Source organism: Dermacentor variabilis, chromosome 5, assembly GCF_050947875.1.
Source record: "Dermacentor variabilis isolate Ectoservices chromosome 5, ASM5094787v1, whole genome shotgun sequence".
In the NCBI taxonomy this organism is placed as follows: Eukaryota; Metazoa; Arthropoda; class Arachnida; order Ixodida; family Ixodidae; genus Dermacentor; species Dermacentor variabilis.
In genome coordinates, this window is record NC_134572.1 from 126,940,235 (window position 1) to 127,012,323 (window position 72,089).

Sequence of the window (72,089 nt, forward strand, 5' to 3'; positions counted from 1 at the left end):
AGGCACGGAATCACGGGCCGCCCCCTCCACTTCGTGCGTTCCTTCCTTCAAGATCCCACTTTTTCCATACGGGTAGACGGAGACGTCGGGAAGCTTTACCCAAACATAGTAGGAGTCCCACAAGGCTCCATACTATCACCCCTCCTCTTTAATTTGACTATGATAGGCCTGGCTGAGCGACTGGAGGCTATTTCCGAACTGGGCTTCACAATTTACGCAGATGACATCACGTTATGAATTGCATCACGACCAATTGATGAGCAGCAGGAGACCCTGCATGCGGCACTTGACGTTATTGACCACTACCTGCCACAAACGGACATGCGGCCATCTCCAGAGAAGACAACCGATGTGGTGATCCGAGGTTCAATGCAGGACGAAACAGCCCTCACGCTCACTCTCGCAGGCAAAACGCTGCAGCGAGCGGAAAAATCAGTGCGCGTTCTCGGGATACCTATTGACTGCACAGGCACAGCGGATGCGTGGCTCGCAGACCTTCGTCCGACCTGGCACAACACTCTGCACCTCATAAAACGAATCTGTTTCCGCATGGGCGGTGCTGGTACCGACGTATGCCGAAAGCTTGTTAGTGCTTTGCTGACATCCCGAGCGATATACGGAGCACGTTGTTATGACCTGCTTGCTCGGCACTGGACACAGGTAGAGTTGCTCCACAGATCAGCTCTCCGTGTTATCACAGGACTCCCGAAACACACACGTGTCGAGGAACTACATCGCTATGCGAAGTTCCCCACCCTCCGGGCAACCATCGAAGCATCGAATGCAGCACACGAGGAACGCCTGAAGCACACCAGACAAGGCAGGCCTCTACTGGCCTACATGGGAAAGAATATATCAACTTTGCCACAACTGTCATCCCACATCTCACTGTGGGATGACATTGCTGTCGTCGACACTACACCAACGCCCCGAAACATTGGCGCCACACATACGCACCACCGGGCAGCATTCGCTGCGCGTCATATGCAGACATTGGCAGACGCACCGCCAAGCTATGAACAAGTGTACACTGACGCAGCTTTCAACCCACGCACCAGCGAAGGAGCAGTCGCCTACCATGTAATGGATTCTTGTGAGACACATTCTACCTTTACAACTGCTGATGCTGACGACCCAACGGAACTTGAACTCCGCGCAATAGTCTGGGCATTAGACAGAGTTTCAGGCACCACGCATGCGAAACAAATCGATATATACACCAACTCTCAGTATGCGCTGCATGCCTGCATGTCGCGCCACACAGCATCATCGGAAGTACTCCTTGTCAAGCAGGCCTTCAGGCGTTCGGAGGCCCACGGGGTCACTGCAACACTTCATTGTATCCCTGGTCACCAGGGCATCGAGGGAAATGAGAGAGCCCATGAGGCGGCGCGCGCCTTTCTTTCCAACCGCGTCGTCTCCCGGGATCCTTCAGAAACCCTCACAACCAGCACAAGCAACACGACAAATTGAGCCCCCTAGTACCCAGACAGAGCTCTGAGAGCAGCAGCCAACCGACACAAGAGAGAATTCCGTGCGAGTGTGCCCTCAGACCCAGACCCACTCACAGCGGGTCTTCCCAGGTTGGGGCAAGTGCTGCTGCATAGGCTCTGTTTCGGCTTCACCCTCACACCGGATGTGCTGGAGCGGTGGTGGCAGTACCGGCCACGCCGGGAAAGACGCCCTCCATCTCCATCTCCATCTCCCAACTCCCCTGCATCGCAGGAACCCGGCCATCCCACAGCCTTCGCGGACCAAAAAGCGCCCAAGGCGCCACACACAGGTGCCCTGACTGCGACATGGCCACGCGGCCATCCGCAGCCCATCTGTTTTTGGAGTGCCAGCGACAGGCTCAGCAACGGGACCACCACCTGAGGGCGGTGCGAGTGTCGTCCTACGAGGAGTGGATTAGACCGGCAACTGGCTTGATGGATTCCGACAGGGTCATTCTGGACTCGCTCTTGGCTTTCGCCAAGGACGCGCAGCTTCTAGGACGGCTCTGAATACGCCTCCCCCTCTTCTTCCTATTCCCCATTATAGGCTTTGGCGCCATCCCTTAATAAATGCATTTTGTCATCATCGCCTTTTGCATCGGCGATGTGGCAGCAGCGCGTTCGTGATGCCAGCGAACTTCCGGTCAGCCACTTTTGACAGTCCTGCTAGCCAACAAAACATAAGTGTGTTGTAGCATAGTATACCGTAAGCGCATATTCTTGATGCTTTCAGATATAAAGAACGTGCGCCATGCGTAGATCTCATGTGTAGGCTTTTCTTTGTTGCACTTTACAGTACAATTTACTTGACAAACACTCCAGCTCACCAACGAATCTGGTGCCAGTTGAAGGGTCCTATAAACTTATAGGCTATTGTAACGTGTTCGGAATATAACCAACATTTATATTTATATTTCACAGCTTACGAAGCAGCGTTTTGATTCAGTCCAATCCTCAGCAGTCATGCATGCATTACGATGTCAGAGTGTAGACGAGCCGTATGTAAAAATACTGAAAGATATCTATAGCGGCTCCATAGCCACCATAGTCTTCCATAAAAAAAGCAACGAAATCCCAATAAAGAAGGGCGTCAGGCAGGGAGATACGATCTCTCCAATGCTATTCACAGCGCGTTTACAGGAGTTATTCATATACCTGGACTGGGAAGAATTGGGGATAACAGTTAATGGAGAATACCTTCGTAACTTGCGATTCGCTGATGATATTGCCTTGCCCACTAACTCAGGGGACCGACTGCAATGCATGCTCACTGACCTGGAGAGACAACGCAGAACGGTGAGTCTAAAAATTAATCTGCAGAAAACTAAAGTAATGTTTAACAGTCTCGAAAGAGAACAGCAATTTACGATAGGTAGCGAGGCACTGGAAGTGGTAAGGGAATACATCTACTTAGGGCAGGTAGTGACCGCGCATCCGGATCATGAGACGGAAATAATCAGAAGAATAAGAATGGCCTGGGGTGCATTTGGCAGGCATTCTTAGATCATGAACAGCAAGTTGCCATTATCCCTCAAGATAAAAGTGTATAATAGCTGTGTCTTACCAGTAATCACCTACGGGGCAGAAACCTGGAGGCTTACGAAAAGGGTTCTACTCAAATTGAGGACGACCTAACGAGGTATGGAAAGAACAATGATAGGTGTGACGTTAAGGGATAAGAAAAGAGCACATTGCTTGGGGGAACAAACGCGCGTTAATGACATCTTAGTTGAAATCAAGAAAAAGAAATGGGCATGGGCATGACATGTAATGAGGAGGGAAGATAACCGATGGTCATTAAAGGTTACGGACTGCATTCGAAGAGAAGGGAAGCATAGCAGGGGGGTGGCAGAAAGTTAGGTGGGCGGATGAGATTAAGAAGCAGGGACAACATGGCCACAATTAGCAGATGACCGGGGTAGTTGGAGAAGTATGGGAGAGGCCTTTGCCCAGCAGTGGGCGTAGCCAGGATGATGATGATGATGATGATGATGATGATGATGGTGATGATGATGATGTAACGTGCTCTTGCGGAGGGCTTTACTGGAAGTCTACCGGGAACTGAAAATGAAAATGAACCCACACTCCTGCATCGTTGCAGGCTGCGTTCCCTACCGAACGAATCTACACTGACCATGCGTCGCCGTGCATGCTGAACCTTCGGACAGCGCAGCTCAGTGGCATATCTCAAAAAGACTGCGCCGAAAGTGTATGCGAACTGAGCGCCTGACTCTAGTGGTAGTCTTCGACGGCACTATCGGATGCGCCCAAGTGCTGCTGTGCCAATCGGCGCATTTGGTTTCTGCTATAAAAGCCAGGTTTTGATGGAGCCAGCATCACTTCAGAGCGATGCAGGCAGCTACTAGCATTAGCCCTCTAATAAACCCACGCCCGCGCATCATTGCAGGTACGTGATCATTTTCACGCTTTTCTCCAGCTCAATTTTAAGCTCCTGAATCTCTCTGCATTCCAGGAAACTTGCAATGGGTGAAAATCCACTGAAATCACTCGGACAGGTTCTTGTGTACACACCACCGGGTACTGTAACGAAACTCGCTAAAACATTGCTTGACATGACCTCAATGCTAGAAATTATCACAAGGATCAGATTGGACGTTAAAGACTTATCTGATGACGACAAACAGTCCCTGAGGGAGATGCAGGAGCGGAAACCTTCCATGGATACCATGAATAGGACATTTCGACAACTTAGGACTGATGCGCAGAACGTACGCAGTATTTGTGTTAACTGAACACTCTGGTAAGGTCTAGCAACGCAGCAATTTGAGACAAAATAATCCAGAATGCTAAATAAAGAGAAATTTTCTGTGTCAGCACTCGGCTTTCAGGACTTTGGGCCTATATTCATTAATTAAGACTTTTGCCAAGAGAAGAAGTTTCTTCACGCGAAACCTCACCATGGCAAGAATAGACTTATTGCAAGCATTGTAAGCGTGTTTCGGTATCGCCGACCAAATTTGTAATGCGGAAAACAGAGAATTGTTGATTACTGCACATGATTACTAAGGGTGAACTGAAGAAGGTAGTTCAGGTGACGCTCGTATTAAGTCTTGTTTATCGCACCTCTCATGACGTTTTCAAGCAGTGAAGTTGAAGGCGGATTCCACAAATCTCACTGCATTTCAATACTTCATTGTAGCATTTGAAGTTTTCGCAGAAACGAACACATACTGTTTTCTTTCTTGGTGCAGCACAATTTGACATTTGTTGTAATTGGATTAACTGAAACTCGGTTAAGAAAGGGTGAACACATTTCCATGCCTGGATGCATTCTTGTGAGCAATCCGAGGCTTGCAGTATCTCGTGGTGTTAGTGTGGCTTTACTGATCAAGCAGACGTTGCAATTTTGGTTAATGCCCAATGTGGAAATGAGTGACAGTGCGGTTGAATCTGTTTGTTATTTTACATTCGTGTACAGTTGTTTGTACAATATACCAGCCACGAAGGACGAGTCCACCATATTTTTTATCATGCATTGGAATGCATCTTTTCCACCACAAGTACTAAGGGCTATGGTACTATCACTCTTGTTGGCGACTTTCCAAAGACATATCGATATTTTCAATGACACCAATTATGAGTGCTCCCGTCTGCAGTCATGTAGTCTTAAGAACAAAATCTATGAACCTAGTATATTTTGGTCAATTACATCTATTGATATAGACCATGTTTTGTGGAAGAGTAACAATATATTTTCTGGCTTTTACGATGTGAGTCTCACTGACCTATTTTTGCTTTATTACGCCATACGGATAAGCCGGTAACAAAGAACCTCTTGGCTTATCGCAGAAATAATTATAAAACATTGCGGGAAGAAATTAGGAAATTAATTAAATGTAACGAAGTATTTAGCAGTGACACTCATATCGAATGCACAAGCTTTGAAAATACATACATGATATCTGAATGTACCACATATAAACACGACAAATACAAGAAACCTTTATGCCCTTGGATGATTAACGCCATACCTACAGCTATAAAGGAAAAGGATTGCTGCTACTAAAAACGAAAAAAATTCCGGAAACATAATTGTCAGAAAATTTTTCGAATTTCCCTAGCCATGTTGTAACTCTAATCCGGAAGCGAAAAAAAGAATACAACTAGCACAACGCAATAATAAGCGAATGTGGGAGATTCTAAAAGGTGTAACAGATGAGCCGGTTAAGAAACAAATCACCCGTTAACATGTTGATGCCAAATGTACCGAAACCTTTAATGCATAGTTTACTAGAATTATTCCAGAGTTAGCTGACCCTAGAACAGCTAGTGAAAAAAAATGTGAATTGCCTGGTCATCACTAGTGCACTTTGCTTGGAGCAGGTGGACAAGCATACTGTAACCTGAATTATATCAAGCACGCCTTGCTACGAATTTGCTACTCACGATGGCATTACAATAAAAGCTTTAAAAGAAAACATTAATGTCCTTGCGCCACTACTTTAAAAAATATTCAATAACTCCCTGAGGCAATACACGTACCCTGACGTTTCAAAGATCGCAACAGTTTCTCCTCCATATCAAAATGGTGACATCAATGTCCCTGGCAGCTGTCTGCCTATATCTGCGCTCAGCATTATAAATACTCTATTTGAGAAGGTCATTGTGGCTAGTTTAAGCACTGCCTAAACGAAGACAAACTTGCAGCAGATTCGGAACACGCATTTCTAGAGAATCGATCAATATCATCAGTAGTGTTAGCAATAGCTCGGAGTGTATACACATCACTGCACAAAAGAGAAATTGCGGTAGGGATATCTCTAGATCTAAGGAAAGCCACCAACACACTCATTTATTCCATACTTATCTAAAAAATTACAGAAATACGGATTTAGCCAAACTACAATGAACCTCCTACTAGCTACTTAAGCGGGCGAAAGCAATATGTAAGTCTTGGCTCCTTTTCTTCTTAAAATAAAAGCATTTTTCCGCAAAGATAAGCTTTGGCACCCTTACTCTTCTCGCTATGTGTTAATGACTTCCTATCAGAAATAATATCAACAAAACCTGTTATTTACGCTGACGATACTCCAATAATCTTATCAGGTAAATACCTTAATGATTTGCAGAGCAGTATAACTAGCCAGTTATCCTACATGTCAATTTGGTTTACGTGTAACAAAGTGACACGAAACAGAGATAAGGCAAAATACGGGGCATTGCACTGCTTATATTCTAAACGTGCCACAACAAGCACGCAAAATCATCTCGAAAGGGGCACAATAAAACAGTTAGACAATATAAAATGCTAAGGAGTGTTATTAAATTGCAACCTACACTGTAGACCACATATACCCAGTATATGCGAGTAATTAGCTACTGCTTCTTGTGTAGTAATGAAATCTAGATCATGCTTTCGTCGTAACCTAAATAAAATTATTTACTTTTATCTCTTCCACTGTGACATCATATGCTGCTGAATCATGGTCTGGTGCATAAAGGCTACTCAGATGCTGTCATTCGGTCTTAAAATAAGGGACTTGCGCATTATAACATGCACAAGCCCACATTATAAAATACCGTGCAATTCAGCCGCTTCAGCATATTACCATTTCTCGTGTCATCTGAAATAAAAGTTGCGTTTCTGATTAACAACATATTACACGTAAAGCACTCATTGTCGCCGGGCTTGTGCATTATATCTAATCGAAATGCAAGCAATTAAACAAACTTAAACTTTAACCTACCAGCCTCTCGTAACACGTATGTCAACGACTGAGTTTCGTGGTGTCAAAATCTGAAATTCAGTACTTTATGAGGTAAAAATAGTAAACAATTTCTTGCTTTCTTTGAAAAAGTTGTAGCTCTCTAAAATTACGAAATTCATTTTTTATTGGTTTATTCGCTATTTGTTATACTATCCGCTTCAACACTTGTGAATATACTTGTAAATAAATTTTTGTCTATTTCTTATTGTTTTTTTGGCAAGTATACATTGCTTGTATGCATTATGTGCACTTGTTCGTGTGAGATCATCTAATTTCTTAAAGTTTTTCTCTAATATCTACTAAACATTGCAGCTGCTAATGGCCCAAGAGATTTTTGTACAAATTCATGTGTACATGACAAACTAACGCATGTTAAAAATAATATGAAAGCTCAATTTCAGGTGCTGCTAACGTACGATGTCTTTAAAAGCCTCCATGATTGTCCCTGTTTTTTTTTCTTTTTGAATATTTCGTCTGCGTACATAATTAGCAATAAAGACAACCACAACACAAATTATTGAACCTAAACCTCATTGGGACTGCTCCAAATTGTTTAAACTACCATATCTGAAACCAAAGTGTGATACATATGCTCATATGTATGAAGTTGTGTTACTGAAACGTTCGCTATTAGTGGATAGCCAGGAAGAAGCAAGCCTGGTTGCTATCTAAACATGTGTTTAACAGGATTTTGCAGGTGCTTATTGGTGGGGCACTATGTTGCACTGTGTGTTATAGGTGGCAATCCCATTACCACCGTTCATAACTCGTAAGCGGGAGCTGACAGGTACTTCGGGCACCGCTTCCCCAAAGACCAATTGAGTACCCCGTGCAGCGTCTCAAACGACAGCGTCTGCTACTGGAGGGTCAGCGCTTCAGCGACGGCGCCTACAAACACATATCGTGGCCGTGCAGGGAAAGCTATACGGGGCCGTAGCACAGTCTCCTTCTTACGCGACAAAGAAGAGTTCCCTAAATTAATTACAAATTTTAATATTTCCCTAGGTCAAGTAAACTCTACTTGACTTATTAATATGTTAACGTTGCTATGAGAAGCCGTATATGATATGCTATAGTTATTGCGCTCTTTGCAAAGCAATTCCTTAGATTTGTTTACTTGTTATTTTTCGATCGCGAAAGAATTTTCTGAGCACCTGTTTTTTCCAGTAAGAAATTACATTATGAGGTTTTACGTGACAAAACCACTTTCTGATTATGAGGCACGCCGTAGTGGGGGACTCCGGAAATTTGGACCACCGGGGGGTTCTTTAACGTGCACCTAAATCCAAGTGCACGAGTGTTTTCCCATTTCGCCCCCACCGAAGTGCGGCCGCCGTGACCGCGATTCAATCCCGCGACCTCGTGCTTAGCAGCCCAGAACCATAGCCACTGAGCAACCACGGTGGGTTCTTCTTTCCAGTAAACAGGCTGCAGGCTTCCGGACAACCAAGTTGGCGTTAGCGTTTGTAGACACATCTGATAGAAAAAAAGCTGAGATCTACAGATGGCATTTTCAACGGTAAAATCAATATTTCGTCAAGTTTTACTTAACATCCCAATTTCTAAATAATTATAAACACATTTAGGTTGTTGCATAGCTAATTGAATGTGATTGTCAAAGTAAAGCGACAGCTTATGCGGACCGCGGAAATCAAGTGGGCGCGATAGTAATAATTCGAATGTCTATGGCTGTCATCGATATGGCGTTTATAGCGGTGCTCATTATTGAGATGCTTTCATATGCGGCATGGACAGTATGATGACGACCGCTGCGCTCTGGCGACTGCGGTTTGACAGCGACGAAACGACGACGATGGAGATCATAAACACGCGATTACGGCGGTAGTATGATTAAGGCGGCATATCAACAGCGACAACCAGCAATCAGCGAGACGACGACTTCGAGGTAATGGCGGCACCATGACAGTAGAAAAACAACAGTTAGACGGTGGCGCAGGAAGGAAACAAATATTAAGGAAGGAAACAAACTAGAAGTGACCCTGACGTTGTTTTAATGCGATAGCATTCTAGACGGATCACGTAGACTTTGTAGGTATCCGTCTGACAAGAATTGTGGGCTGATCCCCAAAGCAGTTCAGCAAAATAATGCGGGCCGATGCCGAAGGCAGTGCAGCCTAACATTACACGTCAAAGCACTGTCTGAAACGAGGTAATATTGCGAAAAATCGGGACGTGAATAATGAGTGACATTGTCATGGCAGGAAAATTCATGCTATCGTGGTATATTAGAGCATTGAGCTGCGATGCCGGAAGACAAGAGGTTCGGTCCCGCTATCGTTCACGCATTTGTTTATTGCCTCTTATGCAGTCTTTTCCCACTTCGGAGATGTCTAACAAAAAATCGAGCCGTGTTGAGCATTCACAATCGCTTCACAGTGTGCAAGAAATTGCAAAAGGGATAGTAAAGTATACAAAAAAAGAACGCTTTGACAGATGGGAGTACTAAAGGTCACCCATAATTCACGAGCGCGTAGCTATGGCGTACTCATGGTGGCTTCGACTGGTCGCCTTCATACTCCGAGGAAGCTGTTGTTAAGGGCTGGGCAGATCCGTTTTTCCTCCAACTAAGAGGCAGATGGCAAGCATGCAGGTCGAACGTAGGATTCGCTCTCGGAGGAAATGGCAGAGGCGAAACTGCGTGGCTGCAGAAAAGGTCACATTTCGCGTCTAAAGCTCCCGACTCATACCGCGAAAAGACAGACGCGTCGAGACATGAGTTTAAAGCGGTATGGGTGCAGTATGGGTTACCGTGGATCGTAACAACAGTGCCGACGCCGCGACGCTGTGTCGTATTCCCTTCACCCACACACTCTCAATCTCTACGATTGCTCCCACGGCAGGGCTCGGAGCACTTTAGAGCGCTACATGCACGAGGAGAGGCGATTGAAAAGAACAATCGAAACACAAGACGCGCTCTCTCTATTACCCAGTGGAAGAGAAGGCGGCATGTGCGTGCTGTGTAGGTTGCTTGAAAACAGTCAGCTGAAGATTGCACTTGAGAGTTAGCGGTGCTAATTGTGGCCTTGTTTTTAGTGCGGTAGCAGTTATATGAACACTTCAGGCGCATCTCTGGCGCGGCGTTGCCGTCGCCGTGAGTTTCTGAAGTTTAAGGACGATAAGATCATCGCTGCGCGCCGCATGTTGGATGTGAGAGTGAAAGCATGCGGCTGAGCCGACAAACGTTACTGAATCTTGCGTGCTCGAGTGAGGAAGGCAGGGTGGACGCGCGTCCTCTTCTGTCCTGCGGGCGCCGCATCTTCAAAGCGACCTGCGACGTGGCTAAAGTGCGCGCGGGCCTCATCTTCAAAGCGATCTGCGATGTTTGCGGAGTGTGCGTAGTGCCCGTAGCTTTGTATGCGCTGTTACTTGGACGACTTGTTCGCGTTGAAGCGAGATATGCAGGAAAGTCAATTCGCTCGCCGCTGCTGCCGCGATTCCTTACTTCAGCGTTTAAAAAATAAATAAATTAGGGTGTTTTACGTGCCAAAACCACTATCTGATTAAGAGGCACGCCGTAGTGTGAAACTCTGGAAATTTGGACCACAAGGGGCTCTTTAGCGTGCACCTAAGTCTAAATACGAGTACGAGTACGAGAAATACGAGTACACTTGTATTTTCGCATTTCGCCTCATTTCCAATTGCGGCCGCCGTGACCGAGATTCGATCCCCGACCTCGTGCGTAGCAGCCGAACACCATAGCCAATAAGCAACCATGGCCGGTCGCTCCAGCGTTTTGACAGCGAGTTTCCGTGGTCATCGAGCGAGATGTGTTGATGTTTATCTTTGCGCGCGTGGCGCCGGGCTTGTTAATTTATTTAGTAAGCGACTGATTACAAGTCTGAACGGCCGATAAGACTACTTCCATCGCTTCGTATAGCTGTCTACTAATTTGCTATCCCAATGGGTGCTTCGCCTTTCGGGCAAAACTGCGACCTTTTTAAGAGAATAGCTTTTGTTTGCTCTTTTACCATTTTCGTAGGCGGACTTTGGACTTCAAGAGGGCGGTGGGAAGGGTGCACACAGCTCCTGCAACCAAGTTGGAAGAAAATTCATCCACCCTTAGCCCACATACAACAGTTCCATATACCGATGAGGGGAAGACGATGTGATTCTCGTAGAGACCACTGTTCCTTCGCGCTGCAGTATTTTCGGTTTTCCCCCGTGTTTTACTGGGAGACGCTGCTCCCATTTCCACGGCAATGGAAGTGGAGTCGGCAGAATGCCGACGCGACGTGACTGCTTCGGCAGGAACCGGCCCGAGGAAGAGAAATTGCCCTCCTAGTCAAGCTGACAGCGAGGACACTGTGGTGTACTCCTGCTCAAGCGACGACGCCTCAGATGACGAAGGCTTCGAAAGAGTGGCACACCGGAAGGCCAAGAGAAGAAACATCAGCGGACGGTCTTCGTCAAGTAATTCTACCGTCATGCCACAGCGACGGCCATAGGCGCACACAATTTTTTTTGTGCCGGACACACCTGCCGACAACCTCAACCGCCTTAATAGGCAAGCGATTTCCGTTTCTGTGGAGGCTCTTGTCTCAGGAAAAATCAAGGGTATCAGAATTAATGCTCAAAAGAACGTCCTGGCTATTGATGTCCACAACCGAAGTGCAATCGATGCTTTGATGGCAGTAAAGCTCTTGGGCAACACCAACGTCCACTACCTCATTCCGCAGGACAAGGAAACCATGGCTGGTGTTGTTTATGATATTAACACATCGATTAGCGACAGCGACCTACCAATTTTAATCAAACCTGCGACAGATGGTGTTGCCTTACTACAAGCTCGGCGCCTTGGCAATTCGACCTGTGTGAGGCTCGTGTTTAAAGGTGACTGCCTACCATCACATGTAAAGGTCGGCCACTTTCGCCATGTGGTACGACCTTTCGCACCCAAACCACTTCAGTGTAGAAGGTGTCAAAGAATTAGACATGTGAGTGCTGTCTGCCGAAATACAACGATATGCCCACAATGTTCCGAACAACACGACACTGACACTTGCCGTGCAACAGAGCTCAAGTGCCCAAATTGTCAAGGCTCGCACGCTGCATCCCCGAAAAACTGTCCACGCCTAAAGAAAGAGCAGAAAATCTTGAGAAAAATGGCCAGAGACGGATCGTCACACAGAGATGCTTCTGAAGCGATAAGGCGACATCGCTCCCGGAAACGAAAGTCTATGAAATCCTCTTCCGGTTCAAGGGAAATGTCTCGTCTGGCAACACCGCCTCCTGTTCCATCTGTCTCCACTAAGAACATGAATGTCAACGAAAAAAGTGGCCATGCTCTTCATGATTCATCTAGTGAGGTGTGGCCAGCACTGCCGAAGGCATGCCACGCGCCAGAGCCACAGAAAATGACTCGCCACCTAAAGTGAAATGTTACTACAGTTGATCAAACGCGAGACAAGGACTCACAACTGATTGCGACGCTCAAATCGCTCACGAATGTCATGCGTCTACTACTGACAAACATGGACACTCCGGCTGCTTGTAGCGCACTGCAAGTATTGGACGCGCTGACTCCAGTACTTGAAAGCATCGCATAGCAGCATGGCCCGCCCCTCGCTGCCTTTCCACAAGGAAGTCAAGAAAGCATCTCTACTTCAGTGGAATGTCTGTGGTCTCAAACCGAGAATTTCAGATTTTAGACATTTTGTCTTCGAAAACCGTTTTCCCATCCTTGTCATTTGCGCACCGAACGTGCAGAATGTAATACGCATATCTGGCTATGAGGCAATCATGTCCTCTACCTGTGGTGATGTGAGCAAGGTAATTGTATATATTAGATGTGATCTGACTTACGTGTTGCACCCAGTCCCGCCTCACGACGACAACCAGTACGTTTGTTTAATTGTGAAAACGAATAATCTTGCGTTCACAGTCGTCGGTGTTTACATTGCTCCTTCAAGCGGCTTCGACTCTAAACGACTGCACGACGTGCTATCAGCGACACCCGGTCCTACGATCCTCACAGGAGATTTTAATGCTCACCATCCGCTTTGGGGGAGCTTGAAGATGAACTCCAGCGGAAGGAGAGTAGCATCCTTTGCCACGCAGCACGACCTTTACTGCCTCAACGATGGTAGTCCGACATATTTACGCGGGCTTACGTATAGCAGCTGCCTAGACTTGACCCTTGTTTCTCGGCGTCTTGAAAGAAACGTGCAATGGTTTTCAGATATCGAATCACATGAAAGCGACCATATTCCGACGTACCTGAAGATCAAGGGACTATCTAAATGCTCCTCCGTGACCCTCCGGCGAATTGACTGGTCGGCGTTTCGGTCGCACATGGACGGAGTATGTCAGCAAGGGAACCAGTCAAGTCTGGAACACGAAATTCAAAAAGCCATGCAAGAGGCTACGCGTACTTTTCAGCCTTTCCATAAATATGAAGAATTTGAAGCCGAACTGCAGCGACTACGAGCCATTCGCCGGCGGGCTGAAAGAAGATATAGAAGCACTAAATCCATCCATGATCTCAGAGAAGCAAGGCGGATGCAAAAGAAGATTCAACGTCGCATTGATGCACTACAATCTCAAAGATAGAAATGTTTCTGTGAGTCGTTGGATCCACGTCAGCGCTTATCTCAGATATGGAGAACCGTGCGGGGACTTCGCGTATCACCGCAACAGCGTGTTTCTTTCAAATCCCTCACTTTGCACCAAGGTCGCAGCGAAATTGACATTGCTGAAGAATTTTGCTCAAGCCTTGCCAGCTTGCAGCTCCAACGTGCACTTACACCATGTGCCACTCCTGTGCCACGGGATTCCCGCGTAGATGTAACGTTTACGGTGGAGGAGCTTGAAGCGACACTGTCGACTCGCAGGCGGTCTTCGTCACCTGGGCCGGACGGCGTTACTTATGCGGCGCTCGCCAATCTTGAGCAGAAAGCACGACTCATGCTACTAAACCATTACAACGAGTCTTAGCGCAACGGTTTCGTTCCACGTGAATGGAAATGCAGCCGCTTGGTTCCACTTCTCAAACCTGGTAAATCACCGTTAAACTTGTCATCGTACCGCCCCATCGCTCTGGCCAGTTGCATAAGAAAAAATAATGGAAAGAATGATTTTGACGCGCCTAGAATGGTACCTGGAAAATTATAACGTGTACCCAGATGCTATGGCTGGCTTCCGGCGTGGGCGCTCATGTATAGATAATGTCATCGATTCGGTTACGTTTGTTCAGCATCAAAATCGTCTGAAACGACTCACTGCGGCATTGTTCCTAGACATAAAAGGCGCCTATGATAATATAGCACATTTTGCCATTATATATGCTCTGACTGAAGCCGGAATCGGTGGCCGCACTTTTCAGTGGCTGTGCAGTTATTGGACAGACAGGCATTTTTTCGTGATGACCCATGATGGCGCCACGGCTCAACACCAAACGTTCCGTGGAGTACCGCAAGGCGGAGTGTTGGGGGGGGGGGGGGAGCCTGACGCTATTCAACCTAGTGCTCGTTGGCCTAGTCAGATGCTTGCCCAACACAGTTCATGTATCAATATATGCCGAATACATCTTCATTTGGGCGTCTGCTGTAACACGACTGCAGGTACGAGCACGGCTACAAAAGGCAGCTACGTTAACGTCACTGTACTTGCGAAAACAGAACTTAGAGCTGTCTTCAGAGAAATGTTGCCTTGTTACATTCACTCGGAAGGCAGTGAAGTGTTACACTGTAATTGTCAAGGAGCAGGCAGTTGCAAATGCATGGAAACACCGCTTTTTAGGGATAATTATTGACCGCGACCTATCATGGAGCCCGCATGTTTCATACCTGAAGAGATTATTCACAATAATGCATCTCAAATTTCTTGGCGGAAAATCATGGGGCGCTTCGGTGCGGTCAATGCTGCAGCTCTATAACGCCTTGTTCCTCGGTTTCACAAGATACAGCCTCCCTGTGCTTGGTAACACCTGCAAAGCAAACCTGCGTGTACTCTAGGGACTACAAGCTCAAGCCCTAAGGACGTGTCTCGGTCTTCCGAGGTGTGCGTCTACAGCGGCAACGATTGTCATAGCTCGAGATCATCCAATATCAACGTACTTGGCAACCGACGCTCTCAGGGCGCATATTCGGCATGTTGCCCGAATACCTTCTCACCATCTTGCCGCTTTTCCCGCAGAAAGGCCACACACAACTTTCAGTCGTATAATTGATGCCAATCCTACCTCATTGCCATCGAACTACATGCCTGCAGCAAGACCATCCTCACCTTTATGGTGCCTGCACAGACCTGACATACACCTCACCATCCAAGGAATCATGAAGAAAGCCAACATGCCGTCGGCTGCCCTTAAGCAGGCCACATTAGAACTTTTACGTGAGGTGCACAGTGGCCAAGTACGCGTTTACATCGATGGCTCAGTCACATCTGCAAGTGCAGCTGCCGCTGTGGTGTTACCCAGACGATCCGTCAAAATACAGCTAAAAACGTCACATGTATCATCCACGACAGCTGCTGAACTGGTAGCCCTGCGTGCGGCTGTTCATTTCATTCAGGAGGAACCACCCCATGCATGGTCAGTCTTCTGTGATTCCAAGGCAGCTCTACAGAGTGTACTCTCAGCACTGCGCCATGGATCACATAAGCAGCTCGTCGCAGGGATCAGAGAAGTCCACCATCGAGTAGTTGAGGAAGGACACGATATAATATATCAGGGGTTGCCTAGTCACTGTGGCATACATGGCAATGATCGAGCAGACGCAGCTGCACGATGGGCCCATGACGGCGTCAACTGCGTTGCCATTCCTCTTTCGAGAGCCGACGCAGCGAAAAAACTTTCCGCACTTGCGGGTTACCTGGCATTAGCCCAATGGAATTTATCCGATTTCACAAGTGCACGCCTTCATACACTGGACCCTTTTTTACAGCTCCGTATTCCACCCGAGCTTCCACAACGTGACTGCACCCTTCTAGTCAGTCTATGGCTTCCAGTAGCATTTTCAAATGCCTACTTCTTCCTTATCGGAATGGCCAGCAACCCCCTTTGTGACTTTTGCGGGTGCAATGAAACAGTCGAGCATCTTCTTTGTCAGTGCTCTCGTTTTAACCCACAACGAGCGGTCCTCTCAGCCACCCTAGGCAAACTGGACAAGCGCCCATTGTCAGACAAGAAGATCCTTGGAAACTGGCCTACGCGAACATCTGCGCGATCTGCTATGAAGGCGCTGCTGCGATACTTGAAAAACACGGGACTATCTGACAAATTGTGACTGTGCACTGTGGGACGCAGGACTGCACGGTGACACTGCGTAAGACTAGGGAAGCCTTTGCGGGCTGCGTAACAGTGCCCACAAAAACAGTTCGTGTGTACGTGCGTGTGTGTATTTAGGTTTTTCTTTTCTTTTTTTATCCTTCTCTCTCTCACCTATTGCATCCCCTTGCCCCTCCCCCAGTACAGGTTAGCCAACCTGAGATAACCTCTGGTTAACCTCCCTGTCTTTACCTTTCTCTCTCTCTCTCTCTCTCCATATACAGATGCAGGTGCGCCCAATGAGTGCCTCATATCGCGCATTTGGTGCAACACACTCCATATAAGCAAAGCAGAAGGAACGAAGAAAACAAAGTGGTACGTATTTGGTGAAAACAGAAGATTACCTCTTCAAAAGCACTGCTACATCTACGTGCAAAACATTATTCGTCAGCCTCGGACATTAATCACGACCACCTGTAGGTTTCTTTGCCGTGCACCTAAACCAGAGGACGGAACAGTGGCGCAATGAGGCCACCGGTGCCGCGAACCGACCCAGGGAACTCGTGCTCCTGCGGCAGAACACCATAGTCATTGTGTATGGTTGCCTTATCGTCGTCGTTCCCAAGCTGACCGTCTCTAAAAAGCATGTTAGTCTCCAGCTATTCTACCTCCTATTGCACCTTTCCTTGCCGGCCAGGTCCCAAGTGCACAAACTCGTAGCAACAGTGGCCTGCTCGCGATAAAAAGAAGAAAATAAACACAGTCGGGGCACCATTTTCTTTATGGGTACTCGATGTGTCACTACGACCGCGAGCCTATCATCGCCCAGCCGCACGTATAAAGCAGGGCGGTGGCCAGCTTAGCTAAATCATATGCGTGCTAGCAGGGTCGCTCTCAGCCTCCCCGGTTTAGCTCGTCTTCTCCAAACTACTGCTGTTTTCGTCTTTCCCGCTGTTTCCTTAGCGTAACGTATACCTTGCTTTCCAGCTATCCGACCGACTCCCTCTGTGTTCCGGTTTAGATCACCGTTCTTTTGGTGAGAATTTCGAGTAGCGAGAGCACCGCACGTATCTCTCCCTACACTCTCTCGCGTTCCCTCGTTCTCTGTTCTCGTGCTCTTATTCTCTGCCTCTTTATCACCGACGCCTGTGCTGCCGTTTTCATCGGCTCCTGCCTAAATAAGTACCCTCGCAATTTCTCGGAACGCGCCTCGAAGCACTCGTTTATCTCCCCTGCTCTCTACAGGTCTCTCTTCCGCGCACAAGAAGCGAAGGCCTTTGTTGTGAGGGCGTCTCGTCCGGGTATAGAAAAGCTCAGCGGCTGCATGGTGTGTGGGGAGAACAGCTTGCAGTGTGCTTTTGCTGGGTTCTTTTAGGTGGTGGTAGGGATCATGCCCGCCTTACGCAAGGCTGCTTATGAAATGGCCCGCGGTTTGGCCTTCCGTACATAGGTGCGTGAGGCATTCATCGGTTCGGTGCCGCCACTTATCAGTGCTAAGCCAGATGCAAAGGGACCGGACCCCATTGTTGGCGCCTACTAGCCCCGATCCACAGCAATAGAAAGGCATATACGCGTAGGAAAAAACTGACAGAAAATCTCTATCGTGGTTCGCTGGCGGCTTTCATTGTTACTGTTCATTCTGTTATGTGACGCTTTTTTTTTCTTTTCTGCTCTATAGCGGCCCTGGCCGGGGCCATTGCGCCACGTTTAGGAATTCTGGATTACTTATTGATAGATTTTCGCCAGGAATATTGCACTAACTTGGTGTGATACCTAGCTAAGATGCGATCCCTTGAAAGACTACAGTCGCGCGTGTTAGCCTTGCAACTTTTTTCGGTAGAGACTTGGCAGTGTACGTCAACGCTAGGAGCAGTTTCTGTCACCAAAGAACACAAGCATGTATTTCTTTAACTATTTCAAGTATGCAAAGAACTCGGTATTCTTTAAGAAAAATGGGACTCCTCCCTGTCTAGAATTTTCTTTTCGTATCACAACCAAATAAATCAAAATCAGATCCGTATCTTGCTTTGTGAGCAGAGTGTGCAATTTTCAATACAGGTAAAAATACCATTCACATAAATGGGTTGCACTCACTCCTTTCCTCGCGTTGCAAAATTGCGTTTTCCTCGCTTTGGCTAAAAACGACGTCACGCGCAAATGTCTGTAACAATGTAAATCACGCGAGAAATGGGTTAGTTTTAACAAGTGTTTGTCAAACATCATTGATGATAATCTATCCCCAAAATTATCGCATATGTAATCACCTCCCCCCCCCCCCCCCCGCAGTCATCGCTAAGAATTTAAATAACCATGCCGGCGATAAATGCTCAGAGAAAGGTTTAGATAGTATAGAACAAGACTGCAGATAGCAAACAAAAAAATTTTTGCTCGTTCAACTGACGTATCACCTATAAGGTAATTACTTTCAGCAGTCCCTTAAGAGTATATAATTACCGGGATGAAGGAAACAGGCATTCTCAGCCGCACGCAATACACTCACCCTTGTGTGTAAAGAAAATCAGGAAACAGGAACCATTTGCAAGAGCAAAATGAATATTAGTATTAAGGGACTACAGTAAGAAAACACACCGAGTAAATACGAGGCGATCAAAATACAGTCACGCGAAATACACCGCTATCCGACTATAGAGAAATTGGACCACTTGAAGATGGTAATGAACCAGCCTTCGCCACAGTGTCTTCAGCTTTAGTTTAGGTCACCGATTCTTTAATTTTCTTATTCGTTTATTGCAATGGCCACCATTTCGCTGGAAATTGTTTTCGCTCTGTGCTCGCCACGCTCAATTAATGAGCTCATTAGTCCACGCTAAAATATGAAGTAATACATTTGCCTGGTAATCTGCGCACTAGTGACCTGCTCGTCCTCATCACAGATTAAGCAATTAATACTAGACGCACATAACTTTCAAAATCCATCATTGTCAAACGTTAATAAATTTCAAGTACATTGGAAAGCCATTAAGTGTGACACGCTGGAAGCGAGTTAAACAATCTATAGACAATGCAGACAAGCTTTAGGAATATTGAAGCATCTTCACAGCACAACCGAAAAAGTGGTCGGCTAAGCTAGCACGATCTAACCTAATATCCACACGCACCGAGGAAACGTGCAATAAAGGGGTGAGGGATGATCATCACAAATTAGAGGGCTGCACAAAACCACATGCACAATTGACTCAGAAATCTGCGGTATAGCGCTTTACAAGAAGGCGTGCTGATCAGCTCTAGTTCAACATTGATCAACCCTGGCATTATCTAGCAATCCCTTTCCCTTCGTTCTTTCCATATTTTTTTTATCATCTGCCACTCACCACTGCCCAATCGTGGGTACAACGTGAACAGTGCACCGCCATGACCATTCATAAAGTGCGAAAAGGAAAATAATTGGAATAATATTGCCACGTTACACCGGCACTGATGACTTTTTCTAATCTCATATTCGAAATTTTCCGTCTTCCGTGTAATAAATGGATCACGATGCAGTTTAGAAGCAACCATTGCCATTCAGCTGAGGGCAGAACATTGCAAGAAATGCCACATTGAGACAGCGTCCGTTGCAACGCAACTCACTTCTACCCCTGAAGACTATAGGCACGTTACGTGGCTATATAGCTTAGTTTTTCCCGATTACATCAAAGGAAAAATGCCGACTTTCTTCAAGGCTTGACACAGGCATCTTAAGAACTAGAAGAGAAACTGGAAGAAAGAACTGCAAGACAAAAATGAAAGACGAGAAACAGGAGAATTAAGCTGTTCAACGCAGATTTTGATCGCAAAGAACACCGCATGCGTCTGCTAAACACGTGGTGCAGAAGTGATAACAAACATAAGGTGCGATAGCCTGTAGTGCAGGATGAGAACAAAATAGCGGGGTTTCAAGCTGGCGTCTTGACAAGATGTTCCCTTGGGATGGACTTGGCGGACCTGAACACCTGCGCACACGAGAAGTTAGAGCTTCGTACCGAGAGAAACTTTGCTTTTACTCTCCTTTGACATCCGTTTAGTTCTATGGGGAACACAAATAGCGCCCTCTTAAGCCTTTCACAATCTCCCGCTCCTAGGCAACCACTCTCGCCGGTTTTTTCTTTCTTTACTTTTTTTTATATAGCCTATCTGGTTTGTGATCGTCCAGAGGATACCCGAAGAATTCCCAGTGCACATGCTTCTTAGTCTGGTCGCTTCCTCAGGAAAATGTTTCCTTTTACCATAATTTACGTGGCCTAAGTGAAGCCACTATTTCGACGTGGTGTAAGTGTTGCCTCCGGTTGCCGAGTAGCAGGCTGCTTTACAATCACTGCATAGTAAGCGTACTTGTCTACATTCTTTGTCCTAATTTGTGGCGGTATTTTCTTTGTCTGTTTGCTTTATTGTTGGTTTGTATATTTGACTTTGTCCGTTTGGCTGTTTGTATTTTGACATTCTTACTGTACCCGTTTGCTTAGCTACAGGAGAAATCTCTGGATAGCTTATTATGTGCAGTGCCATCTTAAATTTACATGACACAGCTCCTTCACATTTAACTTAGCTCCTTCAAGAGGGCCAAAATTTGAATAGAATTGTGATATTTTTGTACAGCCTACCATGCACCGTTATGATTTATTTATTGGGTTTTCGCCCCAAAGCAACAGTTGAGCTATAGGTGCCATCCGGCATGGTTGCTTAGTGGTTGTCGTGTTGGGCAGCTAAGCACGAGGTCGCGCGATACAATCCCTGCCATGGCGGCCGCATTTCGATGAGGGCGAAATGCGAACACACCTGTGTGTTCAGATTTAGGTGCACGTTAAAGAACACCAGGTGGTCCAAATTTCCCGCGTGCCTAGTAACCAGATCGTCGTTTTGGGACGTAATACCTAATAATTTAATTTTTACGAGAAGTGCAGCGGTGCAGGGTACCTGGATGATTTCGAGCACCTGCGGTTTCCTAATGTGGTACGTAATGTAAGTGCGACCGCATTTTTACATTTCGCCCTCATATAAATGCTGCCGCCGTGGCCGGAAATCGAATCCGCAAACTCGGGCTCCACAAGTGAACGTCACAACCTCTGGGCTATGCAATGTTGGGTGCGCCACAGCGCGCCTGTGTGTCTGGCAGTCCCTTTTATACGACAGAAAGCTTAGCAGCCTTTCAGTTACAGTGGAGTTTAAATGTACTCTGGTCTTGCCTTGTTGGCCCGTTCCGCATTTCTCCTAACAACCGACTTTCAACCGCCTTTTGCACGCCCTTCTATGCCCACCACCGCAAACCTTCCTGCACTTCCTCCCGCACCCCCTGTGCAGTGTCGCCATGGTTACAGCGGCCACCGCCTGTTCGGTCAGAGATATGACAATACACGTGCGTATTAATTAGTGGCGCGCTAGATCTCTTTATTATCCCTCCGGAAACTGCGCTCATGGCTCTTTGTCGCGCTATTCGAAGCTCTTCCTGGTCTTTGGCTTTGTTTTATCTCGGAGACCTTACAACAAAAATCCGTCAGAATTATACACAAAAAGAAATTAAGAGGAAGGCCTTCCTGAAAGAGAGAGATAAAAAGAATGAGCGCATTCCAGCAGGAAGATGGAACAGGGTGTTTTTATTTTTACTTAAAGACGTGATCACATCGCCGAAATATGCGAGTCAGTGGGAGCGATTTGAGCGAGTGAATGAGTGAGGGTTAGTGAGTGTGTGAGTGATTGAGTGAGACGTGCTTGTAAGAGAGTGAGTGAGTAAGGGGCGCGACTGAATATGTTAGTAAGCGAGTTTAGTGAGTGAGTGATTTGTTGATGAAGCGCGAGTGTGAGAAAAAAGTAATTTCGTGGTTTAATTATTGGCATGCGAGAAGACATCTTAGTTGAAATCAAGAAAAAGAAATGGGCATGGGCAGGACATGTAATGAGGAGGGAAGATAACCGATGGTCATTAAGGGTTACGGACTGGATTCCAAGGAAGGGAAGCGTAGCAGGGGGCGGCAGAAAGTTAGGTGGGCGGACGAGATTAAGACGTTTGCAGGGATGGCATGGCCACAATTAGTACATGACCGGGGTTGTTGGAGAAGTATGGGAGAGGCCTTTGCCCTGCAGTGGGCGTAACCAGGCTGGTGATGATGATGATGATGTTGTTGTTGTTGTTGTTGATGATGATGATGATGATGATGATGATGATGATGATGATGATGATGATGATGAGAAGATATTTGCGAGTAGCGAAAGCTTTAGTGAAGTGTCCTTGCAGTAGAGGTTTTTGTGGGCGCATTACACGCAGGAATCACGTTTCCTCCTAGAACTGACCTCTGTTAATTTTCAAGCACTCGTGTCTGCATTTTGCTCCCAGAACGACGCTCTCGTAGCGCTTAGAGGGCAGCGTTTTGGGGAACAATGTTAGCGCCAGATATGTGCCGATTTTCCGCCGCTGTAAGTTATACCAAACTTTGGTTCTTCTTGAGAAACACATGTCACATAACTGACTTTTCAGGTGTAGATTAGATTTACAAGTAAGTGCGCGAACATTTTTTAAAATCTGTTTTCCTCTTTTGTTACAACCGCTAGTCACAGCCTTGGTGCTTTTCTCTGACACACAGTTCTTCATCACTGTTGAATTGGCTCGCTAACATAGTGATATTTCGTAGAGATAGCTAAAGAGGGTGTGCTCCAAGGGACATGCAGACAGCCGTCGCACGGACCGTTGCCTAATGCGTACTCACATAGTCATATCACACCAAACGTATGTTCGCCGATAGCAAATAACTGAATATACTGTGGCACATTCGCGAGCATAAATTCGTAACTAAGTAACAAACAATCATCGGTTCAGTTTTTGGGGCTATAAACATTCGCACTCATCTGCTTATTCAATAACATAATAGTTATCCCTTTAAAACAGCATGTAAATATAGGCAAATGGAACAAGAATTCACATAATTTACTCTAATTATGTCTTTAGTTAGAAAGGTATGAAAATCGCATGCTTCTTTTAGTTTTAACCTACAATATAGTGTTCGGTACATTAGGTCCAGTTGTAACGCCGCATATTGCAACAGTTCCTGAATGCGTAGTTTTCGTACCACTCTGTAAATTCAGTGACTGTGTAATAATGTTACCATGTAGTATATCAGATGTATTTTTTATTCTTCGCTAGTGCTTCAAAAAATGAAAATATTCATTTGTGGTTTCATTTTTGGGAAGAAACAGTAAGTTGGCTCTGACTGGAAGCACGAATGGCCACTTCAGGCTTTTGAGCAGATGGCAACATTATAATCACATTAGAAAGGAAGGAAAAGACAGAAACGCAGCCTCTCGTTTTCAGCATCCCTTTGAGCAGCAATAGGCTAGGTATGCGCGAAGTAGCAAGCCCGTCATACGAGGCATCGTTTACATGCATATTTGCAAGACCAAACTGTCGAGAAAGAAAGAGCTGTTCTCTTTTGCGTTCCTTTCTTACTTGCGTTTCGTTTGTTTTCGCAGCCACACCTGCATTGTTGCCTGTTCTCCGCTGGCGTACCAAGTACTTTGCAAACGAAGGAACTTGGTGTAGTCGCCGCCGTTTCTTAATATGCATCCGATAAGCCCTCTTTCTTTTTTAATACGCCAGTGGTGTACAGGGCGTTCATCAAAATGCGTGTCTGCTGTTGACTTCTCGCAATGAAGTCAGCTGGATTAAGCATCTCAAAGCCGGAAACGAATCTTCCGCAGCAACCGAACTGCGAATCCAGCGTGAATGTGCAGAGCGCCCTGGATTGCGGAACAACGCACACTTGTGTAGTATAGAAGATGTTACGACATTGTACGTTTCCTGCCACTGCGTTCGCCTCTCACCTGAACGTCTTCGTTAGCGGGGCGCGTTGCGCTTGATGCTAGAAAAGCCATCAGCGCAAGGAAAAGGGTCGCCTTCCTGCGCAGACACTTCGAATAAGCACAAGGCCGTTTGTACGTCTCTGTACACTTCTTTGCTTCTAATGTAAACTAGGCACGTTCGTCATTACCACTTTCGCAATGCACGAACACCATACGCAGGGTCTGTGTCTCTTCACTCGTCCGGTTGTTTAGTGCTGTTTTTATTGCTCGTAATGATAAACCAACCAGCACAAATGCGTACTCTTTTGCATACGCAGGAAATGCCGGCACATTCCTTTGAGGGTTAGTTTTCTTTGATGGCACGATGGTGTTAAAACAGAAACAAATCTGATCGGGCAAGGAATTAGCTTTTTATATTACACTGTTGGGAAAAATCGGCGAGGCGAGAAATCGGTGCAGATACAAACATGAAAAAAAGAATGGGAGAAATAAACTTTGGAGGCAAGAACAGAAAATACGAAGGTTGTGCAATAAAGTCTGAGACTCATGCTCTTGAATTTGTATATATGGAAAATCACTCACCGGCACTTTTATACCTTTCTAAATATGCTGCCCAATACGCAAAATGCAGATGTCCCGGCCATTTCTGCGAAGCCTAGATTACATGAATGAAGCCATCTTTTTACGCCTATTCAGAATCGCCTCCAATGGTTTACTACACTTTGTTTTGTGTCAAAGCAATGCCCATTTTACAGCGAAGCTCTATATGGCTAGGGTCCCGTGCCTTTTTGTTCTCCGTGAACAAAAACTATCATCATCAATGGTTAATTACCCTGTAAGCATTCATGATTTCGTAAGCAAATAAAAAATACTATGGCTTGTAGCCCCGTAAAGCAGAGGCTACAAGCGCTCAGAAAAGTGAAGCCAAGTGCTCAAATCCTTTCTAATCAAGCATGCATACAGAACAGCATGTCCAAAACTACGAAGTAAGATGGTTATGTGCGTTCCCCTGTGGACTACCGGCACGTCAATAAGATCACTCGCAAAAACAACCACCCTCTCTCGCGCGTAGACAACGTAATTGACTTTGAGAATTGAGAATTCTTTTAATCTCTCGATTTGCGCTCAAGGTATTTTGGCAATACCTATGGCAGGCACCGTTTGGCCGAAGACAGCTTTTGTCACACCCGACGGCTTATTAGAATTTGACGTAACGTCTTTCGGACGTTGTAATGCACTGGCAACTTCAAACGCATATATATATAAAATTGCATCAAAAGATGGGAAACGTAGTCGCGGAAAGCCGAGAGATAGGCTCTGCGAGTAAATTAGTAAAATTGCAGGAAATATATGGGTTCAGCTGGCAAAATTGGATATCGCTCGGAGAGGCGTTGGTCGTGCAGTAGACTTATATAGGCTGACAACAACGAAGATGCTAAGTACACGAGAGTTTATGCGTTCCACCCCCGTCGAAATGCAACCGCCGCGAGCGCGAATCGTACCCGCGACCTCCTGCTCAGCAGGAGAACGCCATAGCCACTGAGCCATCCCGACAGGTGTATCTCGCCCATATATGCGGGATTATGCGTTAGAAATGATGCGAAGGAAAGCGGACGAAAAAAAAATGAACTAACCACGTTCACGACCGTCTATTAGTTCCCACTGGTCACCGAGTACCAACTGCCAGCTCCGATTCGTTAGCGAGACGCCCCTCAGCGGTAGAAGGCGTCGAGAGAACGCTCACTCGCAGGTGCCCACCGTTTAGTCGTCCTCGATTCCTGCGTCGCGTCTCCTCTGCTGGCGCTGTTCCGCTCGAGAGATTACCTGGGAGGAATGGATAGTGCTATAGCTTCCGTGCGCCAGTGCCCGGTTGTAATCTCATTACGTGTTTTCGCTCCAAGAAAAAGACCTCTTCGGATGGCCCACTGCACACGTCCTCCACACTCTCTCTTGCCTCGCTCTTACGCTGCTTCGCGAAGGTTCAGCTCGCGAAGTTTTATTGTCCTCTTGTGTCTAACTTTCAGACAACGGCTCTGGACCTAAATCCTTGTTACGTTTCTTCCTATATTGTGTCAATAATTTCTTCCACGCCACTCTAACTTGCAAGACTGTGTACTTTTTTTTTATTTTCTTATGTGACTCTGCGTGTATGCGTGCGGGTGAGCAAGTGTGAGAGAGTGGATCAGGTGTGTGTGAGGGCGTGATTAAGTGAGAGGTGTGAGTGAAGGAGTGAGTGAGTTTGAGAAATAATTTCGTGAGATAGGTATTTGTTGAAAAAGAAATCTGCAAATAGCGGAAATTTTGGTACGATAAGTGTGTTATTGAGCATGCAGTTTAAAGTCTTGAGCACTACGTCCTTCTTATTACATATTCAAACAAACCAAGACATCGCAGAAATGTCGAGCGCGAAACAGAACAAATGTCGAGATAAACTGCGCTGTGTGAACAAAGCGGGTGGTGCGAAAACACAACACGAAGTGCCATATAAAGAAAAAAAGTGAAAGAGAATTATAAATCACATATTCGCCTATCTTACTTGCAAGAATGTAGAGCACGTCAGTCAATTCATAGATTTGATTCTTTTTGTGCTCTATCTCTCCGTCTCTCTTGTAATTGAATGACTATGCAGCGATTGAGTTTGACGAAGTCTCTTGGTGGTAAACGTAGTTAAACCCGCATTCACAGAAGAATCACTTTTCCTCATAATACAAGAACCTTCGTTAATTTTCAAGCACTATTATCCGTATTGTGTTTCAGAACAATGTTCCTGTAAAATATGAACGTAGAGCGTTGTCTGCAATGTCTGAATCAAGACGGAACTCTCGCTCTCGTTTCCAGCCCCCTCTGAAGCGGGAGATCAGGTACTTGCGAAGCTGGCTGCCTGTAATGCACAGCATCTCATACACGTATCTATGCAAGTCGAAACTACAGAATAAATAGCTGTTCACTTTTGCGATCTGTTGTACTTTCCTTTCGGTCATTTTCGTAGCCGCGCCTGCATCGTTGCATATCCTAAGCCATGGCGTACTTGCAAACTTTGCGAACAAAGGAACTTCGAGGAGACGCCGTCGTTTCTATCTAGGAATCAGGAGAGCACTGTTGCTTTTCTTTTTGTTTTTGCTGGTGTACACCGTACCGGGGCCTGAAGCAAGATGTGTGTCTGCTGTTGACCTCTCATAATGAAGTCAGCTGGATGGAGCATCTCAAAGGCCGCAAACGAATCGATCGCAGCCACCGAAGCGTGAATCCAGCGCATATGCGGAGAGCGCCTTGGGCGCCGGGAGGACGCATTTGTGTAGTACAGTACATGCTGCCGCGTTTTTCGTTTTACGACGATGCTTTCACGTCTCACCTGAGCTGCTTCGCTAACAAGGCGCGGTGCGCTTGACGTTAGAAAAGCCATCAGCGCGAGTAAAAGAGGCGCCTTCCTTCACTGACATTTCAAATGAGCACCTGGGCAGCTGCGCGTCTCTATACTCTTCATTGCTTCCTACACCAGGCAAGTTCATCATTACCTCTTACGCGTTGCACTGAGAACATCAGCAGAAATGCCGTAATATGTTTCAATGAAAATTCGTTTTTGCCACCCCATGACATTAAAAAAATAAGCTACTTTGGTAATGAATAATTCATTTGCTGTAAAAAGCTCAGTAATTCCCACGCGATAAATTGGCGAAGAGACTTGATTTACAGGCCGAGGCGCCCAAATTTTTATAGGATGACGAGAAATTATATTTCCATGGTTATGCGATAGGAGAAAAAAATTGAAGGCATTCATGACGGCTCGTAGAAGAAAACAATGTACGAGCACAAAGAAACACGAAATTAACGCATCTAATCTGCTTCTCACAGGCATGTGTAGAAGCGCAACATATCTATATATTGATCCATTACTTAGCTTAAGTCCTATTTTACTAAACTCGCAGAAAAATAATATTTCAAGACGATTGGTTACTTCCGAAGCCATATTAAAACGCTACAGAGTAATTAGTATATCCAAAGTGGCATGCCAGGCGCCTAATAAACAAATAAATCCTACGCCATTCAAGACTTTTTTTTTTACTTAAAAGAAACAGAGCAGAAAATCTTTTTCTACAGTGCGCTAAAGGGGCCGTGACGTACTTGGGAAAAAGCTTCATCACTATCCCATCTTTCTCAGTGACTTCATAACGCCCTGTTTCTCCCACCCTTTGTTACGTGTTAGGCTGAAATATATCTCTTTCGTCAATCAAAGCAATGATGGTTGTTTTCTCTCCCCGGAGAAAAGACATTTCTTGGCCTTTCACTATCTTTTGATGGTGTACTTAGTTATTATTTCCAGAATATTGCTTTACACTGAATTGAAAGGATGAGCATTTTTAAATGTACGCAAAATGATTGCCATCAAATCTTACTTCATTTGCTGCATAATGCGCGTGACACTGTGAAAATAGTGCCCGTCCGCTTTCTTCGCTTTTGCCTTGTTAGGTGGATAAAGAAATGAAGGGACTTAGTTGATTCTTCGAAGCACACCTGCGTGACTTCAGGCTCTTCAGTGTGCGCGGTATACAAGGGCGGTGTCTATAGGGGTGAATGATTAATTTTTGAGTGAAAGAGTGAGAATAAATGGCAATGCATCATGCAAGCAGGACCTACAAAGTCATCGCTATTATGGTGGTTTAATGGGGCATAATAGGCTCCCTTGACAATACCGATAACGACCTGTGCCGGCTAGATAAGTACCATGCTTCGCCCGATGCCTGCCTTCATGCAATTTTTAAAGCAGTCACTTTTTTTTTCGTTTCATTCGTCCTTCAAAAATATAGCAAACTCGCCTTGCGAAAGCAGCGCTATACTACATACAAAAAATAATCGAGTAACCATGTTTGACGCGCAAGTGCTATTCTACCGCTCAAGGTCGTTAAGAGCATTGTTCTACTTATGAGCTTACAACAAAAGAAAACAAAAAAATAACTGCATTTTGCTGCGAACTGCAGCTTCTTGTGTTCATAAAACTGAAATATAGAAACACGCATATTTTTTATGCTCCGAGGCAGCTATCGATGTTCTTCGACCTTGGTCGGAAGGACGCCTGCTTCATAAATTTTCGCCGACGACAACAAGGGGAAAAGCGAACACTTTTGCGCCAGGCAGTAAAATGAAAGAAAATGTAATGATGGTTGGTGCATATTGTCACCGGTAAGAATTGGGGAACAAGGAAGTAAGCGAAAGATTACCCTGTGTCCATGTTCAAAATTTGCTGTGTTCACACATCCATGATTTTTTGTATTCCTGATATTTTCTCTACAGGATGCCAAAGTAGAGCACCACAGTGCAGAGATACACTATGTGAAATGAAGTCCCGGAAAGCAAAACGATACTCGCGCTTTGTAATTTCTTGCATCACGTTGCCGCACCCACGAAACTTCGTATCAGTCAAATTAGCAATCCATCTAATATTTCTCGCTTCGCATCGGCATACACTGCGAAGAATGGTACGTGTGGATCCTGAATTGACTCCAGCTTTGTCCTGTTAACGGGCAAGGCTAGCCTCCGGTGAAATTTGTCGCGTCTACTTGCACCTTGGCACACCTGCTCTCGCAAACCTATCGCACATCTCGTGGACTGGTCCCGGACCAGGGTCATCAAGGTGGAAAGAGGGGCTCCACCTAAGCTTACACTCGGCTCTGGAGCTATGGTTCCGACCACACATTACAACCATGCTCCCGGAAAAATTAGAAGCGTCGCCCGATGTTTTCGTCATCCTAATCATCTTCAATGTGGCTTCCTCGTGTTTCAACACACCGAGTGCCACGCTCTTTTCACGTGTCTGTACAGTGCTGGAATCCCTCCACGGGAAGGGCTGCTAGGGCAGCCATCGCGGCTCACTTGATGTCATCTCAGGTTTGCAAGTGCATTGTTTACAGGTGCCTTTTAAATTTTGTGAACAGCGAACTGCCCGTGGGTTTATTTACATCCGGACTCGAGAGAGCTTGACAAACCACTTAAATCCTGTGTCGCGCCAAAAAGAAAAATAATTTGAGCCGCGCGAACAGGTACGCTATGCTCGTGAATGAGGACCCCTATGGGGAATTTAGGTCTGCCATTAAATACCCAAGGAATAAACGATGCCTTTACGAAAACTTTCTTGAGCAACTACTCGAAAGTGCCACGCGGCTTATCAGCTTTGTTTCCCAATGTTCCCAGAGAAGTTTGCATTGCGCCGAACATATAATAAGTGAAACATACGTGCAATGCGTCGTGAAACTTTAACGTTTCCAATTTAAATGAGAATATTACAAATCATTAAGGAACCCTTGTTTCTCGGTATTTTCATACATTATTCGAGGTTCGCCCTGTGTCCTAGGTGAACAAATAGAGATTTTTTTGTGTTCATCGAAAGTCAGCAAAGGGTTATGGATTATGTGTAGGCTATGATAAAAATGACAGAAGTAATTGTGGTCGTTGCAATAAATTACAGGTACAAGCATAGCGCAGCATTATGAGTGTGTCTTACGAGTGGTGTAGAATCTATCCCAATGCGAAGCGAGAACAACAAATGTTATCAAGATAGCATTTAGTGCAAAAATGTCAAATGCTATGTTACATAAGCATGCCAAGTTAAATATGCGTGCAACCAAGGCAGCTCTTGCAAATATAAATAAACAAATGTTCACCAGTGTCATACGACCGTTGGGTAGGTTACTCTGTGTAGGTTAGTGTGTGTCACTTACATGATTATCACAATGGAAGTTTACACATTTACACTGACAGGTAAACATCATTGTCTAGGATAGACATCCGCATCTGTGATTCCAACACTCGGAATAAGTCTTTCACGAGGCACATAGTCACTGGCGGCAGAGCTCTTTACAATGCTATTGGCCGCTGACTGCATTCAAGCACAGCACAAAGCTACGGTGTGGTCTGTTCTGACTCAAAGTCGGCTATTCAGTGCTTGCGACGCTTTTGCCCGCGCGATCCAATTGCAATAATAATTTATCAGATTTCACTGAAAACAGCTAAAGCTGTATTAAAGGCGATGAGATGAAGCAGTAATGGGTCGCTGGACCATATCGGTATAGCAGCAAACATCAAAGCCGGCAAAATGGCTAGAGACGCACATAATTCCGCACCTGTCACAGTAACTGAATTGCTGAGGGCTGAATGAATAAATGAATTCTGTGGTTGTACATACCAAAACCACCATTTCATTATGAGGCGCGCCGTAGTGGGGAACTGCGAATTTTGGCCACCTGGCGATCTTCAATATGCCCCCTGTGTGTACACAAAAGCCCTGGATAACTGCCAGAAATCGCAGGTAAAAAAGATTGTTTCATATGAAAGTGCCGATCAGCACTTTCATATTCAGCCTCGACACGGAATCGCGCGCATAAATTGGGTACAAAGATGGCGAGCGCGCACCTACATAACGGCGAATATCTACAGATCTTAGAGAAAAAAGAAAAAAGAAACCAATGGCTTTAATAGTACCTAGTTTATATGAGCAATTAAAGCCACAACAACGCAGAATCCTGCATTAATATCAGCGTCTGCGTCCACAAAAGCGTCCTTGTTCATTTCGAAGAGGAAGAACAAACATACAGGGAAGTCGCAGGATATTTATCGTTGTGCATATTTCAAGCGAATAAGCATGTAATGCGAAACACAGCTCCACATACGACCTGATGCGCAATTTCATTCGATCCGGGAGCTTGGGTAGAATAAAACGAGAATCGTCCGCTTCAAGTCTCAGTGTATATGCGTGCAATAAAGGAGACCCTAGCGTGCTGTCCCTTTCGGCACAATGCGTTTCTTGTCGTTCACATTACCGACTGTTTTCCGACGGTGTGGCCTCTATTCATTTAGGATATTCGCTTTGGAACTATTAACCTAAGGAATAAAAGAACGTCGATAAAGCTTTCTTTATTGTGAATGTCATGCCATCCAAAGAGCAAATAAATCCAGCGTGAGAACTTGGTGGTGCTGTTTGCAGCGCAGATAGATTTGAGAATAAAAAAATACGACACCGTTTGTGTAATCCGGTACGCACCGCGTCCGACACATCGACATGTAGAATGAAACAGAAAAAGCAATACCACAACAATGGAAGGAGACCGACAAAGTGATAATTCTCATATGCTGTGTGTGTAGCGAGCTATAGCATGGACGCGACCAACCAATACGTGGAGCGCTGCTGCCATATTTCGAAAGATGGAGTGGTTGAACGCGGCGGCTGTTCTCGGCACGAAGCTGGATTTCAGAGGGAAGATTCCAAGGGATGCGATTTATCCCACCCGCTGTGTTTTATGCTACTACAGGCTCGCCTGCCTCGCAAATACGATGTGGCACGTAGGCTATCGGCGGAAAGTGTTGCACTGAATCGCGAAAAAAGAAAAAGAAAACGTGATAGATTGATTCGACACTGGAGAGAGAAAAAAACACCATTTACCATTCTCCACCTCACCTTTTCTTTCTGTTGCCTTTCCTCGAGCGCTTACGAGGCAGACTTGTAAGTCCCACTAGTACAATGACTCAACGCACGAACCAAACTTTTCACGCATGCATGCGTAGAAATTTTAGAAATACGGTTAACCATCTTGATTCTTTCCCTCTTGAGACTCGAGCGGCTTTGGCTGCCAGAAGGCTAATATTCCGCGAGAATCCTGCGACGATGCTTGATGTAATGCAGGTCACGTTCTGTATCCAATCGGCAAGATCGATCGGCGACAAGGTGGGCAAAGAAAGCAGGCTGGTGCTCGAGCTAAACCCGCGCCTTATCCTTCACTCTGACCCGAAATATCGCTCTAGCATAATCAAAAGCGCTCAGTTGCCAGTTTTGCGAGACGTGGTTACTATAATTTTTATAGTACCATTGCGTAGCTGTAATTAGGCGCGCTCGAAAAGCGTTGATGAAAGAGCCTATTCCGTAGAGTATTCGAACAGATGCCTCTAAATTCTATTAAAACTTTGTTCGCCACTCTTTCCTCTTACGCACAAAACTTATTTCTAGTCATTCGCATATAGTTCGAACGTTGAAATGTTTGTGTCCAGGTTTGCATGTCTTGTATCTGGAATAATAGGGTGCATGTGCGTCTGGACGTGACCAGGTTCGTCGCGCTAGCCTTATTTTTCTCAAGTCTATTGATTTGGTTTCTAAATTGTAGCTAATCTGTAGCTTCTTCTTTCTTTTATTTTTTCTTGACAGTGACAATATGTTTGAGACTATCTCTATTTTTAAGACGGTTTTAATACCGCGATCAACGGTAATTTTTTTTTTGTTCGCACTGCTGCACCCAATATCATTGTTTCACTTCAGTGTATGATATCTCTCATTGACTTTCTTTTCCTCTTTTTTTTCAAGTGTATATATGTTTTCGAACCAAATATGGTATGGTAAAACTTTATTCTGGTCCTTCAGAACGCGCGTCTGCACGTAGCCGCTCCCACCTCGGTACGCAAAGGCCGAGCCTCTCTGCTGCGACGCGGACCCGATGGACAGCCCATAGCTGTGCTTCAAGATCGGGGCAGCTTAGGACAGCTTCCCATTTGGAGGACGTGACACCTTCACGTAATGCAGGGGACCGCCAGAGCATGTGCGCTAAGTTAGCTACGTCAGAGCATAGTTCCCAAATATTGCTCGATTGTATCTCTAGATAGATCCTGTGTAACGGTGGGGGTAAGGGTATGCCCCGACCTGGAGTAACCTGAACGTTAAGGCCTGCGGTTTGCCTAGTTTCCTACGTGGCGGGGGATATCGTCTCCGTCCAATGTAATAATTTAATGTAAATATCTAAAAATATAAGTAATAAATAATAAATATAAATAAAAATATCAGGTAAAAAAAATAGAAGACGCTTGGGGATTCGCCCTTAAGAGTGGAACGCCACAGCATTTAAGAGGAACCTTTAGCTCGAGCCCAACACCGACGTGGCCTATTCAAATGAATCTAAAACGCAAATACGTTTTTCTGAGATAACCGCTGGACCCATTTTAATTAAATTTGTTGCATTTGAGAGAGAAAGCTAAATTGTAGTGACTGTTGGAAGCGAAATTTCGATTTAAGGCCTGAACTTTGTTATAAAGATTTTGAAATATTCGACCGTTTGAAAAAAAATAGAAGGACGAAGTTTACAAATTCATAGCTCTGCATCAAAAACAGATATCGCGGTTCTGTAAACGGTATCCATTAGATCATTGGAAGCGGACAAATTTAATATGTAATTTTACATCTTACGTGAATTTTTTACGTTGGTACAAGCGTTCTGCAAAAACTATATTTCCATATTACAAATTTTTTTTGTAATCGAGTGTAACATATCAATTTTGTCCGCTTTAGATGTACTATTATATGCCAATCACAGAATTTTATTATCCTTTTTAGTTGTTGAGTTACAGCGTTGTAAACTTGATATTATCGCTTTATGAAAATGTTTGATTTTTGCCAATTCTTAATAAAACATTGACGACCAAACTGAAAAATGCACTAGATTTTAAGTTTTTCTTTTAAATGCAAGAAACCATGTCAAATTTGGTGCAGTGGTTGCCGAGAAAAACAAATTTTCCTTTTACATGTATTTGGATAGCAGCATCCGACCTAAAGCTACCTCTTAAAAATTCCTGGCTGCTTCTCACGCTTCCCCGCAACTGTAGCATATGTAACCGTAATGTTTACCGGGAAACGATGTCAGCGAACTCTATGCACGTGGTAGTAGAAAGGCGGCCTCTTGCGGGAGCCGATCCCAGAGGTTGTGCACAGCCACTGAAAACCTCAAGCAGCGGCTGGAAAATGGGTTGGTGTTTGAGTTTCTACATAAGAGAATTATGCTCTCTCGTATATTGTCGTCTCTCGTCTCTGCGCACGGTGGCACCGTCGACATGCGGTTCACAAATTGCCCGTTCGTCTACATTTTGCAGTTCGTCTTCGGCCTGCTGCTCGACGCAGGCGATGTGCGGCTCGGAACTACCGGGACCGCTGCGACTGCGCTGGACCGGCATGCAAGGAATGACTACGCACCGACGCTGCCGACACGGATCTTCGACTATCAGCTGCATCAGCTTACCGGCACATGCGCCTACCCATCTGCTGTAGAGCGCCACTCAGAGTCTGCACAATCTGCGGCTATATATGCGTTCCACAAGGGACCCCCTGTCACTGGGCACGGTGGCACCGTCGACATGCGGTTCACAAATTGCCCGTTCGTCTACATTTTGCAGGTGAGAAAACGGTTTGGAAAATGCCTCCGTTCAAGTGACCGTTTCTTGCTGGTGTTGCCGTGCCCATGGCAGTATATGGATGTGTGTGAATCGTGCATGACACACTTTAAGAAGCTATTGTTGATGGGCGGAGATATTGAAACCAACCCCGGGCCTGACCTCGAGCAAATCGCGAAACCAATTACCGAAATTGCTTCCGACATTAAAGATATCAAAGAAAAGCGACTAGCGGACATAGAGAGCAAGCCTGACGTCATTACGAAACTCGAAGCTGAAGTGACCGCGTGTCATACAGAAATGGCTTCTATGAATAAGGTAATTAAGAGTCTCGAAGAAAAAATAGACGACATCGATAACCGTAGCAGAAGGTCAAACTTAATTGTTTATGGCCTACCAGAAATGGAAGAAGAAACAAGTGAAGCGCTAGAAGAGGCCGTAAATGAGAAAATAATCACAAAAATTCTTTAACTCGAACCTGTGGCCATTGAGCGCATACATCGTTTAGGAAGACGAGGACCGAACAAGACGAGGCCAGTGATATTTAAATTACTAGAAGCAAGAGATAAAAGTGTCATACTAAAAAAACTGCTTTAAACTAAAGAAATCAGACCTCTCAATAGGGGAAGATTTTTTGCGAAAAGTTAGAGAGACCGGAAAGAAACTCTGAAACAGTGCACAGGCAAACCGCGAAAATAAAGACAAGGTGTCGTTAGCGTACAACAAACTATTCATTAACAACCATATTTTCATCTGGGATGACGAAAAGAATGACAGGGTAGAAATAAAGAAGCACGACAAAATGGAGCAAGAAAAGTACGCGAACGTGGAAAAAAGAAAAAAAACGAAGTAAACCGCCCGGCAACACGCCAATACCAGCGCAAGAAAAAATAACGTTGTTAAACGTCAACGCTCGAAGTATCTTAAATAAGTTGCAGCCATTCGAAAACTTATTGCTCGATCGTGAGCCAGATATAGTGGCAGTCACCGAAACATGGTTATCATTGTCTGTCTCAAGTCATGAAGTCACCCCCCAAACTACGTACTGGTTCGCAAAGATAGGCAATCACGTGGTGGAGGCGTGGCGCTAGCAATAAAGAAATCAATCCCACTGGTCATTCTTCCAGAAGTAGCTGATGCCGAGGCAATCTTTTGTAAGATTAACACTAAAGGCACAAGTATAGTTGTTGGTTGCCTATATAATAATAATAATATATGAGGTTTTACGCGCCAAAACCACTTTCTGATTATGAGGCACGCCGTAGTGGAGGACTCCGGAAATTTAGACCACCTGGGGTTCTTTAACGTGCACCTAAATCTAAGTACACGGGTGTTTTCGCATTTCGCCCCCATCGAAATGCGGCCGCCGTGGCCGGGATTCGATCCCGCGACCTCGTGCTCAGCAGCCTAACACCATAGCCACTGAGCAACCACGGCGGGTGTTGCCTGTATCGAAGCCCCGTATGTGGACACGAATGCATAATTGCCATACAAGAATACTTGCAGCAACATGCTCGAAATTGTCGTGTTATTCTTATGGGTGATTTTAACCTTGCCGACCTTAACTGGTCTACCATGCAGTACACAACAAAGGCTACGGAAGCCCTTCTCGATGTGACGTTAAATTTCAACTTGCGCCAAATTGTGGAATACCCCACAAGGGTGCAAAACGAGTGTCTGAGTGTACTTGACCTGATCTTACTAAGTAGTAACTTTCTCTTAGAACAAGTGAAGTTAGAAGTAATAGAAGGAATATCCGATCACAATATTCCGATGTGTATCTTATCACTAGATTACAAAATATCAGTGCAAACCGCAGCCCAAACTATAATCAATTTCGACAGAGCAGATGACGCCCACATACAAACCTATTTATCTCACGAATTCCAAGAGTTTTCGGCATTGGCCTCAGATCCTTTGTCTGATATAAATGTTGTCTGGATGCGTTTTAAAGACATAGTGTCCCACTGTGTAACACATTTTATTCCTGTTAAATCGAAAAAACCCTTGAAAAATAACCCATGGATTACTCGGGAAGTAATACATGCAAAACGCCAACTCAAAAGGTTACGCAAAGCAAGCAAGGCAACAGGCAATACTCCATCTAAGACCCCTAGGCTAGCGCTTGCAGCAAAACATTTCAAACAGAAATCCAAAGGAGCGAAACACCATTACTTCAACACCGTACTCCCCAGCTTTATAAAGAACAATCCACATAAATTCTGGAACCACTTCCGCCAAAAAAGCACACTCATAACTCAGCTCTCGTCAAGTGAAAAAGCGGATAAAGCCAACAGATATAACCAATTCTTTCGTTCGGTCTTCACAAACGATAATGGCGTCATACCGGACTTAGTTCCACGGACTGTTTCCAGTATCGACCCACTCGTTATCACAGACGCTGGTGTTCTTAACCTTCTTCTTGCCCTAGACACTAAAAAAGCATGTGGTCCGGACAATATACCCAACCAATTTCTTAAAAGGTACGCACAGTGGTGCAGCAGATACCTCGGCCTTATTTTCCGTAAATCTCTATCGACATCAAAACTACCCAAAGATTGGAAAATAGCTAAAATTATTCCGATCTACAAGTCGGGAGATAAGTCCGTTGAATCAAATTTCAGACCAATATCGTTAACGAGCACGGCATGCAAACTACTCGAACATATAATTCTAAAACATTTAACTATTTCCCCGCAGGGGCGTCTGCGCAAGCAGGCGTTTGGTGTGTTGCGACACCACGGACCCGAGCACACGAGGGTTGGACCCTCCCGCGTGTAGCCGTGCGCGGCTTAGCCGTGTCCGGGGAAAGGGGGATCCTGGGGGTTGAGCCGATGCCGGGTGTTCGGACCTTTAAGGCCCCCCGGCGGAGGCAACACGCCTCTTTGGCCTCTGCTTCACGTAGACGGCACCCCCGGACTGACCCACCCGGGGGAAATCGGTAGTCGCCTTTTCCTGTCTCTCTTTTCTCAAACCTTCGTCTTTATCTCTCACTTTACATCTTTCCTGTCTTCTTCTCTCTTCCATTTACTTCCTTTCTCCACGGCGGCAAGGGTTAACCTTGTGTGGATATCCTACCTTGGGTACACCATATTGGGTTATAGTGATGGCGTACGGCTGGCGTCGTGCAGGCTTGTACACAAGCTCTGCCGCGTCCCCTCGTTGGGCTCCGTGGTGGGCGGTCGGCGCTGTTGCCGAAACTTATATATTCTCATGGAAACTCCCTTCCCCAAACTTCCTGATCGCCCTCCGAAACGAGGGCGCACCGAAGATGTTTTTCAGTTTTTCGGACGCCAAATCCAGAATTTTCCCCGGTTCCACGTCATTCACTCTGAAAAGCCAAACAAAGCAGTGCGAAACATATCACCATTCCTTGTCTCAAAGTCCTTGACTGATGTTTTTGGACCAGGTTACAAGGTGTCCAGGATGGCAAGCGGTGACCTCCTCTTGGAGCTCCGCGACCAGAAGCAATATGAGCAACTACAGAAACTAGTGTCATTCGGGGAGACCCACATAACAGTAACGCCACACCGTACAATGAACACCACCCGCGGTGTTGTTTCCGATGATGATCTGCTTGAGCTGACTGAGGCGGAGCTCCTGGAGGGCTTCAGTGAGCAAAATGTTATCAATGTTAGAAGAATAAAGATAAGGCGAGATGGTAAAGAGATTCAAACGAAGCACTTAATAATCACCTTTGGTTCAAGTGTGCTGCCCGAGTCAATCGAGGCCGGGTACATCAAGCTCCGCGTTAGGCCGTACGTGCCCAACCCACTCCGCTGTTTCAAGTGCCAGCGCTTCGGCCACAGTTCGCAGAGTTGCCGAGGCCGCCAAACTTGTGCTAAATGTAGTGCCCAAGAACACACCACTGAAACGTGTGAGAACGCTCCCCACTGTGTAAACTGTGATGGGGAGCACGCCGCGTACTCGCGGTCGTTCCCCTCCTGGAAGAAGGAAAAAGAAATAGTAACGATCAAAGTGAAAGAGAATATATCGTTCAAAGAGGCACGAAGGCGGGTAGCATACCTGCCAAAGAAAACCTTTGCCGAAGTGGCGCGTCAGGGGGCAGCGTCACAACGGCCTCCGGCGGCTGTCCGACCCACAAACAGTGAGTCGGCAGTTACGCCATCTGCCCCCGCGGCGGTTGCAGCTAGCGCTGCTCCGCCAACCCAGCAGATGGGGCAATCGAACCCGAAGGTGGGCGCAGCCGAGGCTGCCTCAACCTCCGAGGCCCCCTCTAGCGCTGGCAACGGCCGGCGCAGCCAAATCCCTCAGGGAGCCCCATCGACCTCCGGGCTGGGGGGCGCAGGGGTTTTGCCTTCCGGGGCAGGACTCTCGCAGAAAACATCTCGCTCGCAAGAGCGCTTGTCCGGCGTCTCACAGGAGGCAATGGACACTACACCTGTCCTCAAGGCGCACCAAACGCCTAAGGAGCGCCGAGGTTCGCTCGAACGCTTCAGAAAGAGCAAAACCCCTATTACAGGGCCTCGAAAGGGTTCTGTAATCTAAGACATCCCTTCCCTTTCCGTAAACACAGCACTAATTTAATTTAAAATATGGATACACAAATCATTCAATGGAATGTCAGAGGTCTACTTAGGAATCTTGATGATGTTCAAGAACTCATCCATAAACACAATCCAAAAGTGCTGTGTTTACAGGAAACACACTTGAAATCAAAATACACAAACTTTCTTCAACAGTATGTCACATTTCGCAAAGATCGCGATGATGCTGTCGCATCATCGGGTGGTGTTGCAATTATAATTAAAAAAAGCATAGCCTGTCAACGTGTACAGCTACGAACGGCCCTTGAGGCAGTGGCGGTTCGGGCTATTCTGCTGAAGAAACTTATCACTATTTCCTCGCTTTATATTCCCCCACATTATAAACTAAGCAAACATGAATTTCAGTCCTTTATAGATGAATTGCCAGAACCCTATGTTGTTCTTGGCGATTTCAATGCGCATAACTACCTGTGGGGAGACCCTCATATAGATGCGCGAGGACGTCTTGTCGAACAATTCCTTTTTTCTTCTGGTGCGTGTCTGTTGAATAAGAAGCAACACACATATTACTCTCTAGCAAACAGAACCTATTCTTCCATAGATCTTAGCATAGTCTCCCCGTCTGTACTGCCTGAACTTGAATGGGAAGTTGCCGACAACCCTTACGGCAGCGACCACTTCCCTATACTGCTAAGATCACCTAAAGAAAATGAATATCCACCACACGCTCCTAGGTGGAATATTGACACAGCAGACTGGGAGAGGTTCCGAAACTTAACTAGTATATCATGGGACGACATGTCTTCTTTAGAAATCGATGCGGCTGTGGAGTACTTCACAGCCTTTATAATAGATGCCGCATCTAAATGCATACGTGAATTAAGCGGCTCGGCATGCAAACGGCATGTCCCGTGGTGGAACAATGAATGCAGAATCGCACGTAGGAATCAGAACAAAGCGTGGGAGATGCTACGCGCTTCGCCCACTGCAGAAAATCTTGTCAACTTTAAAAAAGTAAAATCCCAAGGTAGGAGAACCCGCCGACAGGCCAGAAGAGAAAGCTGGCAAAAGTATCTATCGAGTATAAACTCGTTTAGGGATGAGGCCAAAGCCTGGAACAGAGTTAATAGGATTAGAGGTAGGCAAACATACTCAGTCCCCCTGGTAGACACACAGGGCGATACACTGCAAGACCAGGCCAACTCACTTGGGGAGCACTTTGAGAGTGTATCAAGCTCAAATCATTATTCGCAATCCTTCCTAAAATATAAACAAATAGAAGAATGCAAGCCACTTATCAATAAATGCCGACAGAATGAACCGTACAATTGCCCTTTTAGTGCTGCCGAGTTGAAAGCTGCCTTGAGCGCATGCAAGAGTTCCGCACCAGGATCTGATAGAATCATGTATGAAATGCTCAAAAACTTACACAATGACACGCAACTTACACTACTCACACTTTTCAACACCATCTGGGATACAGGGTACCTTCCAACCGCGTGGAAGGAAGCCATTGTAGTCCCTGTTTTGAAACAAGGCAAAGACCCTTCCTCAGTGGCAAGTTACCGCCCGATAGCCCTCACAAGTTGCATTTGTAAGGTGTTCGAAAAAATGATAAATCGGCGACTCATTCATTTCCTTGAACAGAGCAAAATGCTTGATCCTTATCAGTGCGGCTTCCGAGAAGGGCGCTCCACAACCGATCATCTCGTGCGTGTTGAAGGGAATATCCGGGACGCATTTATACATAAACAGTTCTTCCTATCAATATTTCTCGATATGGAAAAGGCGTATGACACAACGTGGCGTTACGGAATCTTAAGGGACCTGTCAGAAATGGGCATCCACGGTAATATGTTTAATATAATAAAAAGCTATCTGTCAAACCGTACCTTCCGGGTAAAAGTCTGCAATGCACTTTCACGTCCTTTTACGCAAGAAACGGGTGTACCCCAAGGAGGCGTGCTCAGCTGCACGCTATTTATCGTGAAGATGAACACGCTTCGTGCTTCACTACCACCCGCCATCTTTTACTCTGTCTACGTGGACGACATTCAAATAGCTTTCAAATCTTGTAACCTCGCAGTCTGCGAGAGACAGGTAAAGCATGGCCTGAACAAAGTGTCAATGTGGGCAGACAGGAATGGCTTTAAGATCAATCCTAACAAAAGCTCTTGTGTTCTTTTTACAAGAAAGAGAGGACTTATCCCAGATCCTTGCATAGAACTGCGTGGACAACAGATACCTGTAAACAAAGAACACAAATTTCTAGGTGTCATACTTGACTACAGACTCACCTTCGTCCCCCACATTAAACATCTCAAAGAAAAGTGTCTAAAAACAATGAACATAATCAAACTTCTATCCCAGACTACGTGGGGTAGTGACAGGAAGTGCTTAATGAATCTCTATAAAAGCCTCATTCGATCACGACTAGACTATGGCGCCGTGATTTACCACTCTGCCGCCCCGAGCGCACTAAGGATGCTAGACCCAGTCCACCATCTAGGAATCCGACTGGCCACTGGCGCTTTCAGAACGAGTCCCATACAAAGTTTATATGTAGAATCAAATGAGTGGTCACTTCATCTGCAGAGAACATACATCAGCCATACATATTTTCTGAAAGTCCACTCAAACCCCCAACATCCCTGTTTTAGTACCATTAATGACATGACATGTGCTACACTCTTTCGCAATCGTCCGTCCGTAAGACAGCCTTTCTCGCTGCGTGTGAGGGAGCTTAGCGAAGAAATGCACGTTCCACTCCTCGAGCTTCGCCTAATGCATCCAGCCAAGCTGCTACCTCCTTGGGAGTGGCAGCTCATACAATGTGATATATCGTTCGTGGAAGTCACAAAGCATGCCCCAGAGATTGAAATCAAGATGCATTTCCGGGAACTCCAGCACAAATACTCCTGCACGGAGTTCTACACAGACGCATCAAAGTCACACGACGGGATATCCTATGCAGCCGTCGGTCCATCCTTCTCGGAATCCGACATACTGCACCCGGAAACTAGTATCTTTACGGCTGAGGCCTACGCACTGCTGTCGGCTGTAAAGTATATAAAGAAATCAAAACTCGAGAAATCAGTTATATATACGGACTCCCTAAGTGCTGTGAAGGCCTTAATGTCATTTTCTAAGCACAAAAACCCAGTCATCAACGAACTCTATTCCGTCCTATGTAAAACGTATATATGTAACCAGCATGTCATCATATGCTGGGTGCCCGGTCATAGGGGCATCGAAGGCAATGTTCTGGCGGACCAGATGGCCACATCAATTGCATCGTACTCTGTAAATCCTACTGCAGCAGTCCCTGTCACAGATCTGAGGCCCTACTTGCACAGAAAACTGCGGAACTACTGGCAACGCTCGTGGGACATGGAAACAAATAATAAACTGCATGTAATAAAGCCACAATTAGCTTTCTGGCCTCCTGTAACAAAATCCCGCCGGACAGATGTCCTATTCTGCCGTCTAAGAATAGGACACACTTTTGGCACACATAACTTCTTACTCACGGGAAACGAGCCTCCAACCTGTGGTAGATGCGGGGAGAGGCTGACCGTCCTCCACGTCCTACTGGAGTGTCGGGAGGCCGAACCCGAAAGAAAAAAACATTTTCCCTTAGCATACAGGCACCACATCCCCTTTCATCCTGGTATGTTACTTGGTCCAGAACCACTCTTTGACACCAACGCCATCTTAGCTTTTTTGAAAGATGTTGTGTTGCATGTTATTAGCCCCACACGTTCGTAGCGCTTCCTCTCTTCAGAGGATGCCGCTGCGATAATTATTTTGAATAGCACATGCCTCTAGGCCCTTGTGGTTCAAGGGCTCGGGCGAGGCAGTAGTGCTGTAAGCAATTTAACGTCTCGAATATTTTAAACAATGCATCATTCTTTTACGATGGATTTTAATCTTCACGGTCTTCGTCATTAGTCATTGCCATAATTTTATAGCACGTAGATTTTACGCACTTTACAGCGACTATTTTTAGGCCACTTTACAGCCAAGTCACATCTTCCATACTACATCGTTAACACCACCATTTGTCATGGCGCTCTTTGGCCAAATCTGGCCCTTGCGCCACAAAACACCACACATCATCATCATCATTTAACTATTTCTTTTGAAAACGAAGGCATCCTGTCCCCTAACCAGCATGGTTTTCGCAGGGGTTTATCGACCATAACTCAATTAACAGAAGTCATACACGATCTCGCGCTGGGTATTGACAATCACGGCCAAACGGACCTAATCCTACTTGATTTTTCTAAAGCGTTTGATTGTGTTTGTCACACCAAACTAATAAATAAACTAAAAAGCGTTATCGGAGACACAGAAATTGTTGCTTGGGTTCGTGGGTTTTTGTTTAATAGGTGTCAGTTTGTTATTTTCGAACATACAACATCAGATATAGTATCAGTTACGTCAGGAGTACCCCAGGGCTCCGTGCTTGGGCCCTTGCTATTTCTCGTGTATTTTAATGATATAACCACTAACATAGACTGTAAAATAAAGTTATTCGCGCATGACTGTATCATTTATAGAGAAATTAAAAATGATCAAGATCACTACTCCCTTAACAAATCACTTAGTAGTATTACAGAATGGTGCTCAGACTGGCAGATGATAATCAATGTACAAAAATCAGCATGTATCACTATAACGAGGAAAAAAGAATCTTACACACCATAAATGGTACAGTTTTGACTAAAGTACAAAAATATAAATATCTAGGCTTAGCAATAACGTCAGACCTAAGGTGGGACGAGCATATTCACCACATTACCTCATCTGCTATGCAAAAGTTATTTTTCCTTCGCAGATCACTTCAGCTCGCACCCTTGTCAACAAAACTCCTAGCATACAAAACATTCGTTTCCGTATTCGATCCTCGAATACGGAAACACTGTATGGTTTCCTCATACCCAAACTAACATAAAGAAAATAGAAACAATACAAAGGAAGGCCATTCGATTTATACATAACAAATTTAGGCGTGAAGACTCTCCCTCTAACCTTCTAGCGATTTCTGGGCTCCTTACGCTCGAAGCATGAGCGAAACAGGCACGTTTGAAATCTCTTTATCAACTTCTGCATAATTATTTCAAAATTGACATTTCAAATTACATTTCTTATTCACAAACACGACCTACCAGGCACAAACACACAACCACCTTAGTAGAATATAAATGTAATAATAATGTGTTTAAAAATTGCTTTTTTCCGGTTGCCATCCGTGAATGGAATACGTTATCGCCTCTCACCACTAACACAGAGTCATTGTCTCAGTTTGAATTAAAAATTGAAAAAAATTGTTTAGCAAGTTAAAATTGCTAGTGCTATTATTAATCGTGCAAACCACCATGTACTTGTGCCCTGTGTATGTAGTCGGGTATGCAGCGTAGAATACCTCAATTGCCATTTCTTATTTTTTTGAAAGTTCGCATGTACTTGTGTTTGGTGTATACATTTTGTAGTGAAAATTGTTTGTTTTAAGGTGCAAAACTGACGTTATACATGTATTGATACTTAACGTTATCAGTGTTCTTTGTTTATGTGTATATATATATATATATATATATATATATATATATATATATATATAGTGCCCTCCTGCTATGGTCTCAGTAGAGACTGGCAGTATTGTAAATAAATAAATAAATATTCAAATTACAATCCGACTCTATCGTGTGTGTAGGTTGTGCGTAAGCCGTACCTTTATGACTTTTCTGGCGTTTTTTATTTTGAATAATTCGGTCAGTTCAGTAAAGCCAATGCCACGCAGAGGGCCCGCGTAGATACGGATGCGTGGTCCGGGATGATTTTTCTTACACGGACAACGCCGGCGGCGACGACGACGACACCGGAGTTTCAGGATTTTTGAATTCTGGATCCTGGCCAACGCGATTTGATATTCATGAAAACAAAACATTTAAGTTCTCCTGTCACCGCTTGTGGCCTTTATTACTGCAGGCGTGTCCTTTCCTGCAGGCGTGTCTTAACCTAACGAAGGCTTACCATCCGAGGGCCAATAGGAGGTGAGTGCCTAGAGAAATTCGCTTCAGAAATTCTCCCGGGACACAGACTTTAAAAAAAAGGAAATGCGCGCAAGACAGATCACGATTGTTGTTCTGGGACAAGATCAGCCCCATAGGATGAAAATATTTTAAGAGTGCGGTCATGGATACCGGAACCTAGGCCAGCACCTTCAACGCGGCGTTGCTCGACAAGTAGAGAGGTGAGCGGTCTTGCCTAGAGAGCGCGGCTGGGGCTCGACGGAGCATAGAACTGTCATCTAGCGTTAACAGCTGGCTTTGAGTTCGGTGCCCACTGCGCATGTGTAGCAGAAACAGTCGAGAGCCTGCTCATCGCTTCCTTGTCCACTGTATGCCTGTGAGGCGGCCAGTGCAGCGCCGTGGCGCCATGTTAGGCCTCATTCACACAGCCATCAAACGCTGCGCCACGTCACCATCCCAGCACCGTCGCTGCACCAGTTTTCTTCAACAGAGAGGGTTTCCGAGACATTTCCTCCTCAAAAACGGGTCGCCTGCGACTTAGAGGAGACCTCTACGTTTCCGTCGCCAGCACGGGGACGAAGCGCCGTCCCTACAAACTGTACCAATCAGAAATTAGGAAGCCGTGGCTAAATGCGGCCATTTTTCAAAGCTTAAGCTGCCAACAGCAGTGGCTAGCGGATAGGCTACACAAATGTCACCGTCACCGTGTTTGGTTCGCGCTGGAAAGTGTTGGTAAAGTACTATTAAACAATTTATTCTTAGTTTTTGCAAACACTGCACCGCCATAAAATTATTTAATGGATTCAATGCCTAATGCCGATTATATTTCTCTGTGTTTAGGCGAACATTGGACCTGGAAAGAAAACGGTGCTGTTATCGACAGAAGTGAGTGAATACGGCTGTGTTGACATTCTAACGAACTATAGGCCTACCTTTTCCCCAAAAGGCAATTTTCCCAAATTTGCTTATTCATCTTGTAAATTAGTGTCAGCGTACGTGCATTTGCAGGGAGAGTGATATGCGCGTCGAATCTGAGCTTTTCAGGGAACTCAGTGAGCACGGCTCCATGGAAAAAGAGTGAGGTATTTATTATGACCGAAAAGCTGAGTTGTCGGCCTGAATCAATGTTCTGACTTGCTACTCCGCGTTACGGGAAGGAGAAAGGGTGTAGACAGAAAGAAAGAGAAGACATTGATTATGAGAGTGGAGATGGTGGTGAAAATCTTACACGATCCAAGACTCTTCAAAGTGTTTTGTCCACTCCGCTCTCATACAAAAATTTGTTGAGAGCCTTCAGACTATCTGGCTGATGACGAGGATCAGGCGGAGGTCCAAATGGAACCTTTTCAGTTAATGGTCCAAGGAAACATTTTGACCAGGTGTCTGTCAGCGATTTTCTCGGTACATCATCAAATCGCGGGCAGATGCACAAGAGGTGTTTTGTCGTCTCAGGAATACCGCATTACTCGCAATTCGGACTGTCCGCCTGGCGGATAGTTATTCATTTTTTATATTTATTTATTTATTTATTGCCCCACATTAACGTATGTCCACCCAGCCGACTAGGTGAAGGCCACACCTACTCGTAATCTGTGCAGCAAGCTTGCATTACAGTTTTTATGTTCGGTGGTAGCCGTATTTTTATCTCTCGGTCGGGTTCGTGAAGAAGGTGATGATGATGACCCAGCGAGGCTCAATATACTGCAGTATTATTGTGAAGAAGTCTGTAGGCCAGGGCATTAGTGTCTGGTCGTGAAAATTGGATGGACACTCGCGTGCCATTAACGTGGGTCATCTTTGCCTCCGTGTCGGCGAGCTTATTTTGTGTAAGTCACAGTATCCCATGAACATGCTAACAAACTATAAGCTTCTTTATTTTTGCGTGGAAAGCTATGTTTACAAATTCTTTTATTCATCGAGTAATTGATGTCAATAGGCGGGAACTTCCAGAGGAATTGATACGTGGTCCGATTCTGATCGTTTCAGAGGAGTGAACAGAGCTCCGTCGACATTCGAATGTTTTTCCCCCAAAATAAGCGATCTCGTAAGTTGGCGTCAGCTGGGGGAGTGATGTATTCACTGAACCATAGCTTGCTAGAGAAATTATTGGATCCTGTGAGTCGACATTGTAACCTAATACACAAAGTGCTGTCATGTTCCACTCAACCGTTGTTAAAAGCGTTGGTATCGACATATTACAACAAAGCTGTCACTGGCTAGGATCTGGAAAAATATGTGTCCGAGATGTTGACAAAAACAAATCATCATGTGGGCCGATCCTGGTGATAGTGCAGAAAAGGTCCAGACTCAATGGCACATGCCCCTGTAAGCTCGGGGACCTATAACGCTCCCTTTGCGCAGGCAAGTGGAGAGGGAGGGGACGAAGTGTTGATTGTTATCTCGCTCGCTTGTTCGTCGCGGGCAGGCCTGGCAAAGGGCGCCTGCACTTGGGCCAGCGAGCATCGCCCTATCAACGTTATCAGCAGTTTGGAATTGCTATGGGTAGGATGGGCTTACTTCACTCTGAGGAAGAAGAACGTGCCCTCAAAGAGCTACAACGAGAGCTAAAGAGCGAGTGGGTGGGAAAGCGAGGAGAAGCCACTGGCCCCCAACCGCGCAGCCGCCGACAGGTCGGGACCATCGCCTATGTGCCTCGTAGACGGAAGATGAGACCGTCGTCGCGACAGTGTGCGTCCCTCCGGCTACGTCCAAAGGAGACATTGAGACCTTTCTAATAGATGTCTTTGGTTGGATATCATCCATAGAAGGCAAGTCGAACGACATATTGGAAGATTTAACGTCGACCTAGAGCGACCCCGACGGCAAGCGGATTGTATCCTTCCAGTTGGAACGGTTTCGAACTGAGTGCTACACAGACATCAATGTGCCAACCACGCGGCATTGGTCGTGTATAGATTTAACCGTTTGCAAGAGCGTGTCTAGCATAGCAGTACAAGCGATCGCAGTGTACCACAGCAACCACAAAGGTGTGGTCACTGTGGTAACGAATGAGACAAAATAAAGACAACACCCACGCAGTTACGTGTATATGTCTTTATTCAATCAGTATAGCAATAACCATATAAATCAATATAGTCAATATAATCATGGAAGTGTAGCTTCGCTTGTTATCCTTCGTTTCAGAGTTGAGGGGCAATAAATTTTTTCGTGAACATGCAGTCCTTGACACGATCTGCCTTCGACCGGAGCGCTCATGCAACGTAATGTTTCCATGAAATCTTTGCTTTTGTAAAGTCACGGTAATTGTGCGCTATTGCTAGAGGATTAGAGCATTATTGGGTATTGGGAGGCGGAGTCATATCATGCATAGGTAACTATGAATATATACTAGAGTGCGATGCCTGTATACATTGCTTGATTGGCTAAAGCAGGCTAGGTTACTGCCTCATTTCAATGGTGATGCCAGTATAAATAATCGTGATGCTCCCTTAACCCGGGATCCTGTAAATAGTGTTTAAGCTTGTACGTAAGCGTTTCTATCTACTACACTTCAGCAGCATCGCTAAACTCTACTTATCTTTCTGCCATTGGGAGGATACTACCTACGAGTGGACGGTAAAGGGTTTGTCAATTATACCTTCGCGCAGGTTCCTCCCAGCCAAGCCGACTACCCCATGGCGGGAGACTGTTATAGCCTGGCCGACTTGCACTTCTTGACTGGCTCCCGGATGACCTTGAAGAATGAGCGACACATCCGCTTCTCGCCCTTCCGTCGCGAAGAAGCCTACCTGGCATAGAACGGATGTGTCTCTCGTTTCAGCACTCATGCGGCAACTAGGACTTGTGAACGTTTAATGGTTGCATTTGGGAGGCACGAGGCACCCCGGATGAACTGGGCAAGTTTGCTAATGGTAATGGAACGCGGTATTTACTTCAACATTTTTACAATACCTATTACTGATTGTGTGCACGCGTAGATCTACCTGTAGATAACGTTAAAGATAAAGTCCGTATAATCATGTTAGAAAACTTGTAGGTGTGTATGGCATGTACGAGGCCGAAGAAAGTGCCTCCTGTTGTTTTCTGATGTTTATATTGAATAAAGACAAACTCTCTTATTAGGAGTGTAAAATGCGTGATTTTCCAGCTTTTGCCTGTTTGTGGATCTCGTCCATAGGACCACACTCTTCCACATCAACATGCTTGAAAAGTATGAGGAAAGGGTAGGTACTGCACCATCACCGATAACAGTTCTCACTGTTAAGTCGTGTGACAAGCTCGAACTTGGAGACACGGACGATCCAATTCTTCCTACGCTCGCGCAAGAGCAGATGTGGAAAGATGTGACCATATTTTCCGGGCTTCCTGAGGACCAAAAATAGCAAGTCAAGGATTTTCTTCCCACCTATCACAACATACTCTCTGATCTGCCAAGGAAGACAAATTTCTTACAGTTCGGGCTGAAAATAACGACGGACACACCCATTCATGTGCGGCAATGGCGCATGCCATTCGCTGTTAAGGAAACTGCGGAAAAATTAGTGCAATCCCACTTGGGAACACATTTCGATAAGGCCTTCTGCTAGCCATTCCCACTCAATAGAAGGCAGTGCAAGAGCGACCGGGAACCTTTCCGCAAAGTCGACCTTGGTGAGTACATATCTCTTTCATTTGTAAGTTGTCTGAGGCAAATGACCGACGATGTCAACGGGCACGCGTGAAAACAGCGTTTCAATAACAGGCATGGTGCCAAGTGGGGCACGCCCGACTATATGACAAGGAACACGTTGGCTAACATTGCATGACTTCATGAACCCATTCGTTTCAGTATGTGCAACTGGCGAGTGAAATTACGCGAGAATGCAGCCACTTCTGCGGAATATTCCTTGATTAACGGCGAGAATTCCCACGTGTGCAAGCTTCATAACAGACTCCTTCAGATGTCTAGGTACAAGCTGCTCCAACTGCTTCCCACATAGCAGCTTGTGTCTTCGATATAAGGCTTCTTTAGACAAGTAATAATGCGTCTCCTGATTGTTTGTCACAACTGTCTTACCAACTTTCTCATAGCTACGTCGTTGGGACTCGTCGTTTCTTTGCAAGTCCTCGAGAGCCGCTTCGCCTATAATTGCGGCTGAGGGTTTTAGTCCCGGCAGAATGACGGAGGGGTGTGCTGGAGTTCCCTTCGCTGCTGCAGCGCTGCCACGCAGAACGTCCTCGTGGCCCTCTACATGATTAGCCGGCAAGCTGCAGTGTCCTCGCGACGCCTTCCTCTTGGTTGACGAAAGTTGGAGGCATTTCCCATGGCGCTGAGAGTCCTCCGTTACAGTACGCACCGACAAACTAGACGGCTTGTCCACGTCTCTCACAGTGCTAGTTGCTTGATCCCCTCTGTGAAGCTGTTGTGGCGCATGGTAGTCTACTTGAGTAACAGGTTTAACACCTCCGACGCTCCCCAACACTACATCATTAAGGAGGTTCTGCATGCACTTAGCCCCACTCTACCTGTAAGAAACGCTATCTTTAGGGAGACTATTGCCTCCGAGGGGGGCAAATAATGCACTGTTTGGTCCAACAGAAACACTCGACTTTTAGTTCCTGTCACCTTGCGTTCGGAGCAAGTCCTTCTCGTTCTCATGTAGTATAGCGGCCGGCATCCTTCAGTATCCTGCGACCTTGCCCTCTAGAAATACTGTAGTGACAGGCAAAGTCACTATATCAGGAACAGACGGAGAGCATGTCCATGTATTCACGACTGAAATGGCCGCCCCGCCTTTAAGGGTGACGTACCCATTTTCCGCTACCGTTCTCTCAGTAGGCCCATCAGTAGAAAGCATACACGACGCTTGTGTTCCTTGCATTCTGGATGTTTCGGCACACGAAGCGGTTTTACCACAGGACTAGGCAGAAACGCATGTAATATATAGTTCTTGGTCAACAATCACATGCACGAAAGCCGGTTTCATTGCACACAAAATATTGATTGATTGCGCTCTTTAACTGGTCCTTGCTGATATTTCATATTGCGGCTACTCTCCTCATGATGACCTTCCAAAACCATATCCAGAACATCAGGTCCTGAGCTTCCAAGAAGCAGTCAGCATTCTGGGACAGCGTACGCAACTTCTTAACGTTTCTTTTTTTCAAACATACTTGAAGCGCGCGTGACCATTCATTCACAAACTCTTCTGAACTAACTTGGTCGCGAAGGGTGTCGTACACTTACTCAAGCTTTGCCATCCCCATACAACGGACGCAATGACCCTCTATGTGAGAGCAATATTTCAGATTCGTCTCCTTTTCCTCTAGTCCCGCTTTGCGAAATTTTTCACGGTATAGTTAGGCGGTATGCCGAAATTGTAAGCATGGCGTAGCCTGCACCGGGTCAGAGTCAGCGGCCCAGGCGAAGTCCAGTCGCCCGATAAACGATAAGGCCACCATGATAATACTGCCTCTGCCACGAAGAAAAAGTAGGCCCAAAAGAGCTGTAACTTCGCATATATAGGCCTAGACCTGCGCCCAGACGTCGATTTACGCGATAAATGTGTAAATTAGCACAGAATAATTTTCTCCATAAATGAAAAAAAAACACTGCCTCAGCCACGAAGTATAAGTTGCCCCGAAACTACTGGATCAACGCATATATAGGTCCAGAGTCGCCGCCAGACGTAGAATAATGCGTTAAATGGAATTAGCATAAAATTACTTTCGCCAAAAACTGAAAATAAAGAAATTTTAAGCCTATATCCCATGGTAAAAACGCCTCTGCCACGAAGTATATGGTGCCCCAGATGAGCTGTATCATCGCAAATATAGGCCAAGACACGCGCTCAGGCGTTGATTTATCCGATAAATGAATGAATTAGCACAGTGTAATTTACTCCCAAAAATGAGAAAACGGTAAGCCTATAGCCCATGGAAATACAGTCTCTGCCACGAAGAATAATTTACCCCGGAAGAGCTGTAACTTGGCATATATAGGCGTAGACTTTCGCGCAGACATCCATTTATGCGATATATGAATGAATTAGCACAGAAAAATTTTCTTCAAGAAATGAAAAAATGGTAAGCCTATACCCCATGATAATACGGCCTCTGCCACGAAGTATAAGCTGCCTCGAAAAGCTGTAACTTCGCATACATAGCCTCAGACGCGAGCCCATACGTCGATTGATGCGATAAATAAATGAATTATCACAGTATTTTGTTTTCTCCAAAAATGAAAATATGGTAAGCCTATAGCCCATGCTAATACCGCCTCTGCGCCAAAGTATATGGTGCCCCAGATGAGCTGTATCTTCGAAAATATAGGCCCAGACACGCGCTCAGACGATGATTTATGCGACAAAAGAATGAATTAGCACAGTGTAATTTACTCCCAAAAAATGAGAAAACGGTAAGCCTATAGCCCATGGAAGCACTGCCCTTGCCAAGAAGTATAAGTTGCCTCGAAAGAGCTGTAACTTTGCATATATAGGCCCAGACACGCGCCTTGACGGCGATTCATGCGATCAATGAATGAATTAGCACAGAAAAATTTTCTCCAAGAAATCAAAAAAATGGTAAGCCTATAGCCCATGGAAATACCGCCTTTGCCACGAAGTATAAGTTGCCTCGAAAGAGCTATAACCTCGCATATATAGCCCCAGACGCGCACCCAGACGTCGATTTATGCGATAAATAAGCAAATTATCACAGAATTTATTTTATCCAGAAATGAAAAAATGGCAAGCCTATAGCCCATAGAAAAACCGCCTCTGCCACGAAGTATATGGTGCCACACATGAGCTGTATCTTCGCAAATATAGGCCCAGGCACGCGCCCAGACGTTGATATATGCGGTAAATAAATGAATTAGCACAGAGTAATTTACTCCCAAAAATGAGAAAACGGTAAGCCTATAGCCCATAGAAATACCGCCTCTGTCACGAAGTATAATTCACCCCGGAAAAGCTGTAACTTGGCATATATAGGCCTAGACTTTCGCGCAGACATCCATTTATGCGATATATGAATGAATTAGAACAGAAAAATTATCTTCAAGAAATGAAAAAAATGGTAAGCCTATAGCCCTTGATAATACGGCCTCTGCCACGAAGTATAAGTAGCCTCGAAAGAGCTGTAGCTTCGCATACATAGGCCTAGACTTTCGCGCAGACGTCTATTTGCGCGATAAAAATGCATTATTACAGAATTAATTTTCTCCAAAAATGAAAAAATTGTAAGCCTATAGCCCATGATAATACCGCCTTTGCCATGAAGTATATGTTGACCCAGAAGAGATGTATTTTCACAAATACAGACCCAGACACGCGCCCAGACGGCGATTTATGCGCTGAATGAATGAATTAGCACATTGTAATTTATTCCCCAAACTGAGAAAACGGAAAGCCTATAGCCCATGGAAATACCGCCTCTGCCACCAAGTATAATTTTCCCCGGAAGAGCTGTACCTTGGGATATATAGGCCTAGACTTGCGCACAGACGTGGATTTATGCGATAAATAAATGAATTAGCAGAGAAAAATTTTCTTCAAGAAATCAAAAAATGGTAAGCCTATAGCCCATGGAAATACCGCCTTTGCCACGACGTATAAGTTGCCCCGAAAGAGCTATAACTTCGCATATATAGGCCCAGACGCGCACCCAGACGTCGATTTATGCGATAAATAAGCGAATTATCACCGAATTTATTTTATCCAGAAATGCAAAAATGGCAAGCCTATAGCCCACGGAAAAACCGCCTCTGCCACGAAGTATATGGTGCCCCAGATGAGCTGTATCTTCGCCAATATAGGCCCAGACACGCGCCCAGATGTTGATTTATGCGGTAAATAAATGGATTAGCACACAGTAATTTACTCCCAAGAATGAGAAAACGGCAAGCCTATAGCCCATGATAATACGGCCTCTGCCACGAAGTATAAGCTGCCTCGAAAGAGCTGTAACTTCGCATACATAGGCCCAGACACGCACCCTGCCGGCAATATATGCGATAAATGAATGAACTAGCCCAAAAAAATTTTCTCCAAGAAATGAAAAAATAGTAAGCCTATAGCCCATGATAATAACACCTGTGCTACGAAGTAAAAGTTGCCTCGAAAGAGCTGTACCTTCGCCTATATAGCCCCAGACGCGCGCCCATACGTCGATTGATGCGATAAATAAATGAATTATCACAGGATTTATTTTCTCCAAAAATGAAAATATGGTAAGCCTATAGCCCATGATAATACCTCCTCTGCGCCAAAGTATATGGTGCCCCAGATGAGCTGTATCTTCGCCAATATACGCCCAGACACGCGCCTAGACGTTCATTTATGCGGTAAATAAATGCGTTAGCAGAGAGTAATTTACCCCCAAAAATGAGAAAACGGTAAGCCTATAGCCCATGGAAATACTGCCTCTGCCACGAAGTATAATTTGCCCCGGAAGAGCTGTAACTTGGCATATATAGGCCAAGACTTTCGCCCAGACATGCATTTATGCGATATATGAATGAAATAGCACAGAAAAATTTTCTCCAAGAAATGAAAAAATGGCAAGCCTATAGCCCATGATAATACGGCCTCTGCCACGAAGTATAAGCTGCCTCGAAAGAGCTGTAACTTCGCATACATAGCCTGAGACGCGCTCCCATACGTCGCTTCTTGCGATAAATAAATGAATTATCACAGTATTTTGTTTTCTCCAAAAATGAAAATATGGTAAGCCTATAGCCCATGATAATACCGCCTCTGCCCCAAAGTATATGGTGCCCCAGATGAGCTGTATCTTCGAAAATATAGGCCCAGACACGCGCTCAGACGATGATTTACGCGACAAAAGAATGAATTAGCACAGTGTAATTTACTCCCAAAAAATGAGAAAACGGTAAGCCTATAGCCCATCGAAGCACTGCCCTTGCCAAGAAGTATAAGTTGCCTCGAAAGAGCTGTAACTTTGCATATACCCGCCGTGGTTGCTCAGTGGCTATGGTGTTGGGCTGCTGAGCACGAGGTCGCGGGATCGTATCCCGGCCACGGCGGCCGCATTTCGATGGGGGCGAATTGCGAAAACACCCGTGTGCTTAGATTTAGGGGCACGTTAAAGAACCCCAGGTGGTCAAAATTTCCGGAGTCCTCCACTACGGCGTGCCTCATAATCAGAAAGTGGTTTTGGCACGTAAAACCCCAAATATTATATATTATTATTATTAACTTTGCATATATAGGCCCAGACACGCGCCTTGACGGCGATTCATGCGATCAATGAATTAATTAGCACAGAAAAATTTTCTCCAAGAATTCAAAAAAATGGTAAGCCTATAGCCCATGGAAATACCGCCTTTGCCACGAAGTATAAGTTGCCTCGAAAGAGCTATAACCTCGCATATATAGCCCCAGGCGCGCACCCAGACGTCGATTTATGCGATAAATAAGCAAATTATCACAGAATTTATTTTATCCAGAAATGAAAAAATGGCAAGCCTATAGCCCATAGAAAAACCGCCTCTGCCACGAAGTATATGGTGCCACACATGAGCTGTATCTTCGCAAATATAGGCCCAGGCACGCGCCCAGACGTTGATATATGCGGTAAATAAATGAATTAGCACAGAGTAATTTACTCCCAAAAATGAGAAAACGGTAAGCCTATAGCCCATAGAAATACCGCCTCTGTCACGAAGTATAATTCACCCCGGAAAAGCTGTAACTTGGCATATATAGGCCTAGACTTTCGCGCAGACATCAATTTATGCGATATATGAATGAATTAGCACAGAAACATTTTCTCCAAGAAATGAAAAAAGGGTAAGCCTATAGCTGATAATACGGGCTCTGCCACGAAGTATAAGGTGCCTCGAAAGAGCTGTAACTTCGCATACATAGGCCTAGACCTTCGCGCAGACGTCTATTTGCGCGATAAAAAATGAATTATCACAAAATTAATTTTCTCCAAAAATGAAAAAATGGTAAGCCTATAGCCCATGATTATAATGTCTGCGCCACGAAGTATATGTTGACCCAGAAGAGATGTATTTTCACAAATACAGGCACTGACACGCGCCCAGACGTAGATTTATGCAATAAATGAATGAATTATCACAGAGTAATTTTCTCCGAAAATTGAAAAAACGTTAAGCCTATAGCCCATGGAAATAACGCCTCTTCCACGAAGTATAATTTGCCCCGGAAGAGCCGTAACTTGGCATATATAGGCCTAGACTTTCGCCCAGACATCCATTTATGCAACATATGAATGAATTAGCACAGAAAAATTTTCTCCGAAAATTGAGAAAACGGTCCAAGGCCAAGGAAATACCGCCTCTGCCACGAAGTATAAGTTGCCCCGGAAGAGCATTACCTTCGCATATATAGGCCCAGACACGGGCCTAGACGTCGATTTATGCGCTCAATGAATGAATTAGCAGAGAGTAACTTACTCCCCAAAATGAGAAAACGCTAAGCCTATAGCCCATGGAAATACCGTCTCTGCCACGAAGTATAATTTGCCCCGGAAGAGCTGTAACTTGGGATATATAGGCCCAGACACGCGCCCAGACATCCATTTATGCGATATATGAATGAATTAGCACAGAAAAATTTTCTTCAAGAAATGAAAAAAATGGTAAGCCTATAGCCCATGATAATACGGCCTCTGCCAAGAAGTATAAGTAGCCTCGAAAGAGCTGTAGCTTCGCATACATAGGCCTAGACCATCGCGCAGACGTCTATTTGCGCGATAAAAAATGAATTATTACAGAAATAATTTTTTCCAAAAATGAAAAAAATGGTAAGCCTATAGCCCACGATAATACTGCCTGTGCCACGAAGTATATGTTGACCCAGAAGAGATGTATTTTCACAAATACAGGCCCAGACACGCGCCCTGACGTCGATTTATGCAATAAATATAATGAATTATCACAGAGTAATTTTCTCCGAAAATTGAGAAAACGGTAAGCCTATAGCCCATGGAAATACCGCCTCTGCCAAGAAGTATAATTTTCCCCGGAAGAGCTGTACCTTGGGATATATAGGCCTAGACTTGCGCACAGACGTCGATTTATGCGATAAATAAATGATTTAGCACAGAAAAATTTTCTTCAAGAAATCAAAAAATGGTAAGCCTATAGCCCATGGAAATACCGCCTTTGCCACGACGTATAAGTTGCCCCGAAAGAGCTATAACCTCGCTTATATAGGCCGAGACGCGCACCCAGACGTCGATTTATGCGATAAATAAGCGAATTATCACAGAATTTATTTTATCCAGAAATGAAAAAATGGCAAGCCTATAGCCCATGGAAAAACCGCCTCTGCCACGAAGTATATGGTGCCCCAGATGAGCTGTATCTTCGCCAATATAGGCCCAGACACGCGCCCAGACGTTGATTTATGCGGTAAATAAATGGTTTAGCACAGAGTAATTTACTCCCAAGAATGAGAAAACGGTAAGCCTATAGCCGATGGTAATACGGCCTCTGCCACGAAGTATAAGCTGCCTCGAAAGAGCTGTAACTTCGCAGACATAGGCCCAGACACGCGCCCTGCCGGCGATTTATGCGATAAATGAATGAACTAGCCCCAAAAAATTTTCTCCAAGAAATGAAAAAATGGTAAGCCTATAGCCCATGATAATAACACCTGTGCTACGAAGTAAAAGTTGCCTCGAAACAGCTGTACCTTCGCCTATATTGCCCCAGACGCGCGCCCATACGTCGATTGATGCGATAAATAAATGAATTATCACAGGATTTACTTTCTCCAAAAATGAAAATATGATAAGCCTATAGCCCATGATAATACCTCCTCGGCCCTAAAGTATATGGTGCCCCAGATGAGCTGTATTTCGAAAATGTAGGCCCAGATACGCGCCCAGACGTTTATTTATGCGGTAAATAAATGAATTAGCACAGGGTAATTTACTCCGAAAAATAAGAAAATGGTAAGCCTATAGCCCATGGAAATACCGCCTCTGCCACGAAGTATAATTTGCCCCGGAAGAGCGGTAACTTGGCATATATAGGCCTAGACTTTCGCCCAGACATCCATTTATGCGATATATGAATGAATTAGCACAGAAAAATTTTCTCCAAGAAATGAAAAAACGGTAAGCCTAAAGCCCATGATAATACGGCCTCTGCCACGAAGTATAAGTAGCCTCGAAAGAGCTGTAGCTTCGCATACATAGGCTTAGACCTTCGCGCAGACGTCTATTTGCGCGATAAAAAATGAATTATTACAGAAATAATTTTTTCCAAAAATGAAAACAATGGTAAGCCTATAGCCCATGATAATACCGCCTGTGCCACGAAGTATATGTTGACCCAGAAGAGATGTATTTTCACAAATACAGGCCAAGACACGCGCCCAGACTTCGATTTATGCAATAAATATAATGAATTATCACAGAGTAATTTTCTCCGAAAATTGAGAAAACGGTAAGCGTATAGCCCATGGAAATACCGCCTCTGCCAAGAAGTATAATTTTCCCCGGAAGAGCTGTACCTTGGGATATATAGGCCTAGACTTGCGCACAGACGTCGATTTATGCGATAAATAAATGAATTAGCACAGAAAAATTTTCTTCAAGAAATCAAAAAATGGTAAGCCTATAGCCCATGGAAATACCGCCTTTTCCACGACGTATAAGTTGCCCCGAAAGAGCTATAACCTCGCATATATAGGCACAGCCGAACACCCAGACGTCGATTTATGCGATAAATAAGCGAATTATCACAGAATTTATTTTATCCAGAAATGAAAAATGGCAAGCCTATATATAGCCCACGGAAAAACCGCCTCTGCCACGAAGTATATGGCGCCCCATATTAGCTGTATCTTCGCCAATATAGGCCCAGACACGCGCCCGGACGTTGATTTATGCGGTAAATAAATGGGTTAGCACAGAGTAATTTACTCCCAAGAACGAGAAAACGGTAAACCTAGAGCCCATGGAAATACTGCCTCTGCCACGAAGTATAATTTGCCCCGGAAGAGCTGTAACTTGGCATATATAGGCCTAGACTTTCGCCCAGACATGCATTTATGCGATATATGAATGTATTAGCACAGAAAAATTTTCTCCAAGAAATGAAAAAAGGGTAAGCCTATAGCTGATAATACGGCCTCTGCCACGAAGGATAAGGTGCTTCGAAAGAGCTGTAACTTCGCATACATAGGCCTAGACCTTCGCGCAGACGTCTATTTGCGCGATAAAAAATGAATTGTCCCAAAATTAATTTTCTCCAAAAATGAAAAAATGGTAAGCCTATAGCCCATGATAATAACGTCTGTGCCAGGAAGTATATGTTGACCCAGAAGAGATGTATTTTCACAAATACAGGCACTGACACGCGCCCAGACGTCGATTTATGCAATAAACGAATGAATTATCACAGAGTAATTTTCTCCGAAAATTGAAAAAACGGTAAGCCTATAGCCCATGGAAATACCGCCTCTTCCACGAAGTATAATTTGCCCCGGAAGAGCCGTAACTTGGCATATATAGGCCTAGACTTTCGCCCAGACATCCATTTATGCAACATATGAATGAATTAGCACAGAAAAATTTTCTCCGAAAATTGAGAAAACGGTAAGCCTATAGCCCAAGGAAATACCGCCTCTGCCACGAAGTATAATTTGCCCCGGAAGAGCATTACCTTCGCATATATAGGCCCAGACACGGGCCCAGACGTCGATTTATGCGCTCAATGAATGAATTAGTGAGAGTAACTTACTCCCCAAAATGAGAAAACGCTAAGCCTATAGCCCATGGAAATACCGTCTCTGCCACGAAGTATAATTTGCCCCGGAAGAGCTGTAACTTGGGATATATAGGCCCAGACACGCGCCCAGACATCCATTTATGCGATATATGAATGAATTAGCACAGAAAAATTTTCTTCAAGAAATGAAAAAAATGGTAAGCCTATAGCCCATGATAATACGGCCTCTGCCACGAAGTATAAGTAGCCTCGAAAGAGCTGTAGCTTCGCATACATAGGCCTAGACCATCGCGCAGACGTCTATTTGCGCGATAAAAAATGAATTATTACAGAAATAATTTTTTCCAAAAATGAAAAAAATGGTAAGCCTATAGCCCATGATAATACCGCCTGTGCCACGAAGTATATGTTGACCCAGAAGAGATGTATTTTCACAAATACAGGCCAAGACACGCGCCCAGACGTCGATTTATGCAATAAATATAATGAATTATCACAGAGTAATTTTCTCCGAAAATTGAGAAAACGGTAAGCGTATAGCCCATGGAAATACCGCCTCTACCAAGAAGTATAATTTTCCCCGGAAGAGCTATACCTTGGGATATATAGGCCTAGACTTGCGCACAGACGTCGATTTATGCGATAAATAAATGAATTAGCACAGAAAAATTTTCTTCAAGAAATCAATAAATGGTAAGCCTATAGCCCATGGAAATACCGCCTTTGCCACGACGTATAAGTTGCCCCGAAAGAGCTATAACCTCGCATATATAGGCACAGCCGAACACCCAGACGTCGATTTATGCGATAAATAAGCGAATTATCACAGAATTTATTTTATCCAGAAATGAAAAATGGCAAGCCTATATATAGCCCACGTAAAAACCGCCTCTGCCACGAAGTATATGGCGCCCCATATTAGCTGTATCTTCGCTAATATAGGCCCAGACACGCGCCCAGACGTTGATTTATGCGGTAAATAAATGGCTTAGCACAGAGTAATTTACTCCCAAGAACGAGAAAACGGTAAACCTAGAGCCCATGGAAATACTGCCTCTGCCACGAAGTATAATTTGCCCCGGAAGAGCTGTAACTTGGCATATATAGGCCTAGACTTTCGCCCAGACATGCATTTATGCGATATATGAATGTATTAGCACAGAAAAATTTTCTCCAAGAAATGAAAAAAGGGTAAGCCTATAGCTGATAATACGGCCTCTGCCACGAAGTATAAGGTGCCTCGAAAGAGCTGTAACTTCGCGTACATAGGCCTAGACCTTCGCGCAGACGTCTATTTGCGCGATAAAAAATGAATTATCACAAAATTATTTTCTCCAAAAATGAAAAAACGGTAAGCCTATAGCCCATGATAATAACGTCTGTGCCACGAAGTATATGTTGACCCAGAAGAGATGTATTTTCACAAATACAGGCACTGACACGCGCCCAGACGTAGATTTATGCAATAAACGAATGAATTATCACAGAGTAATTTTCTCCGAAAATTGAAAAACCGGTAAGCCTATAGCCCATGGAAATACCGCCTCTTCCACGAAGTATAATTTGCCCCGGAAGAGCCGTAACTTGGCATATATAGGCCTAGACTTTCGCCCAGACATCCATTTATGCAACATGTGAATGAATTAGCACAGAAAAATTTTCTCCGAAAATTGAGAAAACGGTAAGCCTATAGCCCAAGGAAATACCGCCTCTGCCACGAAGTATAATTTGCCCCGGAAGAGCATTACCTTCGCATATATAGGCCCAGACACGGGCCCAGACGTCGATTTATGCGCTCAATGAATGAATTAGCAGAGAGTAACTTACTCCCCAAAATGAGAAAACTCTAAGCCTATAGCCCATGGAAATACCGTCTCCGCCACGAAGTATAATTTGCCCCGGAAGAGCTGTAACTTGGGATATATAGGCCCAGACACGCGCCCAGACATCCATTTATGCGATATATGAATGAATTAGCACAGAAAAATTTTCTTCAAGAAATGAAAAAAATGGTAAGCCTATAGCCCATGATAATACGGCCTCTGCCACGAAGTATAAGTAGCCTCGAAAGAGCTGTAGCTTCGCATACATAGGCCTAGACCATCGCGCAGACGTCTATTTGCGCGATAAAAAATGAATATTACAGAAATAATTTTTTCCAAAAATGAAAAAAATGGTAAGCCTATAGCCCATGATAATACCGCCTGTGCCACGAAGTATATGTTGACCCAGAAGAGATGTATTTTCACAAATACAGGCCAAGACACGCGCCCAGACGTCGATTTATGCAATAAATATAATGAATTATCACAGAGTAATTCTCTCCGAAAATTGAGAAAACGGTAAGCGTATAGCCCATGGAAATACCGCCTCTGCCAAGAAGTATAATTTTCCCCGGAAGAGCTGTACCTTGGGATATATAGGCCTAGACTTGCGCACAGACGTCGATTTATACCATAAATAAATGAATTAGCACAGAAAAATTTTCTTCAAGAAATCAAAAAATGGTAAGCCTATAGCCCATGGAAATACCGCCTTTGCCACGACGTATAAGTTGCCCCGATAGAGCTATAACCTCGCATATATAGGCCCAGCCGAACACCCAGACGTCGATTTATGCGATAAATAAGCGAATTATCCCAGAATTTATTTTATCCAGAAATGAAAAATGGCAAGCCTATATATAGCCCATGGAAAAACCGCCTCTACCACGAAGTATATGGCGCCCCATATTAGATGTACCTTCGACAATATAGGCCCAGACACGCGCCCAGACGTTGATTTATGCGGTAAATAAATGGGTTAGCACAGAGTAATTTACTCCCAAGAACGAGAAAACGGTAAACTTAGAGCCCATGGAAATACTGCCTCTGCCACGAAGTATAATTTGCCCCGGAAGAGCTGTAACTTGGCATATATAGGCCTAGACTTTCGCCCAGACATGCATTTATGCGATATATGAATGAATTAGCACAGAAAAATTTTCTACAAGAAATGAAAAAAGGGTAAGCCTATACCTGATAATACGGCCTCTGCCACGAAGTATAAGGTGCCTCGAAAGAGCTGTAACTTCGCATACATAGGCGTAGACCTTCGCGCAGACGTCTATTTGCGCGATAAAAAATGAATTATCACAAAATTGATTTTCTCCAAAAATGAAAAAATGGTAAGCCTATAGCCCATGATAATAACGTCTGTGCCACGAAGTATATGTTGACCCAGAAGAGATGTATTTTCACAAATACAGGCACTGACACGCGCCCAGACGTAGATTTATGCAATAAATGAATGAATTATCACAGAGTAATTTTCTCCGAAAATTGAAAAAAAGGTAAGCCTATAGCCCATGGAAATACCGCCTCTTCCACGAAGTATAATTTGCCCCGGAAGAGCCGTAACTTGGCATATATAGGCCTAGACTTTCGCCCAGACATCCATTTATGCAACATATGAATGAATTAGCACAGAAAAATTTTCTCCGAAAATTGAGAAAACGGTAAGCCTATAGCCCAAGGAAATACCGCCTCTGCCACGAAGTATAATTTGCCCCGGAAGAGCATTACCTTCGCTTATATAGGCCCAGACACAGGCCCAGACGTCGATTTATGCGCTCAATGAATGAATTAGCAGAGAGTAACTTACTCCCCAAAATGAGAAAACGCTAAGCCTATAGCCCATGGAAATACCATCTGTGCCACGAAGTATAATTTGCCCCGGAAGAGCTGTAACTTGGGATATATAGGCCCAGACACGCGCCCAGACATCCATTTATGCGATATATGAATGAATTAGGACAGAAAAATTTTCTTCAAGAAATGAAAAAAATGGTAAGCCTATAGCCCATGATAATACGGCCTCTGCCACGAAGTATAAGTAGCCTCGAAAGAGCTGTAGCTTCGCATACATAGGCCTAGACCATCTCGCAGACGTCTATTTGCGCGATAGAAAATGAATTATTACAGAAATAATTTTTTCAAAAAATGAAAAAAATGGTAAGCCTATAGCCCATGATAATACCGCCTGTGCCACGAAGTATATGTTGACCCAGAAGAGATGTATTTTCACAAATACAGGCCAAGACACGCGCCCAGACGTCGATTTATGCAATAAATGAGTGAATTATCACACAGTAATTTTCTCCGAAAATTGAAAAAACGGTAAGCCTATAGCCCATGGAAATACCGCCTCTTCCACGAAGTATAATTTGCCCGGAAGAGCTGTAACTTGGCATATATAAGCCTAGACTTTCGCCCAGACATCCATTTATGCGATATATGAATGAATTAGCACAGAAAAATTTTCTCCGAAAATTGAGAAAACGGTAAGCCTATAGCCCATGGAAATACCGCCTCTGCCACGAAGTATAAGTTGCCCCGGAAGAGCATTACCTTCGCATATATAGGCCCAGACACGGCCCCAGACGTCGATTTATGCGCTCAATGAATGAATTAGCAGAGAGTAACTTACTCCCCAAAATGAGAAAACGGTAAGCCTATAGCCCATGGAAATACCGTTTCTGCCACGAAGTATAATTTGCCCCGGAAGAGCTGTAACTTGGGATATATAGGCCCAGACACGCGCGCAGACGTTGATTTATGCGGTAAACATATGAATTAGCACAGAGTAATTTACTCCCAAAAATGAGAAAACGGTAAGCCTATAGCGCATAGAAATACCGCCTCTGCCACGAAGTACAATTTGCCCCGGAAAAGCTGTAACTTGGCATATATAGGCTTAGACTTTCGCGCAGACATCCATTTATGCGATATATGAATGAATTAGCACAGAAAAGTTTTCTTCAAGAAATGAAAAAATGGTAAGCCTATAGCTCATGGTAATACCTCCTCTGCCCTAAAGTATATGGTGCCCCAGATGAGCTGTATTTCGAAAATATAGGCCCAGACACGCGCCCAGACGTTGATTTATGCGGTAAATAAATGAATTAGCACAGGGTAATTTACTCCGAAAAATAAGAAAATGGTAAGCCTATAGCCCATGGAAATACCGCCTCTGCCACGAAGTATAATTTGCCCCGATGAGCTGTAACTTGGCATATATAGGCCTAGACTTTCGCCCAGACATCCATTTATGCGATATATGAATGAATTAGCACAGAAAAATTTGCTCCAAGAAATGAAAAAATGGCATGCCTATAGCCTATAATAATACGGCCTCTGCCACGAAGTATAAGTTGCCTCGAAAGAGCTGTACCTTCACATACATAGGCCGGCCTAGACCTTCGCGCAGACGTCTATTTGCGCGATAAAAAATGAATTATCACAAAATTAAATTTCTCCAAAAATGAAAAAATGGTATGCCTATAGCCCATGATAATAGCGCCTGTGCCACGAAGTATATGTTGACCCAGAACAGATGTATTTTCACAAATACAGGCCCAGACACGCGCCCAGACGTAGATTTATGCAAAAAATTAATGAATTATCACAGAGTTATTTTCTCCGAAAATTGAGAAAACGGTAAGCCTATAGCCCATGGAAATACCGCCTCTTCCACGGAGTATAATTTGCCCCGGAAGAGCTGTAACTTGGCATATATAGGCCTAGACTTTCGTCCAGACATCCATTTATGCGATATATGAATGAATTAGCAGAGAAAAATTTTCTCCGAAAACTGAGAAAACGGTAAGCCTATAGCCCATGGAAATACCGCCTCTGCCACGAAGTATAAGTTGCCCCGGAAGAGCATTACCTTCGCATATATAGGCCCAGACACGGGCCCAGACGTCGATTTATGCGCTCAATGAATGAATTAGCAGAGAGTAACTTACTCCCCAAAATGAGAAAACGGTAAGCCTATATCCCATGGAAATACCGTCTCTGCCACGAAGTATAATTTGCCCCGGAAGAGCTGTAACTTGGGATATATAGGCCCAGACACGCGCGCAGACGTTGATTTATGCGGTAAACATATGAATTAGCACAGAGTAATTTACTCCCAAAAATGAGAAAATGGTAAGCCTATAGCGCATAGAAATACCGCCTCTGCCCCGAAGTATAATTTGCCCCGGAAAAGCTGTAACTTGGCATATATAGGCTTAGACTTTCGCGCTGACATCCATTTATGCGATATAGGAATGAATTAGCACAGAAAAATTTTCTTCAAGAAATGAAAAAAATGGTAAGCCTATAGCCCATGATAATACGGCCTCTGCCACGAAGTATAAGTAGCCTCGAAAGAGCTGTAGCTTCGCATACATAGGCCTAGACCATCGCGCAGACGTCTATTTGCGCGATAAAAAAAGAATTATTACAGAATTAATTTTTTCCAAAAATTAAAAAAATGGTAAGCCTATAGCCCATGATAATACCGCCTGTGCCACGAAGTATATGTTGACCCAGAAGAGATGTACCTTGGGATATATAGGCCTAGACTTGCGCACAGACGTCGATTTATGCGATAAATAAATGAATCAGCACAGAAAAATTTTCTTCAAGAAATGAAAAAAATGGTAAGCCTATAGCTCATGGTAATACCTCCTCTGCCCTAAAGTATATGGTGCCCCAGATGAGCTGTATTTCGAAAATATAGGCCCAGACACGCGCCCAGACGTTGATTTATGCGGTAAATAAATGAATTAGCACAGGGTAATTTACTCCGAAAAACAAGAAAATGGTAAGCCTATAGCCCATGGAAATACCGCCTCTGCCACGAAGTATAATTTGCCCCGGATGAGCTGTAACTTGGCATATATAGGCCTAGACTTTCGCCCAGACATCCATTTATGCGATATATGAATGAATTAGCAGAGAAAAATTTTCTCCAAGAAATGAAAAAACGGTAAGCCTATAGCCCATGATAATACGGCCTCTGCCACGAAGTATAAGTTGCCTGGAAAGAGCTGTAGCTTCGCATACATAGGCTTTGACCATCGCGCAGACGTCTATTTGCGCGATCAAAATGAATTATTACAGAATTAATTTTCCCCAAAAATGAAAAAATGGTAAGCCTATAGCCCATAATAATACCGCCTGTGCCACGAAGTATATGTTGATCCGGAAGAGATGTATTTTCAGAAATACAGGCCCAGACCCTCGCCCAGACGTCGAGTTATGCAATAAATTAATGAATTATCACAGAGTAATTTTCTCCGAAAATTGAGAAAACGGTAATCCTATAGCCCATGGAAATACCGCCTCTGCCACTAAGTATAATTTGCCCCGGAAGAGCTGTAACTTGGCATATATAGGCCTAGATTTTCGCCCAGACATCCATTTATGCCATATATGAATGAAACAGCACAGAAAAATTTGCTCCAAGAAATGAAAAAATGGCATGCCTATTGCCTATAATAATACGGCCTCTGCCACGAAGTATAAGTTGCCTCGAAAGAGCTGTACCTTCACATACATAGGCCGGCCTAGACCTTCGCGCAGACGTCTATTTGCGCGATAAAAAATGAATTATCACAAAATTAATTTTCTCCAAAAATGAAAAAATGGTATGCCTATAGCCCATGATAATAACGCCTGTGCCACGAAGTATATGTTGACCCAGAACAGATGTATTTTCACAAATACAGGCCCAGACACGCGCCCAGACGTAGATTTTTGCAAAAAATTAATGAATTATCACAGAGTTATTTTCTCCGAAAATTGAGAAAACGGTAAGCCTATAGCCCATGGAAATACCGCCTCTTCAACGAAGTATAATTTGCCCCGGAAGAGCTGTAACTTGGCATATATAGGCCTAGACTTTCGTCCAGACATCCATTTATGCGATATATGAATGAATTAGCAGAGAAAAATTTTCGCCGAAAATTGAGAAAACGGTAAGCCTAAGCCCATGGAAATACCGCCTCTGCCACGAAGTATAAGTTGCCCCGGAAGAGCATTACCTTCGCATATATAGGCCCAGACACGGGCCCAGACGTCGATTTATGCGCTCAATGAATGAATTAGCAGAGAGTAACTTACTCCCCAAAATGAGAAAACCGTAAGCCTATAGCCCATGGAAATACCGTCTCTGCCACGAAGTATAATTTGCCCCTGAAGAGCTGTAACTTGGGATATATAGGCACGGACACGCGCCCAGACGTTGATTTATGCGGTAAACATATGAATTAGCACAGAGTAATTTACTCCCAAAAATGAGAAAACGGTAAGCCTCTAGCCCATAGAAATACCGCCTCTGCCACGAAGTATAATTTGCCCCGGAAAAGCTGTAACTTGGCATATATAGGCTTAGACTTTCGCGCAGACATCCATTTATGCGATATATGAATGAATTAGCACAGAAAAATTTTCTTCAAGAAATGAAAAAACGGTAAGCCTATAGCCCATGATAATACGGCCTCTGCCACGAAGAATAACTAGCCTCGAAAGAGCTGTAGCTTCGCGTACATAGGCCTAGACCATCGCACAGACGTCTATTTGCGCGATCAAAAATGAATTATTACAGAATTAATTTTTTCCAAAAATTAAAAAAATGGTAAGCCTATAGCCCATGATAATACCGCCTCTGCCACGAAGTATATGTTGACCCAGAAGAGATGTATTTCCACAAATACAGGCCCAGACACGCTCCCAGACGTCGATTTATGGAATAAATTAATGAATTATCACAGAGTAATTTTCTCCGAAAATTGAGAAAACGGTAAGCCTAAAGCCCATGGAAATACCGCCTCTGCCAAGAAGTATAATTTTGCCTGGAAGAGCTGTACCTTGGGATATATAGGCCTAGACTGGCGCACAGACGTCGATTTATGCGATAAATAAATGAATTAGCACAGAAAAATTTTCTTCAAGAAATCAAAAAATGGTAAGCCTATAGCCCATGGAAACACCGCCTTTGCCACGAAGTATAAGTTGCCTCGAAGGAGGTGTAACTTCTCATACATAGGCCTAGACCTTCGCGCAGACGTCGATTTGCGCGATAAAAAATGAATTATCACATAATTAATTTTCTCCAAAAATGAAAAAATGGTAAGCCTATAGCCCATGATAATACCGCCTGTGCTTCGAAGTATATGTTGACCCAGAAGAGATGTATTTTTACAAATACAGGCCCAGACACGCGCCCAGACGTCGATTTATGCGCTCAATGAATGAATTAGCACAGAGTAATTTATTCCCCAAACTGAGAAAACGGTAAGCCTATAGCCCATGGAAATACCGCCTCTGCCACGAAGTATAATTTGCCCCGGAAGAGCTGTAACTTGGCATATATAGGCCTAGATTTTCGCCCAGACATCCACTTATGCCATATATGAATGAATTAGCACAGAAAAACTTTCTCCTAGAAATGAAAAAATGGCAAGCCTATAGGCCATGATAATACGGCCTCTGCCACGAAGTATAAGTTGCCTCGAAAGAGCTGTAACTTCACATACATAGGCCTAGACCTTCGCGCAGACGTCTATTTGCGCGATAAAAAATTAATTATCACAAAATTAATTTTCTCCAAAAATGAAAAAATGATAAGCCTATAGCCCATGATAATAACGCCTGTGCCACGAAGTATATGTTGACCCAGAAGAGATGTATTTTCACAAATATTGGCCCGGACACGCGCCCAGACATAGATTTATGCAATAAATGAATGAATTAGCACAGAAAAATTTTCTCCGAAAATTGAGAAAACGGTAAGCCTATAGCCCATGGAAATACCGCCTCTGCCACGAAGTATGAGTTGCCCCGGAAGAGCATTACCTTCGCATATATAGGCCCAGACACTGGCCCAGACGTCGATTTATGTGCTCAATGAATGAATTAGCGGAGAGTAACTTACTCCCCCAAATGAGAAAACGGTAAGCCTATAGCCCATGGAAATACCGTCTCTGCCACGAAGTATAATTTGCCCCGGAAGAGCTGTAACTTGGTATATATAGGCCCGGACACGCGCCCAGACGTTGATTTATGCGGTAAACATATGAATTAGCACAGAGTAATTTACTCCCAAAAATGAGAAAACGGTAAGCCTATAGCCCATAGAAATACCGCCTCTGCCACGAAGTATAATTTGCCCCGGAAAAGCTGTAACTTGGCATATATAGGCTTAGACTTTCGCGCAGACATCCATTTATGCGATATATGAATGAATTAGCACAGAAAAATTTTCTTCAAGAAATGAAAAAAATGGTAAGCCTATAGCCCATGATAATACGGCCTCTGCCACGAAGTATAAGTAGCCTCGAAAGAGCTGTAGCTTCGCATACATAGGCCTAGACCATCGCGCAGACGTCTATTTGCGCGATAAAAAATGAATTATTACAGAATTAATTTTTTCCAAAAATGAAAAAAAAATGGTAAGCCTATAGCCCATGATAATACCGCTTGTGCCACGAAGTATATGTTGACCCAGAAGAGATGTATTTTCACAAATACAGGCCCAGACACGCGCCCGGACGTCGATTTATGCAATAAATTAATGAATTATAGCAGAGTAATTTTCTCCGAAAATTGAGAAAACGGTAAGCCCATGGAAATACCGCCTCTGCCAAGAAGTATAATTTTCCCCGGAAGAGCTGTACCTTGGTATATATAGGCCTAGACTTGCGCACAGACGTCGATTTATGCGATAAATAAATGAATTAGCACAGAAAAATTTTCTTCAAGAAATCAAAAAATGGTAAGCCTATAGCCCATGGAAATACCGCCTTTGCCACGACGTATAAGTTGCCCTGAAAGAGCTATAACCTCGCTTATATAGGCCGAGACGCGCACCCAGACGTCGATTTATGCGATAAATAAGCGAATTATCACAGAATTTATTTTATCCAGAAATGAAAAAATGGCAAGCCTATAGCCCATGGAAAAACCGCCTCTGCCACGAAGTATATGGTGCCCCAGATGAGCTGTATCTTCGCCAATATAGGCCCAGACACGCGCCCAGACGTTGATTTATGAGGTAAATGAATGGTTTAGCACAGAGTAATTTACTCCAAAGAATGAGAAAACGGTAAGCCTATAGCCCATGATAATACGGCCTCTGCCACGAAGTATAATTTGCCCCGGAAGAGCTGTAACTTGGCATATATAGGCCTAGACTTTCGCCCAGACATCCATTTATGCGATATATGAATGAATTAGCACAGAAAAATTTTCACCAAGAAATGAAAAAACGGTAAGCCTATAGCCCATGATAATACGGCCTCTGCCACGAAGTATAAGTTGCCTCGAAAGAGCTGTAGCTTCGCATACATAGGCTTTGACCATCGCGCAGACGTCTATTTGCGCGATCAAAATGAATTATTACAGAATTAATTTTCCCAAAAATGAAAAAATGGTAAGCCTATAGCCCATAATAATACCGCCTGTGCCACGAAGTATATGTTGACCCGGAGGAGATGTATTTTCAGAAATACAGGCCCAGACACTCGCCCAGACGTCGAGTTATGCAATAAATTAATGAATTATCACAGAGTAATTTTCTCCGAAAATTGAGAAAACGGTAATCCTATAGCCCATGGAAATACCGCCTCTGC

General features: G+C 44.6%; 1 protein-coding gene across 2 annotated transcripts; it reads left to right on the plus strand.

Annotated features, from left to right (window-relative positions):
* The first annotated feature begins 27,577 nt into the window (after positions 1 to 27,577).
* On the plus strand, positions 27,578 to 50,042 carry LOC142581963 (uncharacterized). Of its 2 annotated transcripts, XM_075691397.1 has the most exons (4): positions 27,578 to 27,735; positions 35,133 to 35,432; positions 46,813 to 46,857; positions 49,581 to 50,042. In XM_075691397.1, exons 1-4 carry the CDS (start codon positions 27,682 to 27,684, stop codon positions 49,728 to 49,730), a joined length of 549 nt encoding a protein of 182 aa, XP_075547512.1. In that variant the 5' UTR covers positions 27,578 to 27,681; the 3' UTR covers positions 49,731 to 50,042. The 2 variants fall into 2 exon arrangements, with proteins under 2 accessions (XP_075547512.1, XP_075547513.1); XM_075691398.1 differs by lacking the exon at positions 46,813 to 46,857.
* The last annotated feature ends 22,047 nt before the right edge of the window (positions 50,043 to 72,089 follow it).

Coding starts and splice junctions, on each gene's coding strand:
- LOC142581963 (XM_075691397.1), top strand. CDS start 27,682: ATGAGCACCTGGGCAGCTGCGCGTCTCTATACTCTTCATTGCTTCCTA. Junction 27,736..35,132: donor TTCATTGCTTCCTACACCAG/GCAAGTTCATCA, acceptor TACATTTTGCAG/TTCGTCTTCGGCCTGCTGCT. Junction 35,433..46,812: donor CGTTCGTCTACATTTTGCAG/GTGAGAAAACGG, acceptor CTCTGTGTTTAG/GCGAACATTGGACCTGGAAA.